The following is a 72,089-nucleotide window of genomic DNA, read 5'->3' on the forward strand; positions in this document are numbered from 1 at the left end:
CTCAAACCTTAGTTGTAGAAATATAACAGTTAATTAAGTGTAATTTATGAATGCAAAAATAAAGTTGCAATCTTATTTATTGGCAATTGTGATTAGTTAAAAATCTCATCAATGAATAAGGCATGGATCAAATTTTTCAGTGAAGAAATAAGCTCAGAAAATATATAAAACTTAAAGAATACTTTGTCGGAAGTGTTATGGAAAAGCCTAAATCCTGATAATAAGGTTAAGATTGAGAAAGTTCCTATTAAGAGATTAAGTAGGCCTGCTGTTGACTTTGTCTCACCCAGCTGTATCAATATTCCATCTGGATTGCTTAAGTGGTAAATTACAGTGCTATAGTAAAATAGCATAAAATAATAACCTTCAGTTTTCCCTGGAGTATATTGACCTTTTTCCTAGGCTTTAAGCTTCTTTGAATCTTGTTAACGTTTAATTCATACAGCAAATGAATGAAAAGGTAGAGTTTTCAATTTGTAAAACATCAGTGAGCATTGCAAAATGAGAGGGAAACATGAGTTGGTTATTTTACCTGATTTTAATAATGAACTAAGTTAATTTAAGAGCAGCAACCATGGCTTTTTCCATTTGTGAGAAAGTAAGGCAAATCTCTTGTCAATTACATTAGTCATGTCTTTTAATTCCTCGTTCATAAGTATCTGTGAACATAATCTCAAATTATTTTCTTTTCATAACAAATTCAAAAAACTAAGTATATTTGAATGCTAGCATGTTAGAAAAATATTTTAAATAATGGCAATAACAAGAACTATATAATTAACAGGTTGAATTGTGTCCACCAAAAGAGAATTGCTAGGCTTCAGAATATTTTAAGAAGACTAGACATAATAGCATGTTCCTGCTATTATGTTCATGGGGAAGAACGAAGACTGAATTTTGGGAAACAGTTTTGACTGTGATAAAAAATATTTACTTTTTAGTATTATTATCTGTCTCTCAAACATTATAAATACAGAGAATTTAAATAAATAGGTCTTTAAGAACTTGTTGTTTCTAAAACTAATTGTCCACTATGAAGTAGTATGAGCATGGCAACGGTCAGCCCCACACATGATGAAGTAGCTATGTGGTGCCCATGACCACTGGCTGCTGCTTAAGAAATGAGGGCAGGGACCAAGTATTTAATCAAGGGTTATTCTGGGCTGACTTTTTTGTGAGGTATATTATATGTACTGAATAATGAACTGCAGGAAAAAATCTGTGAAATAGAAAATGGCCTTCTTTAACAAATGATGACATTGAGAGTCTCTATGGCTCCTGTAATTTACCATAGCCTAGGAGGCAAAGTTCAAAGTTAAACCAATTTCTCTTTGTTCCACAACCATATTGTCCAAAACTTGACCTTAAATTAAAATATTGAATAATTAATTAAATTCTAAGTCGATTGCCCTAGTGTAATTACTGAGAATGATTTACAGGGCAAACTTAATTTACAGAAAGTCTACTTTGTTTCTCCTTTGTTCATTCCCATGGTTCATCCTAGTATTTAATACTGAGCTCTAAAATTGGAAAAAAATTATTCCTTATAGTAAATTTACTAGCAAAAGCAATGACACCAGTTGCAGTTTCTTCTACCTTCTACTGGTTTATAGGTGAAAGATTTTCAGAATGTGGATTAAATAAAGCTGCACTCATTTTTAGGCATTTAGTTTAACTTCTTAATAACATCATTAGAGAAGAGTCACAGACATTACAGGAGAGCAACTCATTCCTGGAGCTCAGCCCTCCCATCCTTTGAAACTGAGACAAACATTCATTGGTCCCTGCATTCAAGGCTAGTTTCTTCAGAAATTAGAAAGCGAGTGTGAATGACGCTAAGAGGGCTGGTCTCTTTTTAGGCAACCAAAGGAGATAAGCTTTGACAATATTATACATCAGAGCAACGTGTTGTCAGATTCTCAGAGTAGTGCAAAATTATCACAGTTCTACTGTACAGTTAATAACTCCATGTCCATCTAGTCTTACCATCATTCACGTCCCAAAATGCCAATCTGTATTCCCTTTGTCTAATCCAGCAAGCACCTGCAATCCTATGCTGTGCTACCCCTTTCTGATTAATCTCTGTTAGCTGTTTTTTGACTGTCCTTACTGTGCTCTCTGAAAACCCCTTATGTTCTCAACCTCTTGACTGAAAGTTCTTTTCTAAACTTGAGCATAATAGAAACTTGACTTCCTATCCACACACCCCATGACATCTCCCATGTCAGTGTTATTGTACAGTGTCCCTCTACGTAAGTGTGTTGACCCCTTAGCTCCAGTATTCTTCTCCCTTCTTTGTCCAGTGAGGATGTGGAACATTCTGTGGAACACTAGGTCAGGATTGAGAAATGTGCTTAAATATGCTAATGAGCAGCCATAGGAATCTCAGGGCTCTCTACATCTTTCATCTTTGCTTTTCTAAATAGTTCTGTAATATTCCACAGTTTGGGGGGCCAATTTCTTTTTCTGCCAGTCCAGCAAACATAAAACACAGCTATTCCATGTTTTTTTGTCATTTAAGAAATCAGTCAATGCTGGAAGGGCTGTAATTTTCTAATTCTCAAGAAAGCAACATTGATTCAACTTGGGTGAAGGTTCTCCTCTGGTCTAATCACTATGACTGTAGTGAGGAAGACTATCATTTTGCACATCTAATTGTCTGGAACTATATGAACATATAAAGAGTGAGAAGGAAATCTCCATATGGTGGAGCTGGGCCGACATCTTTATAGCATCTCAGTACTTAGAGCACAGAGTACTTATTTAGATTTTCACATGGTTTCACTATTTCTCAGGGGATAATTCTACTTTCTACTTTACTGATAAATGAAGCCTTCTCCTCTTCCACATAGAATCTATTTTCCATCTGTTGCCATGATATGGAAACAGCTCCACAACAAGCACAAAATTTGGATAGGTTGTAAATTGAGCTTATGAATTGAGCATTGTGCTGATATAAAATCTGATGAAAATTGCACTAAATTAAAGGAAATGCAGTAAAATGTCTCTAATGACTAAAAATCAAGCTACAAAATAAAATCCTAGTCTATTTAACATATTTAAATTTATTCTCTCCCTTTTCAAGGCTCAAATAGTGGCTTAAATATATGGGCTTATAATTCTTACTGTTTCCTAAATTCTACTTTGGCAGTAGAGTTCATCTCTTCTAACCTACATAGGACTCAAGCAATTCCCCTCCACCCTGCTCTGCACATCTTCAACTTTTTCTTCTACACGGGACCATCAGATTGACATAAAAATGTGTTATTTCCCCTACCTTAAAAAGCAAACAATTAAGAACAAACAAAGTCATAAATCACTTTTTAGCCCCACTTTCCACTCCAGGTACTACCCCATAGCAAAACCCTTTAAAACCGTTGTATATAACAATTATTTTCAATGTTCTCCTCCCATTATCTCTGATACCCACCATGCTACTAACAATGTTCTCAGCCAGGGTGTTAGTGCTCTCCATGCTGCTACTACTGATGCAAATTCTCAGCCCTCATCTCACTTGCCTATCAGCACCACTTGGTACAGACTATCCATTCTGATCCTTCACTTAGCTTCCTTGATGCCTCACTCTGTAGGTCTTTTTCCTAAGCCAATGATGTTCCTCCTCAGCTTCTTTTGTGGATTCTACTTCATCCTCAAAGCTCATATTGTAGTATCACTGGCTCATTCCTCAGCCCTTACCTGTATCTACAGTCACTCCTTTGGTGATTTCATCCCATGTCATGGCTTTAAATACTTTCTATATAATAACTCCCAGATTTAGGTTTCCATCCAAGATCTCTCCTACTAAATCAGATTCAGATATCCAAGATATCTGTGCAAAATCTCTACTTAAATATCTAATGGACAGCTCAACTATAATTTGTCCAAAACTAATCTTCTGAATTCTACTATGTCCAGACGAATCTGTTGCTTTTTAGGTTTCTGCCATCTCAGTTACTTCCAATTCTATTGCTGTAGAATAATAGCTTCATATATACACCTCATATGTAATATTTAGCTAAATCTTGTTTGCTCTGATTTGGGAACATTCAAATTCTGAGATTATTCACCACCTCCACTGCTTACAGCCTGATCTGACATCCTCAACATCTCTCTCTTGGATTACTGCAATTGCTTCCTAATCAATTTCCTGATTCCTCCCCTGCCTTCTACTATATATTTTTAACTGAGCAGTAAGAGGAATCATTTTAGAAACAAAATTCAGATCATGACACTTTCCTGCCCAAAACTTTCCAGTGAGTTTACAGCTCACTCAGAATAAAACCCATAGTTATTTGCTAAGTGATCTGGCACCCTGCTCCCTCGCTGACCTCATTTTCTCTTACTTTATCAGCATTTCTTATTCCTTGCTGCTGTTTTATTTCTTCCCATATCAATTTTCAAGTGATGCATTATGTATTTTTCTCTTAATTTTGATTATTTTTAGTTCTCTCTCCTCTAGTATATTAATTCCATGAGGTCATCTACTGTTGTAAATTTTCCTTTTGGCTCTATCCCTAGCACTCAGAGTACTTGGCACATAACAAGTCTAAAAGTATTTGCTATATGATTTTTAAAAAAAAAAAACATAAAATACCTCTCTCTATGAAAAGCCTGGGAATTCTGCTAGTTCCCTTCTGGGTTCCCTTTCCCTACACTTAGTCACTACCTGAAACTTTGCATAAGACTCCATTCCCCTGAAAGTAATGAGTAAGAGGAGACCATTGTCCCTTCACCTTACTATGCTATCCCTTCACTCTCTCCTTGGTTACCACCGTGGAAAATCTAGGTGAAGAGGATCTGCAGTAATTTTAGAAAGAAATTGGAGGATAAGTGAAATTAATTAATTAATTTATTAATTTGTTCAAAACTATTTATTATCTTGAAACTCCTTGTGAGTCTCAAAGGAATTGCTAATAGGCATTTAGATCCTTTACCAGGAAACAGTCACCTTTGAGATCGACATGCAATCCATCTTCTTTGCCCTCAGGTGTTCGCTCCCTCCAAAACCATTTTTATTAAGCTTCCCTTCAAATCATCACAGCTCCCCAACCAATTTATTTCTCAATGATTCCAACCCCCTACCACCACCACCTTCTGAAATTCCTTATACAAAATCCTAAAATATCTTGAAACCTGAAGTAGCATCCTCTCAAGGACTCAGTGAGCTATTTTGTAAAGTCATTGCAGTCCTAATCTTATAGTATGTGTCTTTTTATTAGAAAAGGAGGGTTGAGAGTAGCATGGAGTAGGTGAACTCTTCTTGGTTAGATTTCCTTTATGATATTTTTACTAGAGTAATTGTTAGGCAACAGATATATTCTACTGTTGCACCTATTTTTTTTTTTTTTTTTTGAAATGGAGTTTTGTTCTTGTTGCCCAGGCGGGAGTGCAATGGCACAATCTCAGCTCACTGCAAGCTCCGCCTCCTGGGTTCAAGTGATTCTCCTGCCTCAGCCTCCCTAGTAGCTGGGATTACAGGCACAAGCCACCATGCCCAGATAATTTTTTGTATTTTTAGTAAAGACAGGATTTCACCATATTAACCAGGCTGCATCAGGCGATCCACCTGCCTCCCAAATTGCTGGGATTACAGGCGCGAGCCACCATGCCCGGCCCTGTTGCACCTATTAAATTAAATATATTTACATCTTTACAAAGAGAATTTGTTTTCAGGGAGACAAAAATCTAAATTGTGAAATAATTATTTACCAATTAAAAAGTTTCTTTTTTTTCTTGAACTATCACAAAATCAGCATGCACATTTGTTGTAATGTCTATCACTATTCCAACAGGACACGTTCTTAAAGAACTTGACAAAATAATGCAAAACTATATTTGTAGGAATCATATGTAGATAAAGCTAAAATTCTTATTATGAAAAAGAAAGAATTGTTGTTACTACCTAATTACAAATGTATTTCAATAAAATAAGAATAAAAACAGTGTGGCACTAGTGTGAAAAAGAACATATGTTTTGACTCACAATTAATAGCCCAAAAAAGAAACTCTCATATATCAGACAATTTAGTGTAATCCATATGGAATTTCAAAAACATGAGAATTGTACAATAAATGGTCCTGAAATCATTAATTGCATACTAGCAAAAGATAGTTTTCAAATTCATGCATGAAACAATTTTCAGATATAAAAGAAAAGAGAAAAATTATTTTGAAAAATTATCAGAAATGTTGGCTGAAGAATCTGCTAAACATGCCACAAAACACAGGGAAAAAATCACCATTTTAAGTACAGTATCATAATGAGCAACACATTTTAGAAAACTAAGCAGTGTTGTATATGATATATACATATCTAACTAAGCAGTGTTGTATATGATATATACATATACGTTAATGGAAAATATTCATTTCTAAATATGAAGACTGATTTGTCTTTGTATATAAACAAAAAAGCCTAAGGCTAGAAAACTACTGGTAGGAATTTTACTCTCACAAGTATTTTTGCTTTATATTATTTTTCCACCAGCCCTAAGTTAAAAGGGCACAGAATGAATCTTGGCAGCTTCAAATGCTCTGTCTCATGTTCCTGAGGTGCCATCTGGCACAGGACTCGACTGCAGACAGCGCTTAATGACCATCCTGGCTGACAGCTATTACGGATGCGTCACTGCTACTGTTGCACGATCTGTGAGTAATTCTAACTAGAAGGATAACAGTCACAAATCTCAACAGAGTGTTAGGTTATTTTCCATTCCAAAAGCCTTTTAAGAATGTGATATTTAGCAAGAGTAAGCAGACTGGTTAACAAAGGTGGAACATGTCCCCATACATAATAAAATAGTCAATAAAAAGCAAAGGCACAATGCAGACAGCACAGTTTTGTTCTGAGCAGCCCTGCTGCAGGACATCTTTGTTGGAAGGTAAGAACAATTCATTTGCTCATAATCCAAATCCAGAAGCCAGCATTGCTTTGAACTTCAAACAGAATGAAGACATGTGTCATCTCAAACAAGAACATGTCTAATACATACTTCTTACACAAACTAAGACTTAAATGTGGGGAAAAAGTAGAAAAGAAACCAAAAGAAAGCTGAAATGAAAATGAGAAATGTAGAGCACCAAATGAGATGTGAGAAACAAAGAAAGTATTCTCGGTTGTTAATTTTTACTAAAATAACTACTCATGACACTACACTAACAGTTCTGGTGTGTAAGAGAACTTATTGATGGCCTATTCCACCATAAACTTAGAAATCTCATTCAAAGGAAATCATTAAAGTCTCACCACATCAAAAGGAATATTTTATGTTTTGGGGCACTTCACTTCTGCAGAAAAAAGTCTACTTTGTAGAACTTTGCCTTCAGCTAAAATATTGGCAGGTAACAAAAGGAAATAATGACCTTTAGTCCCTATTTTCTATCTATCTATTGCACTACAAAGTTACATTTAAATATTTGTGGGGAAAGCATCAAAATAATACACTGCAATTGTGTGTAAAGAACTGATTTAGTCTGCATAAAATAAATGGCATGCTTTCATATATAAATGATATGATGGATCACCATTTATTCTTTCAGAGAGAGCTTTCTATATCCCCTGCATGTGCCAGATCCTGGACCTGCTAAGATGGGGAAATGACATCCACTCTTGCCTCAAGGAACATGTTGTCAGGAGATATGTAATCTGATGTTTTCTAATAACATGAACTAGATAGATGTATTCAGTCACCAATCTTCTCTGGTCTCTACCACATTTTTACCAGTGTTGTGGCTTTGTTAGAGAGATGACTGGCAAAGCTATAACAATGGTTAAAAGATGGGATAAGGCAAGAGAAATTGAATATTCTGTGATCAATAGAAGAAATTATGTTTAGGCATATATGATATCCCTACCCTCACTTTCAACCACATTAATGTTCTGGTACTTTCTAAACAAAGGCACATGAAAAGAAGGAAAGGTCTCTTACAGATAGAGGTCTAAAGTTAGCTCATCTTGCAGGAAGCAGTAATCCAAGCCATCATGTAATTTAGAAGCAGTGTCAGATGCTAAAAATTCACATGTAGGCAACAGTCTTTGGTCACCTTGGAAAATTACTTTTATTTTCCATCTTTACTGAGGAATAATTGACAAATTAAAACGGTATATATGCAAGGTGCGCAACCTGCTGATTTCATATACACATTATGAAATGATTACCACAATGAAGCTAATTAACATATTCATCACCTCACATAGTTTACTTGTGTGTGCGTGTGTAGTGAGAATGCTCAAGATTCACTCTTAGCAAATTTCAAGTATACAATCCAACATTATTAGCTGTAGTCGTCATGCTGTACATAGATGCACAGAACGTATTCATTTTATACCTGAAATGATATGGTTTGGATCTGTGTCTCCACCCAAATGTCACGTCGAATTGTAGTCCCCAATGTTGGAATAGGACTTGGTGGGAGGTGATTGGATCATGTGGATGGTTTCTAATGGCTTAGCACCATCCCCCTAGTGCTGTTCTCATGATAGAGTTCTCAGGAGATCTGGGTGTTTAAAACTGTGTGCTACCGCCTCACCCCTTTACCCTCCTGCCATGTGAGTCTTGCCTGTTTCCCCTTCGCCTTCTGCAGTGATTAAAAGCTTCCTGATGCCTCCCCAGAAGCTGAGCAGATGCCAGCATTATGATTCCTGTACAGCGTGCAGAACAGTAAATTAATTAAAACTCTTTTCTTTATAAATTACCCAGTTTCAGGTATTTCTTTATAGCAGTGTGAGGAGGGACTAATAGATGAAAGTTTGTAACCTTTGACTCACATTTCTCCACTTTCCTTTCTCTCTTTGGCCCCTGGAAGCCACCATTCTATTCTCTGTTTCTATGATTTTGACTATTTCATATTACACACATAAGTGAGATTATACAGTAATTGTCTTTCTGTATCTGGCTTATTTCATTTAGCATAATGTCTTCCAGCTTTGCTCATGTTGTCACAAATGGCAGGATTTCTTTCTTATTTATACTTAAATAATATTTTATTATATACTACATTGTTTTTATCCATTCATCTATTTACGGACATTTTGATGAACCACTTAGGTTGTTTTGCTAGCTTAGCTATTGAAAATAAAGCTGCTATTTAAAAACATGGAGACACAAATAAATGAAAAGATATTCTATGTTAGTGTATTATAAGAATTAATACTGTTAAAATGCCCATACTGCCTAAAGCATTCTACATATTCAATGCAATCCATATCAAAATTCCATGGTATTTTTCACCAAAATAGACAAAAATTACAAAAATTTGTATGTGCTCACAAAAGGCCCCAAATAGCCAAAACAATTCTGAATAAAAAGGAAAAAGCTGGAGACATAATGCTATCTGATTTCAAATTCTATTACATACAGTATGATACTGACATAGAAGCAGACACCTAGGCCAATAAAAGAGGATAAAGAGCCTAGAAACAAGCCCACACATATATAGTCACCAAATCTTTGAAAATGGCACCAAGAATATACAATGGGAAAATAAGAATACCATTCAATGAATGGTATTAAGAAATGTAAATATCCACATGCAAAAGAATGAAATTGGATGCTTCTTTTATGCCATACACAAAAATTGACTCAAGATGAATTAAAAACCTAATCATAAGGCCTGAAACTCTAAAACTTCTAAAAGAAAACATAGAAAGAAAGCTGTTTGACGTTGTTCTTGGCAATGAATTTTGCATAAGACACCAAAAATACAGATGAGAAAAGCAAAAATAAACACAAGAGACTACAACAAACTAAAAATCTTGTGTACAAAAAAAATCAACAAAATGAAAAAGCAATTTATGGAATGTGAGAAAACATTTGCAAACCATACATCTCATAAGGCGTTAATATTCAAAATATATAAAAACTCATACAACTAAATAGCAAAAAAAAAAATTACTCAATTTTAAAAATGAGATTTGAATAGATACTGTTCCCAAAGCCATCAGAAAAATATCCAGTAGACATTTAAAAATGTGTTCAACATCACTAATCATCGGTGAATTGCAAATGAAAACCACAATGAGGTATCACCTTATACATGTTGGAATAAATATTTTAAAAAGACAAGAAACAACAAGTATTGGCAAAGGTGTAGAAAAAAGGGAATCTTTGTACACTATTGATGAGAATGTAAACTGGTGCAGTCATTATGAAAAATAGTACAGAGATTTCTCAAAATATGAAAAATAGAACTACCATATGATTCCTCAATTCTATTTCTATGTATATACCCAAAGGAAATGTCCATACTGAGCAATTATTGAATGTTAACATGGCTTACATGAAATTAGAAAGTGAGTTCGGAAGTGGAGATGCCCTTTTATCTTCAAAGGAACTCTTTCTTCCTAACCTCAAGCAATATTTTGTAAGCTCCTGGAAGACAGATATGCAACAGTCAAAACATGTCAAGAAATAATAATTACTAAATGATAAGTGTAACCTTCAGAAATAAACAAATTCTATATCTTGCAAAGTCAAACTGTGTGAGAATATTTAATATATACTAACATATACATCATTTCACATACTTACATTTTATGGTGAGATTGTTTATGTGTATATTTTTAAGCAATTTTCTAATATCCATTATTATTAAATGTACTTATCTCTACTGTGCATTTGTTTACGCTTATCTTTATATTTTCAGATTTATCTATTATTCATGTTTATATACATATATGTGTGTATGTAAATCCATGTTTAATTTTATATTTTGAATGTCAAATAAATAGTAAGAATTATCATCATTTTGTCAATGGGTATAAAATTTAGGGCTATAATATAGCCATTCCTTTTATAAAAATTTGTGCTAAAATATTATGGAAACATCTTAAACACATTATAGGTAATTTCAGTTTCTCAAATAATGTATTCTAAATGTAATATACTTTTAAATAATAGTGTCCATTGTCTGCACTCCTGTTTACTAATTCTGGTTGTTTAATTTGGGTTATAAAAATATGGAGTGTCTTTACAGAACTCTATACAACAGCCTTCTAACTCTTGAGTTTGCCATGTGTTTCTCCCATGTCAAAATTTCCTTAGAACCCCAAAGTGATATTTTTATAATACAAAACTGATTGCCATTTATGTTTAAAATAAAACAAAAATTAAAAATCTTTATATTTTGTACATTGACTAAAGTCTGCATTCCTTAATAGGATATATAAGATTCTCAGTATTCTTGTATCTTAACTCCAACACATCATTTTAAATTTTCCATTAATCTTTCAATTATGCCTCACATCCCAGCTACATTAAGTGCTTCAGTTCACCAAGTGCATTTCATTATAAGAAATATTTATTGGACATCCTTTTTTTAATAAAGCAATTTCAATAATCATTTATGCATGTTCTCTCCTTTGTTTAGAATAGTCTTTTCCACCAGTCATTGGCTGGGAACTCCCTTTTGATTTTCATTACCCAGTCCCATACTCCACTATTAGAAAAATTTTGCTCAGCTCCCTCCTCGGAAATTTCAGAACATTTCCTCCTGCTTACTTGATGATAATTGTTTATTTACATATCTATATCCTGTGGGATGAAATGAGTCTTCTCAGTTATAACTGAGTTATACGAGTTATAATTCATGGTTTTGTTATTGATTTGAGGTTGAACTGAGGGAAAAAATCAATTCTTGTATATTGAGGTTTTGGTCTTCCCTGAAAGTGGAGGAATTCATGGTATTCATCAGTTGAAGAAATAGCATGTACCTCAGGATGTACAACTAAACTAAGAAGGAAATCTCTAAGTAAACTTGGGAGAGAGAGAACTACAAACTCTCATTCTCTCGATAATCATTTTACAAATCAAAGATATCTAGCAGATTGCCCGTGCCTGAGATCTTGTGTAGTGGTTACTTCCATGCAGACAATGGACAGGAGCTGAGAAGAAAAGCAACAACGTTCCTGAAAGTAGGGCTGGAAGAGAACAAACCCTAATGGTAATTTGATTAATATGGGATTCTCAAGCTCAGAGTAAAAAATTATGTAACATTAGAAATATATACCTTTTTAAACAACTTTTTTGGGCATTAACTACATACAATAAAATATATGCCCACTTTGTCCAGGTTCAGTAGGTTCTGCCTATAATGCCACAACTTTGGGAGGCTGAGGCAAGAGGATCACTTGAGTCTAGGAGTTCAAGATCAGACTGGGCAACACAGTGAGATCCTACCTCTATAAAAAACTTTTAAAAATAGCCAAGCATGGTGGCTCACATCTATGGTCCCAGCAACTCAGGAGGATGAGGTGGGAGGATCACTTGAGCCAAAGAGGTTGAGGCCTCAGTGAGCCACGATGGTGACACTGCACTCCAGTCTGGGAGAGAGTGAGACCCTGTCTCAAACAACCAAAGAAAAAAAAAAGAATCACCCATTTTAAGTGTACAGTTTAATGATTTTAGTAACAGAGTCATACAACCATTACCAGAATCCAGTTTTAGCATTGTATCACCCTAAAAATATCTTTTCTGGCCATTTGTGGCCAATTCCTTCTCCCATCCTAAGTGCCAGGCAACCTCTGACCTGTTCTTTTTGTAGAGATTTGCCTTTTCTGGGTATTTCATATAAATGAAATTATAAAAATATGTGGTTTCCTCTTTCTGGTTTCTTTCACTTAGCATAATGTTTTTACATTCATATTGTAGCATGTATCAGAAGTTTATTCTTTTCGTCATTGCTATATAGTACTCCATTGTATGATAGATCACATTTTGTTTATACATTTAGGTGTTTGAGTTGTTTCCAGTATGGGGCTACTATAAATAATGCTATTGTGAAAATTCATGCATATGTGTCACTGTATGGAAATATTCTAATATACATTATTATGTAAAATAAGACATTATTATATACTTAAAATTATGGGTAGATTCCTAGGAGTGGAATTACTTAGAATAATAAGTAATTATTATTTTTTGTTAATTAATTGTTGTATAATAAGCTTATATTTAACTTTTATGAAACAAATAATTTTTTTTTCCAAAATAGCTGTGACTTTTTAAATTTTTAGCAGCAACACGTGAGACTTCCTGTTTCCCCATATCTTCAACAACACTATCTTATTGATTATTTCAATTTTAGTGGGTGAAGTAGAATTTTACAGGAGTATTAATTTATGTTTCCCTTATTGCTAATGTTCAGCATTTTTCATGTGCTTATTATTATTCATTCTTATGTCTTTCTTGGTGAAAATTCATAAAAATACTTTGCCCATTTTTAATTTGGGTTATCTTATTATTGAGGTACAAAGATTCTTTGTATAATATCCTGGATAAAAGCCCCTTATAAGATGCACAATTTGAAAATATTTTCTCTCACTCTGGAACTGATCTTTTCATTTTTTAATGGTACTATTGAAGTACAAATGTTTTTACATTTTATGAAGTCCAATTTATTGATTTTTTTTGTTATAGATGATGCTAAAATATATTTGCCTAATTCAAGGTCACAATAATTTTCTGCTATGGTTTCTTCTAAATATTCTACAGCTTTAGCTCCTACATTTAGACTATGACTTTTTCTGGGTTAATTTCATGTAGGACAGCATGTAAGAGGCTATATCCAGCTTTGTGCCAATGGATATCCAATTACTTCATCACCATTTGTTGAAAAACCTATCAGTGATTGAAAATGAATGCATCATAAATATAAGAATTTCTTTCAGAACACTTAATTCTTTCACTGATCTATATCAGTGGTTCTCCATTGGGAGTTGTTTTTCTCCACAAAGGATATTTCTCAATATCTGATACGGTTTGGATGTTTGTTCCCTCCAAATCTCATCTTGAAATGTGATTCCCATTGTTGGACCTGAGGCCCGGTGGGAGGTGATTGAATCATCGGAGTGGGTCTCTCGTGAATGCTTTAGCCTCATCCTCTTGATGATAAGTGAATTCTCACTCAGTTACTTCCCATGAGGTGTAGTTGTTTAATACAGTCTGGGATCTTTCTTCTCTCTCGGTCCTGCTTTTGCCATGTGATATGCTGACTCCCCTGAATGTGCCAGCATGAATGCAAGCTTCCTGAGGCCATCACTAGGAGCCAATGACATGCTGGCACTCTGCCTGTATGGCCTGCAAAGCCAGGAGACAAGCTAAACCTCTTTACTTTATAAATGACCCAGTCACTGGTATTTCTTTATAGCAACACAAAAACAGCCTACAAAAACAGTATCTGAAGATTTTTTTTTATTGTCATTACTTGGGAGTGAAGGGTAGTACCAAAGATGTTGCTAAAAATCCTGCAAAGTACCACTTCTCCAAAAAGAAGAATTCTATACCACTGAATAAATATATATATTTAATAATATGTATATTTTATTATCCAACTGTAAAATATGCATAATCTAGTGTTAGTACACACTGTGTTGATTCCCATATCTTGTAATAAGTTTTGAAACTAGGATATAATGTCTCTCAGTTTTGTTATTATTTTCAAAATTGTTTTAGTCATTCTGGGTTTTTCTCATTTGCATATAAAGTGTAGAGTCAGTTTACTTCTCAAAAAGAAAACAAAAGCCTATTGGGATTTTGATTAGTGTTGCATCAGATCATTTTCGAGAGAACTGCCATCTTAATAATATTGGATCTTTCAATCCATGAATATAGAATGTCTCTCCAGTTAATTACATTTCCATTAATTTTTCTCAGAAATGCTTTTGTCATTTTCATTAAGTTTTTCATTTATATTGCTAAATATGTTTTTATTTCATTTTTTGATTCTATAGAAAATGAAATTGTTTTCATAATCTTGTTTACAGATGTTCATTGTCACTACATAAACAGACAGTTATGTATTGCTTAACCACAGAGACATATTCTAAGAAATGTGTTTGTAGGCAATTTCATCACGGTGCAAACATCACAGAGTATACTTAAATGAATCTATATGATTTGGCCTACTTCTTACCTAGGCTATATAGTATAGTGTATTGCTCCTGGACTACAAACCTGTACAGCCTGCTATTGTGCTGAATGCTGTCAACGATTATAACACAATAGTAAGTATTTATATATCTAACCATATCTAAAAATAGAAAAGATACAGTGAAAATGCAACATAAAAAATGGTACACCTGTGTAGGCTACTTACGGTGAATGAAGCTTGAAGGACTGCAAGTTGCTCTGGGTGAGTCAGTGAGTGAGTAGTGAGTCAGTGTGAAGGCCCAGGACATTACTGCACACTGCTGTAGATTTTACAAACACTTCAACTGTCTTGTAGTAATATTTAGCTTAAAACACAAACACATTGTGCAGCTGAAAAAAATATTTTCTTTACATCTTTATTACATAAACATTTTTCTATTTTCAATGTTTTAACTCTTTAAATTTTTTTGTTAAAAATTAAGACACCAGCATATACATTAGTTTAGGCTTATACAGGGTAAAGATCATCAATATCACTGTCCCCTTGTCCCACTGGAAAGTCTTCAAGGGCAATCACACGCATGGAGCTGTCAACTCCTATAATAGCAATGCCTTCTTCAGGAATACTTCCCGAAGGACCTGCCTGAGATGGTCTTACAGTTAAGGTTTTTTTTTTAATAAGTAGATGTTCACTCTAAAATGACGATAAAAAGTATAGTAAACACTATGTGTGTTAGCCTGTTTTATGCCACTAATAAAGACATACCCAAGACTTGACAATTTACAAAAGTAAGAGATTTAATAGACTTATAGTGCCACGTGGCTGGGGAGGCCTCACAATCATGGCAAAGGAACAAGTGACGTCTTACATGGATGGCAGCAGGCAAAGAGAGAGAGGGGGCTTGTGCAGGGAAACTCCCATTACTAAAACCACCAGATCTCACGAGACTTATTCACTATCATGAGAACAGCATGGGAAAGACCCACCTGCATGATTCAGTTATCTCCCCCTGGGACCCTCCTTCCTACAATATGTGAGAATTATGAGAGCCACAAGATGAGATTCTGGTGGGGACACAGAGCCAAACCATATCACTATGTGGTAGGAAATTTCAGTTGCATTATAATTTTGTGGGACCACCATCATATATGTGATCCATCATTGACCAAAAACATCATTATGTGGTGCATGATTGTATAAATAAGTTTTATATATGAATCTTGCATTTTGAAAATTTGTTGAGCGTATTTATTAGACCCAGTAGTACTTTTTCTGTATTTCTTAGGACTATATATACATGACAACATGTTCATTGTAAATTAAGACAATTTTATTTTCTTTTCAAATTGGACATCTTTTTCTTTCAATGTCATTGCATTTTATTTTTTGTGTAAAAGCTTTATTGAAATATAATTCACATACCATCATATACATCCTACTAAAGCATACATTTCAGTGCTTTTTGGCATATTCACAGAGCTGTGCAACCATCATCACTATCAAATTCCAGAACAGTTTTGTCACCCCAAGAAGAAACCCCATGCCTATTAAGTCACTTCTCATTTTCTCTCCCCTCAGCCCCTGGAAACCACTAATCTTCTTCCTGTCTCCATTCATTTGCCTCTTCTGGTATTTCATATAAATTTAATCACATAGTATGTGACCAATTCTGTCTGGCTTCTTTCAGTTAGCAAAATATTTTCAAGGTTTTTGCATGTCATAACATATATCAGGAAACCAATGACTGAAGAACATTACATATACCTGTTTATTCATTCATCAGTTGGTGAGCATTTGAGTTACTTGTCTATTATACATAATACAGTTATGCATATTTGTGTACACATTTTTGTGTGGACATATGTTTTCCATTTTATTAGGTATTTACCCAGGAGTAGAATTGCTGCATTACACGGTAATTTGGGGTTTAAATTTTTTATGAATTGGCAAACTGTTTTAAAAGTGACTGCACCATTTTGCATTCTTACTATTAGTGTATTAGTATTTTAGTTTCTCCACATTCTTTCTGACACTTGTTACTGTCCATGTTGTTTTCATTATGGCCATCCTTGTGTATGTGAAGCGACATCTCACTGTGGTTCTGATTTGCATTTTCATAATGACTTATGACATTTAACATCTTTTAATGCCCTTATTGGTCATTTGTAGAATTTCTTTGAACACATGTCTATTTAAATCCTTTCCCCCCTTTTTTTTTGGAGGGGGGGACAGAGTCTTGCTCTGTCGCCCAGGCTAGAGTGCAGTGGTGTGATCTTGGCTTACTGCAACCTCCACCTTCCAGATTCAAGTGATTCTCCTGCCTCAGCCTCCCGAGTAGCTGGGACTACAGGCATGTGCCACCACGCCCGGATAATTTTTTTTTATTTTTAGTAGAGACGGGGTTTCACCGTGTTAGCCAGGATGATCTAGATCTCCCAACCTCCTGATCTGCCCACCTCAGCCTCCCAAAGTGCCAGGATTACAGGCGTTGAGCCACCACACCTGGCCCCCATTTTTAAAATTAGGTTATTTGTCTTTTTTATTACTGAGGCGTGTCTTAGCTTAGTCTGTCATAACAAAATGCCACAAACAAGGTGGCTTACACAACAGAAATTTATTTCTTACAGTTCTAAAGATTGAAAAGTCCAAGATCCTCGTCCTAACATGGTCAGGTTTTGGTGCAGGCTCTCTTTCTGACTTGTGAATAGCCACCTTCTTTTTGTATCCTCACCTGTTAACAGAAATAGCAAACACCCTTGTATCTCTTCTTATAAGTGATCTAATAACATCATGACATTTTCACTCTTACGGCCAAATCTAACCCTCATTAATTCTGTATAGGCCCTATCTCCAAATATATTCACATTGCATGCTAAGGCTTCAAAATATGAATTTTAGGGGGATGAAAATATTTAATTCCTAATGAGGTATGAGTTCTTAGTATATTCTGAATACAAGTCACATATCACATATATAAATTGTAAATATTTTCTCCCATTCTGCATATGGCCATATGTCCAGTGGAATTCATTAAAGCACAAAAGTTTTTAATTGTCATTAAGTGCAATTCAACTTTTTTTGTACCTTGTGCTTTTGTCATTACATCTAAGAAAATACTGCCCAATAACCTAAATTCTGGAAGATTTACTCCTATACTTTCTTCTAATAGTTTTATGTACTTTTCTTACATGTATGTGTATGATTTAAGTTAATTTTATATTATATGAGTTACTTTTTTAGTTTACTTTTATATATGATGTGAGATGTAGTACAATCTTACTTTTTTGCAGGTAGATAGCCAATTGTTACAACTCCATTTGTTGAAATGATTATTCTTTCTCATCTGATGAATCTTGACACTCTTGTCAAAAAATGATTTACCATGGAGGCAAGGTAAGGGTTGATTCATGGACTCTGAGTTCTATTCCATTGATCTATATGTATATTCCTATGCCAATAATATGTGATCTTATTATGGCTTAGTTTAGAAATCAAAAGTATAAACTCTTCAAATTTGTTCTTCTTTTTCAAGATTCTCTGATTATTCTGGATCATAGCATTTTCATATGAATTTTAATACCAGTATGTCAATTTCTGTAACAAAGTGAATTGGGATTTTGATAAGAATTGCACTGAATAGGTATATCAAGTTGATGAGTATTGCCATCTTGACGTTATTAAGTCTTCTGATGTATGAACACCAAGACGTGTTTCTATTAATTTAGAAATTCATTAATTTCTTAAAGATGTTTTGTAGTCCACAGATGAAAGTCTTGCTCTTCTTATGTTAAATTAATGACTATTTTATTTTTGATGCTACTATAAATGGAATTATATTCTTAATTTACTCTCAGATTGTTTTTTGCCAGTATATAGAAATAAAATTTATTTTTGTATATTGATACTACATCCTGTAACCTGATAAACTCATTTATTAGTTCTGATAGGTTTTTTAGTGAATTTTCAAAGATTTTATATATGCAAGACCATATCTCTATGAATGGAGACTGTTTTATTTCTTGAAATCTGGATGCTTTTTGTTGATTTGTCTGGTATAATTGTTCTAGCTAGAACCTCCAATAAAATGTTGAATATAATTGACAAGAAGAGACATCGTTGTCTTGTTTCTGATCTGAAGCAGAAAATTTTAAGTGCCTCACTATTCAGTATGGTGTTAGCTGTATGCTTTATATAAATATCTCATCAATTTAGATAATTTGCCTTCTTGGTTTATTGAGTGCTATTATGAAAAATACTGGATTTTGTCAAATGCTTTCTCCACATCACTTGAGATTATTATGTGCAGTTTCTGTGAAGCTGAAAATGTCTTAATTTCTCCTTCTTTTATGGAACATAGTTATGTAGATACATAATTCTTTTTTTACAATAGATTGGTTTTAACATTTTTAGTATGTCATTCCAATGCTTTCTGGTTTTCATAGCTTCTGATCAGAAGTTAATGTTCATCTTATTGAAGACTTTCATCCCCGATGAGTTGTTTCTCTCTTGCTGCTTTTAAGATCTTCTGTTTTTGAATTTGACAGTTTGATTATATGTTTAAATCTAGATGTGCTTAAATCCATAGTACCTGAAGTTTTGTTGTTGTTGTTGTTTTTAACTCGTAGGTTAATATTTTTCTTCCATTAGGAAGCTATTTGTCATTATTTATTCAAATATTATTTCTACATTTTTATCTTTCTTCTCTCCTTCTGAGAGTCACATGATATATGTGTTACCACAGTGATGATGTCCTTGTGGGACTCTGAGGTTCTCTATTTTTCTTCATTCATTATTATTTTCATTTCTCAGACTGGATAATTTTGATTAGCCTATACTTAAATTCATAGTTTCTTTCTCCTGCCTACTCACATATGCTTTTGCATCACTCAAGTAAAATTTTTAATTTCAATTATTTAACATTTTTACTTCAAAATTTCAATGTAGTTCTTTGTTTCAAATGATATTTACCTTTTTTATTATTGTTTATGTAATAAGATACCATTCTCATATAATCCTTTATTTATTTATTCTATTTATTTATTTAAGACAGTGTCTTGGTGTGTCACCCAGGTTGGAGTGCAGGGGTGTGATCATAGCTCACTGAAGCCTCACCTTTGCCAGGCTCATGTGATCACCACAGCCTTCCAAGTAGCTGGAACTACAGGCATATGCCACCATGCCCAGATAATTTTCATACTATTTTTGAGAGTTGGAGTTTTGCCATGATTTCCCAGGCTGGTCTCAAATACCTGGGCTCAAGTGATCCACACATCTCAGCTTCTTAAAGTGCTAGGAGTACATGTATGAGTCATTATGCCCAGCCAATCCTTTAGTTCTTTACACATGGTTTTCTTTAGTTGTTTGAACATATTTACAGTAGTTCATTTAAAGTCTTTGTCTAGTAATCTAATGTCAATACTTCCTCTGGTACAGTTCTGTTAATCTTCCCTCCCACACACTACATGGCCATACATTCTGGTTTCTTTGCATGTCTTGAAAACCTTTGAAACTGAACACTTCTGTAACTTAATCTGATAACTCAGTATTAGACCACCCAGTCAGGGGTTGCCATTGTTGCTATTTGTTGTTGCCATTTGATGTTTGTTTAACTGTTTTATTACTCTTCTGGACTAATTCTGCATAATTTGTATATTTTTAACTTTTCAAAAATTTTCAATTGTTATGTAAACACAATTATTGTACTTATTTGTGGAGTACATGTGATATTTTCATACAAGCATACAATTTGTAATGACCAAATCAGGGTAATCGGGGTATCCATCACCTCAAGTATTGATTATTTCTTTGTGTTAGAAACATTTCAATTTCATTCCTACAATTATTTTGAAATATACAACAAGTTATTGTTAACTATATATTCTGTGTGTAGCTTCTGACATCTCTGCTTGGTTTGCCTGATGGTCAAACAGAGATTTTCTCACATGCCTTAAACAAGTGAGTCTATGAATCTTTGCTAAGTAGCTCTATGCTAATGTTGAGACATACCTCCAATGCCTGTTTAGGCAATTTAAACTTTACCTTTTCCTTCACTGCCTGTTTTCATGGTTATTGTGATTGTTAAACTGTTGGTTTTTGAAGCTATCACAAAGTGTAAAAGAGAAGGTGGGAATGTGGCAAATTTTTGTCTTGTTTTTCTATTAATTATTAAAAATAGGTTATTGAAATCTATAACTATTAGAGTTAAATTCTCTATTTCTCCCTTTAATCATGTCAGTTTTTGCTTTATGTATTTAGAGTCTCTATTGTTCAGTATGTTTTTTATATATATATATATATATACACACATATATTCCCAATTAACTGACCTTTTTATCAGTTAAACATTTTTCTCTTTCTCTAGTAATAGCTTTTTCTTAATGTCTATATTTTATTATATTTGCATACACTCCCAGATCACTTATGTTTACTGTTACACAGTGTATATCTTTGTCTATCTTTTTTGATATGGTTTGAATATTTGTTTCTTCCAAATCTCATGTTGAAACGTGATTCCCAATGTTGGAGGTGGGACCAGGTGGGAGATGTTTGGATAATGGGGGTGAATTTCTCATAAATAGTTTAGCACTATCCTGTTGGTGATAACTGAATTTTCTCTCAGCTACTTGACACAAGGTCTGGCTGTTTAAAAGAGTCTGGGACCTCCCCCTTCTCCCTCTCTTGCTCCCACTATCACCATGTAATTTGGTGCTCCCCTTTTCCTTCCACCGTGGTTGTAAGCTCTCTGAGGCCTGACCAGAAGCAGATGCCAGAACCATGTTTTCTTTAAAGCCTGCAGAGCCATGAGTCAAATAAAACCTTTCTTTATAAATTACCCAGTCAGGTATTTATAGCAACACAATAATGGACTTTCACTTTCAACCAGTTTGTGTCTTTCAAACTAAAATGTATCTCTTGAATATGGTATGCACATGGATCTTATTTTGGCTTAAGTCCAGCCTCATATTCTCTGCCTTTTAATTAATTATATTCAGTGTAGTTTTTGATATAATTTGCTCTACATTTGCAAAAGTACTGTTTGTCTTCTGTATATCTCATATCTATTTGTTCCTCTTTTCCTTCTTTACTGTTGTAATTTGTATTAAATAGATATCTTCTAGTGTTCCATTTTAATTTTCTTCTGGTTTGTGTGTGTGTATGTATAGAAAACTATGTATATATACATATATATACTGATATGCATATATGATATTGACCATATCAGTATGCATATATTTATATCAAACCACATAAAAAATAAAGGTCTGTAAAGGTAATCACATAGATAAATATAAATGACTGTATGAATATATTTATATCTTTTCTTAAGTGATTTAAAATAAAATTATATGAAATGAAATTTTAAAAACTGATTTGATAAGTCTATATTATAGGTACAAAATTAGAGCAATAGAAGCTATTTTGTTTTGGATTTTTGTTGTTGCTGTTACTGTTTGTTTTGCTATCTCAGTTTCTATTTTTTAACAAAGATCCTGGACATGAGGTTTCTCAAGGCTTCTCCAAATCAAGTCAGTGCCCTGTAACATCAACATCCTTCATTTTCTTGGCCTGCCTTGTCCTGGTATAACTACTGCTCTGAAGGAAATGAGTGGTGGGTAGGAGTAGTCGTGGGCTAAATTGCAGTAGATTTAACTGTGTTTTACCTGAGATTCATTATCTTTTTAAAAATAAATGATTCTTAATTATTTGTAGACTTGTGATGAATTTCAAGACTTCTATCATGGTCATCTTTAACAATTTTGTTTAGTTTTATCTTGGTGGGAGGAAGAGGATTCACTGAGCCCAGCTCCACCAAACTAGAAGTCTTCCTCAGGAATATGTGATGGATATTAGAATAGGACATTAAATTTAGGACATTGAACTAAATATTTGTGTGTAATTCACCATGTTTATTTCTAAGTAATTCTCCATTCATATTTAGAAAGGACTTCGTAATACCTCAATTTTGTCTCAACTCTAAAGACAGACCAAGTGAGGGGCCTTTTGTACCTACTTAATTTAGAGCTGCATTCCAGAAATATTTTGTGAGGGTCTTAAGTTAGCACTAGCAGTAATAGAACTGTAAGAAACACAAGGAGAGATAAAATCTAAGAGATGGAATTGGAGTCACTGACTTGGAGCCTTTACCTACCCTGAAATTCTACTTTCCTGTTTGTTTGTTTGTTTGCTTGCTTGCTTCCTTGGTTGCCTGTTTAACTCCTTACTAATCACCACTGACTGAGAAGTTTTCTAAATTTCTAAACCACCAATTGAGAAATTTTGGCTTCATTTTCCTAGGGTGGTAGAAATTCATTGTCATTCTTACTCACTTACTGGTTTCTCTAGGTCTGTTGTATTAAATCTACTGAGGTTTAATCACTATATTGTTCTCCCCATTTTCATAGTGCCTGGCATATAGTGCCCTCTCAAGAAAAGATTGTTAAATCAATAAGTGAGTACATTAGTAATAAATCTCCAACCTGAACATGTAATATACTCTTCACTATATAAACATACTCTCAAAGGCTAATGAGGTAGGTACCAGAACAATGGTGTACCACAGAGGGCTTTTTTACGTTAATTAATTAATTCGGTTACTGGTTTGACTTTCTATGTCTCATTTCTTATTTGGTAGAGTGTAGGTTTTCTTTTTTTTTAAAGTTGATGTTAGGAAATTTTCTCTTAAGAGTGGAACTAATTTACACGACTTTGGAAATACTATTGTCAAACTTTTATGAGGAGTTAAAATGTTCTACATGAAGGAAACTTAGAGTGGCTGTTTGACTGTTTAGAAGTTCTTCCCTGATCTTATATTTTTGTCTGAATATTTGAGATTGCCGAAGTAATGCTATTTTTTAGTGAGATTTGATGAAGCATTCGTGGTTAAAGGTAAATATGTAATATATGCTTCATTCAGGAAGTTCTGAATTGTTAAAAAGGTCAAATATTAGTAGTGATGGAGTCATCTGTTGTTTCTTCATTCCTCCTGCACAATTTCATTAGTAGATAAGGCTATTTTGTGCTCTTGATATAGTAAAATTACTCACTCTTTCCAAATGCCAGAGATAGGGATTTAAAAATAATTAACATGAAAAACTGAAAATAATGAATCTTTGCTTTGTTTCAACTACAAAGACAATCATTTAATAGTTTATATAAAGATTTCTTTACTTCTTGTATGGTCGATGCCTGTACATATCAGAATGTTGGCTCACCAGATAGGCGAGGTTTGCTGAATTTATATGTCATTGCTTATCCATCTGAAATACAAGCCACCATATGTCAGTTTACTTATTGAAGCTGGAAAAGAATCCATTATAGAAAATAATTTTAGAGCATTACTTGAGTAGTATGTGTCTCTCCTCAATACAATTTTTATACTTACACAATTTCATTTTTTTTTTTATGTTGCTTTTGGTCATTTAAAATGCTGATGACATTTTAGCTGATTCAATGTGGTAGAAACCCCATTGCTACCATCTGACATATTTCAGTTTGTGACATAAAATCTGGACATTAAAATCTTTTCTGGTGCTACCTCAAAGGCCCAGATTCTTTCACTTACATACACTTAAGAAGGTCCTATAGCACTATGGACACTCTATGTTAAATCCTGCTTTCCCTTTATGTACAGTTCATTTTATTTTCTTGCAGCAAAGTCTCACTGGAATGGTTTCACCCAGTTATATTCCAGAAATGAACATAAACTGCTATTCCACCTGTTTGTGCCTCTCCAATGTGGAGAGGGTCATTTGAATTTGGGATGACTTATTTTGCCAGGTTCAATTAAGTGTCAGCATATTGGAGAAAGAGCCCAAATAGATTTAGGCGACCAGCTTCTTACTGCATCATTCAAGTACAGAAAATAGTCAACACTATCAATGTCAGGGGAGGGATACACATTTCTGCTTTTATTTTTAGTGTCTTTGCTACTGAAATGTCTAGGGTTAAGGCTGCACATTTCACACAATGGCTCATTTTCACACCTTCAGCAAACAGAAAAGCATATCTGAAATAATGTAGTCAGTCTAGGATAATTTCTTGGTGAGAATCCCTTGTCTTTGCCCCAGTCATCTGTTTTCACACAAAAATTGAAGTTTCATCATTTCATAATACTAGAATCAATAAATGTTAACAGACTTTGACTTGTTCTGGTAACACAGCAGCTGACGGATGCTTTTCTGAAGACAATAAAAAGTATTTACTTAAACAGGTGATGATATATATGGCATTTCTTAAACTTGTGCTTCTCTAGAACAGTGTTTCTGAAGCACATCGGTTTGCAGATGTTTATTGTGGCCCTTGAGAGATTGATAATAAATGTTTTAATAGATCACTCTCATTTCAAGTTCTGTAGATCTAACAACAGACCCTTATTCTTCCTTCCTTCATCTCTTTTTTGTAGTTATTTATTTTTCTTGCCCCAGAAAAATAAATAAATCTAGTTTTTGTCTTACTAGAAGTATCACACCAATGTGACAATAATTTTGTTAATTATTTATAAACATATACCAAAATAGGTCTTTGTAGCCATTGTCAAAATGTTCTATCCTAATGGGAATATAAGAGAGATAAAAATCTATAAAATCCATGCCCAATAATGTCATGCCCTGATGAAAATATGTTCAGAATAGTAAAATAATGGCAATGTGCTTTCTGGAATTGAATTTGTCTTTAATGATGTAGGATACAGGGATCCTTGGTTGTCTAATTTGTAATGCTAAGCCATGAGCGATGTTGACATTAAAATTCAAAATAGCTCTGTTATCAATGACAACTTATAGCAGCATCACTGATACGGATATTTAGCTGATTATTAAAACATTTATTTTGCCAGAGGGTAGGATTTTCATTCCTAATGTTTGATTTTAGTAATAGCAGTAATCTTACAGTTCTCCCTTTGGGGATACTAAAATTCTTCCAAGTGAAAGAGAATCAATCATAGATTTCACATAAACTGGGAACATTTTAACCACTGTGGAGAGAAGCACTACTTGACACTGAAATTTCTCATCTCTGCACTCTACTTCAGCTGACTTGTGTGTGTTTGTTTCGTTTTTACTTTTTTACTCATGTTAATGTTAGTAAACATTATGGTTATTTTCTTGTTTTAGGGGCAGCTCTTATCCTAGCATCCTAGCCAGTAGGGAATTTACTCTCTGAATGCTAAAGAAAAGAATGATGAACTATGCCCACATCCATTTCCTTTAAAGTGAAATTACTATCTTTACATTGCAGAAGGGGTTATAAACAAATTAATCGCTTGCTGCAATTGTCAAAATATCAAAACACACACAGTCTCATAATAATGCATGTACTAGCTTTGTTAACTGACTCTTACAGAGGATAGAGCATTCATCCATTCATTCACACACTCATCTCTTCAACATTCATTATACATTTATAGTGCATGCAAATGATTATTTTGGGCACTTAACTGAGTTGAATAATAATCTTCTAATAAATGAGGCTTCCACTTTTTGGTTCATGTCAAGAGGCCATATGTAGATAAATATCCTATATATATCATGTATAGATGAATACACTTTTTCTTTAACCAAATAATACATATTCTATGGAACAATATTATAAATAAGTAGTCTCTCACAAACAGACTATAAAATTCTTCCAGATCTAATTCCATAATAAGCAACAGTGGTATGCAAATTAATGTGTAGAATACAGATGTCCAATTTAAATTAGATAAAAATTACAGTTTGAATGGGGGTGTCTGTGCTATGGCTAAAAATAAGAGGTAGAAGAAAGCTGTCATGCTTAAGAACATGGTACTGAACTTCTACCTGGGATGAAACTAAGGTCTCTATTTATTGGCTGTGACCTTGGAAATGACAATACTTCTGGGCCTCCATTTATTAATATGTATAATGAAGATTATTAAAATAACTAACTCCCTAGGTTTGTGTAAAATTTCGAGGAGATCATGCACATAAATCCCTTAGTATCTTGCCTGGACTAGAGAGTAAACCCTCAGTAAATATTAGCTATTGTTGTTATTACAGGTTCACACGTGAAAATTTATTGGTTTGGAACCCTCAAAACTGTTTTTTAGTTTAATTAATTATTAATACACAAACATGCAATTGTGTCATATTAAAAGAATCAGAAAACATAACAATCATGGAAGCAGTGCCAAATAGATATGTGTCACCAAATGGCAAGCAGCCAGTTAAATTAGACCTAAAATTTTTTTTAATGACATGATGTTGTAGTTTTTGATTTCAACATAAGTAACTAACAATGCGGATTTATTTCTTTGCTTTCCATGTATGATAATTATATCTCCATTATAAAATATTCTACATAGAATGGTTAAAGATAAGTTATTCCAGGAGATATTCTATCTTGAAATGGCATTTTAATTAAATTTATTTAGACTTATTAGGAGTTATTACAGCATGTAGGCTACATGAAAAACTGTGATTGAAAAGTAGGAGGTGAGAATGTGTTTCCAACAATTGGAAGATGAACTATACCAATGAAATTATATAGATTCTTTAAGGTTCAATTCAAATATTATCTTCATCCTGATATTTTCTCTATCTTTTTAAGTTCTCTTAAGAATTTTCTATTCCTTCATCTCCACTATCTTAACATATTGTACATTCTCACTTCTGCGCTTTTTCAATACGTATAGCTTTTAATTATATATCTCTCTTCCTGGCCTCAAGAGCAGACATCAGTCAAGTCTTATGGGATTGCAGCTCCAGTTATTGATTATTTGTATGTATTTAAATGTGTGGTTTGTATTTTTTATTTTTATTTTATTTTTTATTGATACATAATAGCTATGTACATTGGCTACATGTGATATTTTGATATATGCATACAATGTATAATGATCAAATTGGGGTAATTGGGATCTACATCACCTCAAACATTTATCATTTCTTCTTCTATTATTTCAAGGCTACAGTAAGCAAAACAGCATGGTACTGGTACAAAAACAGACACACAGAACAAGAGAACGGAATAGAGAACCCAGAAATCAGGCCACACATCTACAATGATTTGATCCTTAACAAAGTCAACAAAAATAAGCAATGGAGGAATGAGTCTTGAGTCTCTATTAATTAAACGACTTTGAGATAACTGGCTGTCTATATGCAGAAGAATTAAACTGGATCCCTACCAATCACCATAAACAAAAATTAACACAAGACGGGTTAAAGTCTTAAATGTAAGACCTAAAACTATAAAAATCCTTGAAGAGAACCTACTAAATATCCTTCTAGATGCTGACTGGCTTTGGAAAGGAATTTATGACTAAGTCCTCAAAAGTAATTGCAACAAAAACAAAAATTAACAAGGGGATCCAATGAAACTAAAGAGCTTCTGTACAGCAAAAGAAACTATCAACAGAGTAAACATCATCCTACAGAATGGAAGAAAATATTTCCAAACCGTGCATTCGACAAAGCCATAATATCCACAATCTCCAATGGGCTTAAACAATTCAACAAGAAAAGAACAACCCCGTTAAAAAGTGGACAAAGGACATGAACAGAGATTTCTCAAAAGACAGACAAGCGACCAACAAATGTAAAAAGCTATGAATTTTGAATACAGTGTAGAATTATTAAGTTAAGCTAATTAACATACCCATCCATCAAATATTTAACACTTTTGTGATGAGAACATTAGAAACATACTTTGTGATATTGAAATGTAGGGTATTAAGTTATTAGCTATATTCAGCATGCTGTATAATTTATCTCCAAAAAAATTATACTTGTTTCTCCTGAGACTTTGTAGCCTTTGACTATGATGGATATTTTTGCATTGAAGATATGATGAGAAATTGATATGCACTAGTATTACTAGAATGATGATAAAATTCAGCTTAATTTCTTCTTTATTAAAAATATAATGTGAAGTCTTAAGAGACTTTAAAGTTTCAAATCCAAAAAAGTATTCTGATATATTAAGAAATCTTGTAAGCTGGGCTACTTACCATATTCATGGGGTTTATTTATACAGTATTATAACAGGAAGCTAAATGGTTGTAAATGTGCTATATGAATGTCTGTTCAGATGTGGTTATTCCTATGACAGATAAATATGCTTTTGCTACTTGATAGGGCAATGGTAAAAGTATAATAAATATGCACATTGAGATTTCCAAAGTTATATTTTTCTCCACAGCAGATTTAGTAGGAAGGCAAATAAAGTTTTATCCGTGCTTTGTGGAATGTTAAAATTGATGCAGAGTGCCTGCTCTTACTGCTAGTATAAGCCAGAGACTTAGTCATACACCAAGCCATTGGTAGTTCTCAAACTTGCCTGCCATTAGCTGGAATACTTCAATAAAAGTAAATGTGAAACATATGAATGTCCCTGTCTCATCCCCAGAGATTATGACTTACTTGATTTGGGGTGGAGAAATATTATTTCATTGGTCTATGGGGGTAGGGAGTGGAGCTCAGTTTTGAAATTTTTAAAAATTCCCAAAGAGATGTTAACGTGCAAAACAGTTTAGGAACTTCTGCATTAATCAGTTATTATTGTTTTAAAATGTTTGCCCTCATCTTCAGCAAGAACAATTTCCCAGTCATTAGTAAAACTGCTAATTCTGTAATGAAACAAAACTAACTCTCCATTCCTATCTGTAAATAGAATTACCAAGCCAATTCCAGAAAGCTTTACAGTAAGGTTAATGTTGTTTAAATGTGCTAAATTAAAGATTCCTTAATGGGAACTTTATATTTGTGATCATATAAACATTGATTCAGTATTATGTCCAATTGAAAAAATTTAGCAAATTTTGTAGAAAATGAAATCTTATCCAAATTCTGTAGAACTATTTATTTTTGATCTGGCTATCTAATAATGGAAAACTATATACAACAGTATCTTAAGAAAGACAATCTTTAATTACATACCTATTTCATTTATTTATTCAGTCATTTACACATTCATTTATTCATGTATTAGTTTGTTTTTTATTGTAGAATTATTTTCCTTTTAATTTTTTTCTTTTTCATTCTTATGGGCACATAGTGGGTGTATATAATTATAGGGAACATAAAATATTTTATATAGACATACAATGTGTAATAATCACCCGAGGGTAGCAGGGGACACTTCACCTCAAGCAGTCATGATCCTTTTGTGTTACAAATATTCTAATTGTACTCCCTGAGTAATTCTAAAATGTAACAAAATTATTGTTGTAATCACCCTGTTATGCTATCAAATAGTAAATCTTATTCATTATATATAACTGTATTTCTGTACCCATTAACCATTCCTATTGCCCCCACCTCACTACTCTTCCCAGCCTCTTGTAATCACCATTCTACTCTCTGTCTCCGTGAGTCTCCATGAGGTCAATTGTTTAACTTTTAGCTCTCACAGATGAGTGAAAACATGCAAAGTTTGTCTTTCTGTGCCTGGCTTATTTCACTTAACACAATCTCCTCCACTTATATTCATATTGTTGCATATGACAGAGTCTCACTCAATCTTCTTTGTTGCTGAAAAGTATAACCATTGTGTATAGGTACCACATGTTTTCCTTTTCTTTTATATTTTTCTTTTTTTTTTTTTTTTTTTTTTTTGAGCTAGAGTCTCACTCTGTCACCGAGGCTGGAGCAGGCTGGAGTGCAGTGGCACAATTTCAACTCAATGCTAACTATGCCTCTGGGTTCAAAAGATTCTCCTGCCTCAGCCTCCCAAGTAGCTGGGATTACAGGTGAGCAGCACCATACCTGGCTAATTTTTGTAATTTTAGTAGAGACAGGGTTTCACCATGTTGGCCAGGCCGGTCTTGAACTCCTGTCCTCAAAGGATCCACCCAAGTTGGCCTCCCAAAGTGCTGGGATTACAGGCATGAGCCACTACCCCAGCCCACATATTCTTTATTCATTTTTTTGCTGAAGGACACTTAGGTTGCCCTCAAATCTTGGCTATTGTGAACAGTGGTCTAGTAAATATGAGAGGGCAGATATTTCTTCAATATTATGTTTTTCTTTCTTTTGGGTATATACCTAGCAGTAGAATTGTCAGATCATGTGGTAGTTATAGTTTTCATTTTTTTAGGAATCTCTGTATGTTTCTCTAATTTACGTTCCCAACAACAGAGCAGAAGGATTCCCTTTCCTCCACATCCTTGTCAGTATTCATTATTGTTTTTCTTTTGGATAAAAGCTATGTTAATTGGGGTGAGATGATATCTCATTATAGCTTTGATTTGCATTTCTCTGATGATCTGTGATGTAGAGCACCTTTTCATATTCCTGTTTGCCATTTGTGTGTCTTCTTTTGAGAAACGTCTATTCAGATCTTTTGCCTGATTTTTAATTGCATTATTCAATTTATTTCCTATAGAGTTGATGAGCTCCTTATTAATTCCTTGTCAGATGGGTAGTTTGCAAATATTTTCCACCATTCTGTGAGTTGGCTCTTCACTTGGTAGATTGTTTCCTTTGCTGTGTAGAAGTTTTTAGCTTGATGTGATCTCATTCGTTCATTTTTGCTTTGGTTGCCTCTGCTTTTGGGATACTGCCCAAGAAATCTTTACCCAGACCAATGTACTGGAAGGTTTCCCCTACGTGTTCTCTTAGGAGGTTCATATTTTCATGTCTTAGCTATGAGTCTTTAATCCATTTTGATTTGATTTTTGAATATGGTGAGAGACATGGATTTAGTTTCATTCTTCTGCAGATGGATATTCAGTTTTCCCCGCACCATTAATTGAGAGATTGTCTTTTCTCCAATGTATGTTCTTGGCACCTTTGTCAAAAATGATTTCACTGTAGATGTGTGGATTTACTTCTGGGTTTTCTATTCTGTTAAACTGCTCTATGTGTCTGTTTTTATACTGGTATTATGTTGTTTTGGTTATTATAACTGTAGTATAATTTGAAGTCAGGTAATGTGATCCCTCTTGTTTTGTTATTTTTGCTCAGGAAGGCTTTGGCCCTTCAGGGTCTTTTGTGGTTCCACATAAATTTTAGGATTGTTATTTCTATTTTTGTGAAGAACATCATCAGTATTTTGATAGGAACTGCATTGATCTATAGATTGCTTTGGGTCCTATGGACACTTCAATATTCATTCTTACAATCTATGAACAAGAAATATCTTTTTATTAGTTTTTCTTTATTTATTTTCTTGCATCAATGTGTTACAGTTTTCATTGTAGAGATCTTTCACTTATTTAATTATGTTTATTCCCAGGTATTTTATTTTACTCATAGCTATTGTAAATGGGATTACTTTCTTGGTGTCTTTTCTAGATTGTTTGCTGTTGGCACATAGAAATGCTACTAACTTTTGAATGTTGATTTTGTATCCTGCAATTGTATTCAACTTGTTTATCAGTTCTAATAGTTTTCTTGGTTGAGTCTTTAGATTTTTCATCTATAACATTATACCATCTGGAAATAAGGATAATATGACTTCTTCCTTTATAATCTGAATGCATTTTATTTCTTTCTCTTGTTTAATTGCTTTAGTTAGAACTTCCAGTACTATGTTGAATAAAAGTGGTAAAAGTGGGCATCCTTGTCTTTTTCCAGATCTTAGAGTTTTTTCCCATTCAGTGTCATACTGGCTATGGGTCTGTCACATATGGCTTTTAACTGTGTTGATTTATGTTCCTTTTATACCCAAATTTTTGAGGGTTTTCATCATGAAGGAATGTTGAATCTTATCAAATGCTTTTTCAGTATCAGTTGAAATGATCACATCGTTTTTATCGTTTATTCTGTTGATGTGATGTTTCACGTTGATTGATTTGCAAACGCTGAACCATCTTTGCATCCCTGAGATGAATCCCTCTTGGTCATGATGAACAATGTTTATAATGTATTACTGAATTCAGTTTGTTATTATTTTGTTGAGAATTTTTGGATCAATGTTCATCAGAGATACAGGCCTGTAGTTTTCCTTTTTCTGTTGTGTGTTTATCTGGTTTTGGCATCAGGGCAATACTAGCTTTGTATGATGATTTTGGAAGAATTCTCTCCTTTTTCTTTGGAACATTTTGGATAGGATTGGTTTTAGCTCTCTTTAAATGTGTGTCAGAATTCATCAGTGAAACCGTCAAGTCCTGGGCTTTTCTTCGCTGGCAGACTTTTTATTATGGTTTCATCTTGTTACTTGTTATTGTTATTATTTCTTCATGATTCAATATTGGTAGGTTGCAGGTGTCTAGGAATTTATCCATTTCTTCTAGGTTTTCCAGTTTATTGGCATAGAGTTGCTCACAGTAGTCTCTAATGATCCTTTGAGTTTCTGTAGTGCCAGTTATAATGTCTACTTTTTCATCTCTGCTTTTATTTATTTGAATCTACTTCCTTTTTTCTTAGTTTTGCTAAAGGTTTGTTGACTTTGTTTATCTTTTCAAAACACTATCATTTGACTTTCTGTATTTTTAGTAGTTTATTTACTTCTGCTATGATCCTTATTATTTTTTCTTCTACTAATTTGGATTTGGTTTGCTCTTGCTTTTCTAGTTCCTTAAGATACATTGTTAGGTCGTTAATTTGAAGTTTTCTACTTTTTGGATGTAGTCACTTATTGCGATAAACTCTCCTCTTACCTGTTTTTGTTGTACCTTATAGGTTTTGGGACCTTTTATTTCCGTTTTCACTTGTTTCAATAAAGTTTTAAAACTTCCTTCTTAATTTCTTCATTGACCCACTGGTCATTCAGTAGCAAATTCTTTAATTTCCACGTGTTTGTATAGTTTCCAAAATTCTTTTTATTACTGATTTCTAGTTTTATTCCATTGTTATCTGACAAGGTACTTGAAAAAAAATTTTCATTTTTTTAAAATTTTTTACAACTTGTTTTGTAATCTAACATATGGTCTATCTCTAAGAGTGATCCATGTGCTGAGAGGCATATGTTAGTTTATTATATTCTTAAATCTTTGATCAGTAGCTAATGTGGGGCAGGCCCTATATAAAGTTCTATGTGGGAATAAAGGATAAAAACACTATTTGAAAAAAAAAACTATAGAATTCTTATTATCCTTTGACATAGTTACAGTATATAATCCAAGAGAAGTAACAAGAGATGAGCAGAAAATGTATATATACTGTTAAGAAGCACACAAATTACAGTAGAATTTTTATAAAAAGAAAATTTCTAATTTATACTAAATCTATAATTGAGGATGTAGTGGAGTGATTAGCACATTTGTTAATATTCCATATTCAACTATGTGGAATAGTTTATATTCAGGTATTCAAGTATGTGGAAAAATTCTTGCAATCTGGGAATAACAACAACTTTCAGTTCAGACTAAATATTATATATCAGGCTCTGTGGCAAATTATTCACATATAATTTCATACTGATAGTCACAGCAACCTTATTATGTAGGTTGTACTAGCTTCCTTTTATATGTTAGAAAATTGAGGAAAAGAGAAAATCAGTACGTTACTCAATGTCATACACCTATTAAAACAGCTGAGTTCAGTTTGGAAGGCCCTAAGTATATACTTGTAACTATTATTCCGTATTTTTAATAAAGAATAGGATAATATATAATTGTAGGGATAGTGGAATCAACATTTAATGTTAAAGAATAAATAGTTTATTATGAGGATACACAGTGATTTCTATTGTTATTTTTTCCTCTCTCTTTTAATATTTTATATAATGAATATGGGTTAAATTTATAATAAGAAAATCAAAATAAAAATAAATGTGTAGAGTACCTGTGCTAGCAGGAGTTTCCCATCAATATGAGGAGCAATGTCTACCCCCATCTTTTTGGGTCTTGCTCAGCCTGGGGTCTGCCATCAGGAAGGGCATGTTCTCTACTCTCTTCCTTAGGCCTCTTCTCCATTGATCAGCAGTTGATGTGTTCCTAGCCATGTTCAACACCTCAAGAGAAAGGAAAAATAAGAGGATAAGTCAGGTCCTATGCAGCTGCCTGGTTTCACACTCTTGGTCCTTGAATATATCTAAAGTAGCTTTCCTGGATGGCCATACTAGATGGGACAAGTTAACTTTCTCTATCAGTAAAATGTTCCTGTGGGCCTTCTCTGAAAAACTTTCTTCAGGTGGGCAGAAAGCACCTCTGATTTGGGCGCCTCTCAGAGCTCCTTCTGTAGCCATTGGGCATCAAGATGCTTTCAAGCCTTTCTTCTGAGGTCTTCCCTCATCCTCTCCAACAGGACCCTATAGGATAGAACATACCCCACGTGGATTTCTCTCTCTCAGTCACATCTGGTCAACAGGAAATATTCACCCATTCCTTGTCCTGACAGACAAGGATAAAGGCAAGCAGGATAATTTGAATGGTAAGGAGAAGATGTAACTAAGAAGAAAAAAATAATAACTCTCCCTCATGTAGGGAGACATGCCCTTCCACTTTTTTTTTTTCCAGAACACTGTCTTTCAAAAATATGTACTTGCATATTCATTCCGTGTGGCTTTGAGATATATATAAATCTTTTTAAAAGTAAACCTAATTCCAGCTTTATAACCCAGGAATATCACTCTTTAGGACCTGTGAGGCACCCGTTTAAAATGGAATCAAGGAAGCTAGAGCCCTATCTCCCAGTGGCGGGACAGGAGCCTACTACAACTTGGTGCACCACCTAGCATAACATTGCAAAACTGTCTTCTGTCACACATATGAGAATTTTTTTTTTTTAAAGCCTATTAGCTACCACAGCTGGTCAGCCTAATTACCAAGTGAGTTTGCTATGCTGTCAAGTCCTCTTACTTGAAGACGTGTTATTGCTTTTCTTTCAAACGCATATGTAATGAATCCTTTCTGCTTGTCTATGTAAAAAGGTAAGATTTCTTTCTGTCTCTGCAACCTCCTTTGAGATTTACTGGATTTACTGTTTTCAGTGGATTGCCTATGATATGCTTTGTATTCTGGTTTAATGTATATTTTACAACAAAACTATTTTATTTGTCTCCTATCATTTTAGAGAAGTTTTCTGGGTTGGGATTTTTATTATTTATTTATTTATTGAGATGAAGTCTTGCTCCGTCACCCAGGCTGGAATGCAGTGGTGAGATCTCGGCTCATTGTAACCTCCAACTCCTGGGTTTCAGCATTTCTCCTGCCTCAACCTCCCGAGTAGCTGGGATTACAGGTGCCTGGCACCATTCCCAGCTAATTTTTGTGTTTTTAGTAGAGACAAGGTTTCACCATGTTGGCCAGGCTGGTCTTGAACTTCTGACCTCTAATGATTCTCCTGCCTCAGCCTCCCAAGGTGCTGGGATTAGAGGTGTGAGCCACCACGCCTGGCTGAGATTTTGTTTTTAATCACACTTCCTCAACACAGTGCAGCAGCCCTCACTCTCTGGCTCCGCCACCAAAACAACTCACTTTTCCTTTGCCTCTAGGAGTATTCTGTCTATTGACCTTAATTATGAGTTAGGCACCTAAAGAGAATTTTCCATAGACTACCACCTCCTTGCCTTTCCTCAAAGAAGGACTGAGAACTGTGTTTAGGGTAACAACTTTCTCTAAAGAAATTTACTCATCAGTCCCTTCATTTTACTGTCTTTGACCTCTTTTTACAACTGTCATCTGACTTATGGATCTACCAAGAAATAGGAATAAATTTCTTGGAAGCTTTCTAATTCTGCACACGGAAGTGAGAAGTTCATAGACATTTTGATGTTCTTAAATTTATATTGTGGAAAACATTTTCAGAAGTGGAGAAAGAAGCATTCTGTTTAAACATTCTGCCCCAATTACAATAAGTGGAACAGTAAAATATACATTATTCTTTGGAAATTAAGGATAAACTATTTTTTTGTTTATGAATTTTAAGCCATGTTCTTTTCACTCGTAACCATATTCTCATTAAACGATTTCCCCCTGAATATACAAAACTGTTGGATTGTGGATTTTTTATACTCATCATTACCTGTGTATCTGTGAGGTAAATTCATTGTAAAAACATACTAAATTTGACTTCCAATAACCAAGATGTGTTAATTACAATTTTTAGTGTAACAACGTGTGTGATTTATTTCAAAATATGTCAGCTATTGACAGTGTGATATCAGATAAAAATTGTTTAAATTACCATTTAAGGAATTGTCCTAATCCAGAATTCATAGTCCAGGGTAGGCAGCTACATTTTCATCTGAAATACAAGCCTCAGGTATCCTTAACGTGATTAACAATAGAGGTTTTGCTATTTAGCATGACTCTAACTGGTTTTCATTTGTACAATAATGGCTTATTAGTGAATGATTTTTGGAAAGGGGTGTTCACTAGTGAAATTAATAATACTGGAAATATATTGTCTGGAAAAAAAGATCTTTAGAGACACCATTCTGACATGCATTAATAGACATAAGACTCTAGCCAGTCTTGTACATATTCTATACACTGAAGCATTGCTCTCCAGGCTTGATTCCAAGCAAACCAGTTCAGAGGAGTCCTGGTGCCCCGTATACACAACATGAATAATGCAACATTTGTCTTAGGTAACTTTCTATCAGAGTACCCCCCAAAAAAACAGAAAGCGAGGGTTTTTGGAGAGATTGTTTGTAGTCTAGTTTCAGGTTATTAAAAAATATGCATCTATTTGCCTATCTCATGCTGTTAGAGATCAAACGAAAAGAACCTAATAGTTTTGCATCACCAAACTCTTAATATTTTAGACCAGTTCAAAACAACCAGCTGAAGATGGGGCACTAGGGACCACGAGGAGGAGGGTTCCTGAAAGGTTCACAAAGGAGATGATATTTGAGTTGCATACCGTAAACTGAGTAGGCATTTCCCAAGTTGACAGGAAAGTAAAAGGGGAAACATTTCAGCAAGGGACAATTATATAGGTTGTCCCAAGATGTGAAAGAGTGTGGATTATTTATTCAACTAAAGTATGGCTGAAACTTTGAGGTGTTAGGCTGTAGATACAGGAAAAGTAAGATTCTGTAGATCCATATGATCTACAGAAGTGTCCTTGAAGCTTTTTCTTAAACATAAGTGATAGTAAAATATTTTATATTTACTCAAATATAAACACGTAAAAATTAAAATCTCACAAAAATATTACATCTTACTGGGTAACGGGTACCCGGGTCTTTTATATTCTATTGCTTTTGGTCTATTCCATTTTCTTTCATTTCATAAAAATGTTGTTTTTGAGTAAGTAAATTGAGTTTTTGACACATCATTCAGTCACTCCTACAGTATAAAAAGTTTTCTCTGGAGACAACCCTGTAGAAAGTTGAGAGCTACTGAAAGGTTTTAAGCAAGTGTTTGTGATGTTTGCAAAGAACATTGTTCTGGTAATACAGAAAATGGATTAGACACATAGAATTTAGGTGGAGGAAAAAGGTAGGGAATAATTACACTAGTCCAGACAAGAAATTATGAGTGCATGATCTAGACATTAGCTGTGTGGATTGGGACAGGAAAAATCTGAGAGATAAATGGGTAAAATTAGGAGAACTTTCTCACTGAATCTAGGTTATTGTTTGGTGGTAAGGGTGGAGGTGGGATTACATGAGAGGTTTGAGACTACATTATGGACTAATGAATTAAATAACAAGTGTGTGTGTGTGATTAGGGAGTAGTCCATAAAATACAGAGTAAAATGCAAAATATAGAGGAGCATTTCAATTCAGTTTTCTTTATTTTCTATTAAGAGAAGTTTACCTTATTCTGTTGTTCTCAATTCAGTTTGGGATTTTCCATGACTCTCTAATTTTCTTATAGAGCATATTTTAAGAAGTATGCTGGCTATTTGTACCTTAGCAGTTGTTTGGTTTAATGGATGCCAAACCTAACATTGCCTAAGACAGAATCCCTTTGGGAGAAGAATTCAAAGACATGCTTCAGAAACTCCCCAAAGGGTCATTATAGCAATCCTGTGACTGGAACTTTGTTATCACTACTCTTTTTTACATGTATAAAAACTGAGTGCTTGGGATTTAGTGATTTCTGAAATTCACTGTATTTGGAGGCTTAGCTGGAATTAAAATCTGTTGTTTATCACTTTCCCCCATTAAAGTGTTTTTCTTAAAACCCACATGCATTATTATTCACTAAGGACCTTGACTTATACTTTTAAGATGATCTTTCTATTTCATCTTAACATTTTCCTGTACCTTCACATTTTCAGTCTTCCTTCAAGTCTGTCAGTTAGGTGTGCTCTTCTTTATTGCTAAGACTTTTCTACAGCTGTTTTCATGGTTCTCACCACCATTTTTTTCTTCCAAGATCAATGTGCTCTTTCATTTGCTTTCTAGGATCAATATTTTTCAGATGCTCCACAGGCTCTTTAAGGATACTTTCTTTGGATTGTTATATTACCCCCATTTCTTTGTTGTTTAGAAACCACTTTTCTACTTTTAGTTGGCAAGGGTGGAAAACAAAATGATCTTTAGCTCTGGATAAAATACGTATAAAACGAATCTGACCAGCTTAATTTATATATTTTAAAAGCTCATTCTTCCCAGCAAATTAAACAGCAGTAAAGATACAATTAACAACAATAAAAAATACTAAGGGACAATACTAAAATACTAATACTAAATACTTAAACAGCAGTAAAGATACAATTAACAACAATCTAAAATACTAAGTGCAATCTAAACACTAATACTGGCTCTGTCTGTCATGTACTACCAAATTTATTTACTGAAGCTTATGTTTGCTAGAATTCCAGGTTGTGTGTGTGAGAGGGAGAGGCAGAAAAGGAGACAAGAGTTATTTCACTCTATTTGCAATTTCTACTTATTGAAGTGGTAGATTAAATAAATATTAAATAGAATAAGGGTAGAAGTTGTGAATATTTTTGTGATGTCAATGTAATTCACTGTGGTGTCTAGTGAATTTAATTTATGAACAAATATCAATAAAACTTTCTGTCCTGTCTATCTTAATTTGGAATATTTAGACGGTGGTGATGATCTGGAAGATAATAGTAAAGTATGAGAATTGAAAAGAAAAAGCTGGGAGCAGTGGCTCATGCCTGTAATCCAAGAACTTTGGGAGGCCCAGGCAGGAGGATCACTTGAGGTCTGAAGTTGGAGACCAGCCTGGCCAACACGGTGAAACCCCGTCTCTATTAAAAATACAAATTAGCCAGGCCTGGTGGCAAGTGCCTATAATCCCAGCTACCACAGAGGCTGAGGCAAGAGAATCTTTTGAACCCCGGAGGCAGAGGTTGCAGTCAGTGAGATCATGCCACGCCACTCCAGCCTGGATGACACAGCAAGACTCTGTCTCAATAAGAAAAAAAAAAAAAAAAAAAAAAAAAGGCACAGAGAGAGAGAATTGAAAAAATTAAAAAGTAGAACCTATTCAGTTTTGACATCTTAGTTTGGGGAAATTAACTGTGCTGAAGGCCATTTATAAAACTACTTGAACTTCTCATTCAAACATTTCTGTCATTATTTTTTTTACCTATAGGGATAACCTCATAACCTCAGAAGACAGGTTCTTTCCTAAGTAAAATTAAAATTTATTAGATAGAGTGGAAGTAATCTACTTTAATTCTATCCCCTGTTAGTATAGTATATTTGTTAGATTATAAGTTATATTCTATAACCCTACATCCTGATATGTTGGAAAATTTCAAATTTCTTCATAGGTATGCATTGATAAGAACAACATTCTGAAAGAAACACATATTGGTTGAATCCTGGCTCTGTTATATACTGCCAAATTTATTTTAAAATTAATTAAAATGTACATGGTTATTCTTTGATTTATGGGTTATTCACGCAAAATAATTAGAATGGCGCTAGTCACACATTAATGAGGATGGTACTAGTCACACATTAGATGCCAAATAAATAGTGGTATTTCTAAGTGACTATTTTCCCAAACTTGTAGTACATTCCTTTAAGTGTCAAAATGTTAACAATTTAAAAATATTTTATAGAGAATATATCTACAAAGACCTCATGTTTCACTACCATATTTAACTGTGTAACAGAATGGAAATGTTATTTTTAAGTAGTTTCCAAAGATGCAGCATTTCTTAGAGCTGTCTTAGAGAGACTGTGAGTTAAGAAACAGATGAGCGTTTGCATGAGGAGACATGCTTCAACCCAGAAAAGTTATTACGACTGTTTATATATATCAGAGTTCTTTCTAAAATTTTCTTAGAATATTGGCTTCTATGGCTTTAAAATGTACAAAGCCAAGTGTAGTGGTGCATGCCTGTAGTCCCAGCTTATTCAGGATGCTGAGGCAGGAGAATCACTTGAGCACACGAGTTTGAGACCAGCCCACACAACATTTCAAAGAGAAATGCACAAAAATTCAAATAAATATTAATATATCAATTTCCCAAGACTCTTTTTGGAAATGTAACACATACAGAAAAAACTGAAAGAATAATATAATTAATACCCATATATCTTCACCTAGGTCAATCAATGATTGATAAAGAAAGAGAGATACTTTTTCTTTTTCTGGATCATTATGACAACTTATTCCTAAATATTTCAGTATATACACCTTATTTAATGATAACTTTATACTGTTTTCATAGAATTTACTTAAAAGTTTTTCTTCATTTTCTGTGATTTAGAATGTAACTGGATCTACTTAATCTTTGAAGCTTTGGCAGCATTTTCCTGTGAAACTATTTCGGTATGCTGAGGTTTTTTGTTATTGTTGGTATTTCTTGTTTTCTCATTTTTTGTAAGATAATTATTTGATAGCTTTTCTGTTTTCCTGATTTATATTTTCTATGTTTCTCTAAGAAACTGATGGAAGCTTTAATCAAATATGATCAATCAAAAGGTCTTTATTCTAACACCACTTGGATTCAGATTTGCTGATCTCTTTTGGGAGGTCCCAAGTGACTCATTCACCATCTCTGATTACCATGGACTGTGGCCTTTATTTTCAGTCTTTTATTATTTACTCTTTATTCTTTATGTAGATGTTTGTTTTCACCAATTTAAAGTTCTCCTTAATTTAAGTACTCATCATTGCTATTACCAGGGAGAGCAGCTTCTTCCCATAAGTGATAAAAATGTTTATTAGAGTAATGTCTGTGCAATCCCACAATTCTTTGACTCTCTAAAATAATGAGTGTTCTTTTCCTGGCTGTGCTATCTGTGATTGCAGTCTCTGCTGGATGCCATAAATCAAGGACTGCTTTCAATTCTTGTTGATGGAAAACTTACTTTTGGGTCAGTGTCTCAGCTGAAAATTGTTTATATCCATTTCATGGCAGCATGACAATCCCTCTCTCCTTTTATAGCTATTAAAACTCAAGACAAAACAAAACAAAAACTTATTGTTCAACTCTACTAAGCCTATTTTAAAGTATTTGACTAATTTATTAAAAACCATTACCATTTTTTTCTTTCAGAGGCTTCCCCATATTCGCTTCAATTAAATCTTGTTACTGTTGTGTCTATATTGTTACATTCTCTGAAATGTTCAACCCAATTCACAGTTCGCATTTGTGTGGCCAAGGCTTCCACTCAATTTTCACAACTATCCTATATATAGAAAACTGAAGAGTGAACTTCAGAATATAACATACAAGATTGGCTAATGGCCAGATTCATCATTTTGAGAAATAATTTATGTTTATCAACAATTAATTCCATCAATTACATAATTGTGTGATTTCAAACGTTTTTAGTTATTTACATAAGCTAAAGTCTTGGTACTAGAAGAAAATGTCAGAGAAGTGTTTAGAAATGGTTTTATACTTAGGCAATTACAGAATTTCCCCTAAAGGTAGTGCTAGTTCGCTCACTTCTTCCATGTTATGTATTTTGCTCAAAGCATCTAAGACCAATTTGTTATGACAGTACTATCATCTTCAACATATTACAGGATGAAGAAAGACTTTAGGGCCAATTTTATCCTTACTATATAATAGTTTCTCCTCCTCCATCCCAAATCCCAAATCCCGTACACAAATTAGAGTGCTCTAGTGCACTCTACCACTTACTATAGTTACCATCTCAATAGTGAATAGTGGTGACAGACAAAAAGCTACTTCCAGACTGTTGTTTCTTCTTTCTTCTCTCTCTCTGTCTCTCTTTACTGCTCAATAGAGAATTTCATGGTGATGCTCTGTTTGCTGGACGTGTTAAGGAGCAATGTGCAAACAATGTATATAAGAGAAAATGTTCTCTCTTTGGTCCTTTCTTCCTGGTCAAGTGCTAGATAACAAACATAAATAGTGAAAAAATACACACAAATTTTAGTCATTTTATATTCTCATTGACAAATGGACAACATGAAGTCATTCCTTGAAAGAGTAAGATCGTTACCTATGAATTAGGTGGATTTTTTTGGTGCCTTCCTTATCTTATTTAATGATCAACTTTATATTGTTTTCATAGAATTTACTTAAAAGTTTTTTTCATTTTCTGTGATTTAGAATGTATCATTGGATCTACTTAATCTTTGAAGCATTGGTAGCATTTTCCTGTGAAATTATTTTGGTGTGCTGAGGTTTTTTTGTTATTGTTGGTATTTCTTGTTTTCTCTTTTTTTTTTTGTAAGATAATTATTTGATAGCTTTTAAGATCCCTCAGTGTCACTTAAATTATTGCTGGAAGTCTGTGGCTTAGTAATAACCAGTTTGTTTTTATTTCTATGAGAAAGTATGGCAAATAGTGAATTAAGAGACAGAGCACTTGGACTTTAAGTGCTTCTGGCATCCAGGCTGTTGTCCTGAAATTATTGTGCACTTTGGAAATGATTTCTTCTTGTACATAATCTGTTCTTTCTAAATTAAGAGTCAGAAAACTACCAACCTTGGGCCAAATCTAGCCTTCTGCCTGTTGTTATAAATAAAGTTTTATTTGAACACAGTAATGCCCATCTGTTTAGGTACTTCTGGCTGCTTTCCTGCTACAATGGCAAGGCTGAAAAATTGTAACAGATAACACACATAACCTGCAAAGCCGAAAATATTTACTTTCTATGCTTCTATAGGAAAAGTTTGCCAACCCTTGCACTAAATGGTTGTACTTTGTTTCACTTGTAAAGCAGCTTCTCTTGCTCTGTTTCTATTCTCTGTTCTTTAATGATTTAAATACTGCTTGTAGAAAAACCATTACCAAATGAGGGATAGAATAAGAAAGGCTTTCTACACTGCTACTCACTGTTACATATGAAAATGAATAACAGATTCAATTATCTTCCTCTATGTCCTCAACTTCAAGAGGGCATTAGTAATAGATTCGTGATAGATGGATACATTATCGATACAGATATGAGCTATATATGTAGATGACTTATCCATATGGATTCCCAATGTGATTTATAATTTTTTTCAATCAACTTTACAAACAAAATCTCATTTCCTAGATCCTGTCAGATTCTTGTTTCTTTAGTAACTCACTCAAATGTAACAAGTTAGCTCTTAGCCCATTTTTATCTGTTTTATCACCAAACCAACGTCATATTTATTCTGTAATATCCTACATAATTGGGCTATTAACTGTCCATGGTAGATTGATCACATGTGGCAATTTTGTCCTCCACCAAGGAACCCAAATTATATATTTTACGGAAATACAATTGTCTAAATCAGGAAAGAAACACAGAACAGGAAAAGATTAACAGTGAAGGGGAAATATGAAGCATATTGGAAAGATTGAGTGCTAGTTTAAGTGTGACGTAGCAGACAGAAAAAGCTACAATCTGCTAAGTAAATAGGAGGCTAATTTGCCATTAAAAGATCCAACGTGGAAAGCCATTAGGGAAACAACTGCAGAAATCTTAATAAAATCTTTAGTTTATTTGTTTTGATAAATATATTATGTTATGAGACAGGTTAGCATGAAGAGAAGAAATTGGGTGAACTGTTTTTGTAATTTTTGTATAAGCCTAAAATTATTTCAAGATAAGTTGTTTTAAAAAGACACTTTAATCTCATTAAACAGTTCGGCACCTAGTAGGGAAACACATGGATAGAAATGCAAAGAAAAAAACATCAATAGTAATGAATATCATGCCACAAAACTCTGATAATGGTTTCCCCAAGGTACCATGGAAACCCAAGGTAATTATTGATAACCCAAACCATACCAAGTGGGAAATGGAAGCAGCTAGATATCAGGCACGCCTTCTTGGAAAAGGTGTTTCCACACTTTGTTGTAAAAAATGAGTCAGATATACCAAGGGTCTACAGTCTGAATTTGTTCCCTAAAAATCCCATTGCACCAGCATTGGGAGATGGGGCCTTTGAGGAAGTGTTTATGTCATCAGTGATTTGACCTCATGAATGCTACAGGGCATTAGAAATGTGATTAAGAGTGGAAGGTTTTAAATATTATTAACTGAGTAAAACTCAGGATAATTTAGTACCATTGGGATTTCGGGCTGTTGAAATAGGAAAATCTAGAATGAACCTGGGTGATTGCTTAGAAAACTAGTTGCCAAAAAGTACCAGACACCAAGATTTAGGAAAAAAGGGATAAGCAGGTTTGCTTGCAGGGAATGACTGCAGAGAATCATTTCCATTTTTACCTGTTATTTTCAACTGAACACAAAATTATTTTAAGAGGCTGTTAAAACTCAGCAGAGTCACCCTACATTAGCTATAAATTTAGAAATCATTTTCCACTTGAAAATATGGAAATAAATATATTTACATAGGGAATATTTAAAGTAAAGAGAACAAACAAAAATGAAACTCTGGGCAAACTGACATTTGAGTAAAGTGAAGGAAGATAACCCTGAAAAGGAAATTAAAAGAAATCTAACACAAAAATAGGAGGAGAAACAAAGCAAAAGTTAGTAGTTTCCCAGGAGGTAAAAGAAAAAGGTTTCAAGAAAAAAAGAGAGCCCAAAACTCACAGATATTTTGGGTATCAAATGATAAAACGATTAAAAATATTTGGGGTTTGTAACTAGCAACTCATTGATAAACTTAAGAAAGCTATTTTAGAAGTCAGAATGAGGTATATTGAATTGGATAAAGAAATACGGAAGAGTTGACCCTATTAACTTTTATATGCAAATGACAAAAATACCATTAAAGGGTTTTTTATGATTGTATAAATTGTAAGCACATGTATGTAATGAATACAAAGTGCAAGTCGAGAGGCTGGAGAAAGGAGAAAAAGAGAGAATTCATGGTAGAAAAGTTCCCTGAGGATCTTAAATGAAAATGAGTCCTCGCCCCAAGTGCAAGTTTTATTGTTGATCAGGAGACAAGGTTTCTTTAATATATAAAGAACAATAGAGAAGAGATAATCAAATTATAGTAGAACACTTCCCTGAGTCAAATAAATACTTCAGACTAAAATGACTTAGCTTGTTGGGCACCTTTAATATGAGAGATAAATATCTATTCGAAACAACTTCAGAAATGTGTTTCAATTGAAAAATAAATACAATTTTAGGCCCTGAAAAAGATAAAAGGGTATAATATTTGCTTCTACTGTATCTGCAATACAGGAAACAAGAAAGGCTAAAAAACATGTACAGTTTGTGAGATAAAAATAACTGTGATCTCATTCATGATTTGGCTCTCTGCTTGTCTATCGTTGGTGTATAGGAATGCTTGTGATTTTTTGTATATTGATCTTGTATCCTGAAACTTTGCTGAAGTTGCTTATCAGCCTCAGCAGATTTTGGGCTCAGATGATGGGGTTTTCTAGATATACAATCAGTCATCTTTAAAGAGAGACAATTTGACTTCCTCTCTTCCTATTTGAAGGCCCTTTATTTCCTTCTCTTGCCTGATTGCCCTGGCCAGAACTTCCAATACTATGTTGAACAGGAGTGGGAAGTACTTTGTCCTGTGCTGGTTTTCAAAGGGAATGCTTCTAGCTTTTGCCCATTCAGTATGATATTGGCTGTGGATTTATCATAAATGGCTTTTATTGTTTTGATATATGTTCCATCAATACCTGGTTTCCCAAGAGTTTTTAACATGAAGGGATGTTGAATTTTATCAAAGGCCTTCTCTGTGTCTATTGAGATAATCATGTGGTTTGTCATTAGTACAGGTAATGTGATGAATTACATTTATTGATTTGCATATGTTGAACCAGCCTTGTATCCCAGGGGTGAAGCTAACTTGATTGTGGTGGATACGCTTTTTGATGTGCTGCTGGATTTGGTTTGCCAGTATTTTATTCAGGATTTTCACACTGATGTTCATCAGGGATATTGGCATGAAGTATTCTTTTCTTTTCTTTATTTCTTCTTAATTAAAAAAAAGAGGATATATGTGCACAATGTACAAATTTGTAACATAGGTATATGTGTGCCATGGTGGTTTGCTGCACCTATTGACCCATAAGTTTTCTTTTTTTGTTGTATCTCTGCCAGGTTTTAGTATCAGGATAATGTTGATCTCATAAAATGAGGTAGGGAAAAGTCCCTCCTTTTCAATTGTCTGGAATCGTTTCAGAAGAAATGGTACCAGCTCCTCTTTGTATCTCTGGTAGAATTCAGCTGTAGATTCATCTGGTCCTGGGCTTTTTTTGGTTGGTAGGCTATTTATTACTGCCTCAATTATAGAACTTGATATTGGTCTATTCAGGGATTCAACTTCTTCCTGGTTCAGTCTTGGGAGGGTGTATGTGTCCAGGAATTTATCCATTTCTTCTAGGTTTTCTAGATTATTTGCATAGAGATATTTATAGTATTTTCTGATTGTTGTTTGTATTTCTGCAGTGTCTGTGGTGATATCCCCTTCATCATTTTTATTGTGCCTACTTGATTCTTTTCTCTTTTCTTCTATATTAGTCTAGATAGCAGTCTATCTATTTTATTAATTTTTTGAAAAAAAAAAAAAAAGGTCCTGGGTTCATTGATTTTTTGAGGGTTTTTTTGTGTCTCTATCTCCTTCAGTTCCACTCTGATCTTGGTTATTTCTGTCTTCTGCTAGCTCTGGATTTGTTGGTTCTTGCTTCTCTAGCTCTTTTAGTTGTGATGTTAGGGTGTCAATTTGAGCTCTTTCTAGCTTTTGTATGTGGGCATTTAGTGCTATAAATTTCCCTCTTAGCACTGTTTTAACTTTGTTCCAGAGATTCTGGTACATTGTCTCTTGGTTCTTATTGGTTTCAAATAACTTCTTGATTTCTGCCTTAATTCCATTATTTACCAAGGAGTCAGTCAGGTGCAGGTTTTTCAATTTCCATGTACTTGTGTGGTTTTGAGTGAATTTCTTAATCTTGAGTTCTAATTTGATTGCTTGCAGTCTGAGAGACTGTTAGTTATCATTTCAGTTCTTTTGCATTTTCTGAGGAGTGTTTTACTTCCAATTGTGTAATCAATTTTAGAGTAAGTATCATGTGGCACTGTAAAGACTGTATATTTTGTTGTTTGGGAGTGGAGAATTCTGTAGATATCTATCAGTTCCAACTGATCTAGAGCTGAGTTCAAGTCCTGAATAACCTTATTAATTTTCTTTCTTAATGATCTAATAATTGACAATGGGGTGTTAAATTCTCTCACTATTAGTGTGTGGGGAACTAAGCCACTTTGTAGGTTTCTAATAACTCCCATTCACAATTGCTACAAAAAAATAAAATATCTAGGAATACAGCTAACAAGGAATGTGAAAAACCTCTTCAAGGGGAACTACAAACTGCTGCTCACAGTAATAAGAGAGGACACAAATGGAAAAACATTCCATGCTCATGGATATGAAGAATCAATATTGTGAAAATGGCCATTCTACCCAAAGTAATTTATAGATTCAATGCGATTCCCATCAAGCTACCAGTGACTTTTTTGCAGAATTAGAAGAAAACTACTTTAAATTTTTTATGGAACCAAAAAAGAGCCCGCATTGCCAAGACAGTCCTAATCAAAAATAACAAAGCTTGAAGCATCATGCTACCCAACTTCAAACTATACTACAAGGCTACAGTAACCAAAACAGCATGGTAGTGGTACCAAAACAGACACATAGACCAAAGAAACAGAAAAGAGACCTCAGAAATAACACCACACATCTACAACCATCTGATCTTTGACAAACCTGACAAAAACAAGTAATGGGAAATGGATTCTCTACTCAGTAAATGGCGCTGGGAAAACTGGTTAGCTATATGCAGAAAATTGAAACTGGACCACTTCCTTACACCTTATATAAAAATTAATGCGAGATGGAGTTAATTTTTTACATTTTTAAATGTAAAAACTTACAGCTAAAAATTACATTTGAGGCATCAAATGTAGATGCCTTAAATGTAAAGACTTAAATGTAAAGCCTCAAAATATAAAAACTCTAGAAGAAAACCTAGGCAATACCATTCAGAAGATAGGCACAGGAAAAGATTTCATGACCAAAACATCAAAAGCAATTGCAACAAAAGCAAAAGTTAACAAATGGAACCTAATTAAATGAAAGAGCTTCTGCACAGCAAAGGAAACTATCATCAGAGTGAACAGGCAACCAATGGAATGGGAGAAAACAGTTGCAATCTAACCATCTGACAAAGATCTAACATCCAGAATCCACAAGAAACGTAAACACATTTACATGAAAGAAAAAAAAAAAACCTATAAAAGGTGGGCAAAGGACACGAACAGACACTTCTAAAAAGAAGACATTTGTGAGACCAACTAATATGAAAAAAGCTCAACATCACTGATCATTAGAGAAATGCAAATTAAAACCACAAGGAGATACCATCTCATGCCAGTCAGAATGGCAATTATTAAAAAGTCAAGAAACAACAGATACTGCTGAGACTGTGGAGAAATAGGAACACTTTTACACCGTTGGGGGGAACGCAAATTAGTTCAACCATTGTGGAAGACAGTGTGTTGATTCCTCAAGGTCCTAGAACAAGAAATACCATTTGACCCAGAAATCCCATTATTGGGTATATACCCAAAGGAATATAAATCATCCTATTATAAAGATACATGCATGTGTTTTTATTTTATTGCAGCACTATTCACAATAGCAATGACATGGAATCAACCTAAATGCCCATCAATGATAAAATAGATAAAGAAAATGTGGTACATATAAACCACGGAATAATATGCAGTTATAGAAAGGAAAGAGATCGTGTCCTTTGCAGGGACATGGATGAAGCTGGAAGTCATTATCCCCAGCAAAGTAACACAGGAACAGAAAATCAAACACCACATGTTCTCACTTATAAGCGTGAGCTGAACAATGAGAACACATGGACACAGGGAGCGTAACAACACTCACTGGGGGCTGTTGCGGGAGGGCAAGGTGGTGAGAGCATTAGGGAAAATACCTAATGCATGCTGGGTTTAATAACTAGGTGACAGTTTGATAGGTGCAGCAAACAAGGTGGGGAGAGAATTAAGGAAAAGAGCTAATGCATTCTGGGCTTAATACATAGGTGATGAGTTGACAGGTGCAGCAAACCATCCCATGGCACATGTTTACATATGTAATAAACCTGCATGTCCTGCACATATATACCAGATCTTAAAATAAAATAAAATAAAAAATTTTTAAAAGCCCTGAGATCTAATAACCCTATCCTTCCACAGACATATGAAGACTGAAATGGACTTCCATGCTTTTCAGAAGAAATTACTTAATGTCCCAGAAAAATGGCATGCCCTCTGTCATTTCATTCAAGATTGTTCAAATGTCACCCTTTAAAGAATGTTTTTTAAACACCTGTCATAAGGTTTCATTACGTCTTATCTCTTAAGCCTGTCTGATTTTCTTGATGTCACTTTCATCACCAAATAATACACTGTATAGTTGTTTGTCTACATTCCTCACTGCAGTTTCTACACTGCCTAAAACAGCATCTGGAATCTGAGTGCTTAGTAAAATATATACACCAATGGCAGAAAATAAACTTTATGGTCTTTACTGTCTTTTACAAGTAGAAGGGGATATTCTCTGCTTAAAAAAAGAGAGAGAGAGAGAGAACATAAGGAACTTATAAACATAAGGAAAGTGATCCAAGTTTTTAATTGTTTTGGAGAGTTGAAAAGGTAATTAAATATAAGAAGCCAAAGGGATGCTGAAGGTCATTTATTGGTTCATTTACTCATTCGTTCAGCTACATTTGCTGAGTTCTTACTATATTAACATCATCTCTTCCCTCTTGCCCTCTCAAGGACTTTGCTCTTTGGGTTCTTTAAGATTTGCATCATTTTTTCTCTCTTCTCAGTCATTACTGTCTTCCTTTTTATTGAGTATTTCCATAGTCATGTAAACATGCACTAGGAAATAGTATTCTATAAAGTGTTTTTCCTCTAACTCCACATCCCGCCTCAATCTCTACTTATTTTTTTCTGCTGCCCATCACAACCAAATATCTCCAGATTATTACATCAACAACTATTTTTTAAATGTGGTAGAAGTTTTAAACTTTCAAGAATATAGTAACTCATGTACTATGAACATGTGCAATGCCAAAACTATAATTAACAAATATTAATATTTTGTCATATTGCTTGTGATTTTTGCCCATCAGTGGATGAATGCATAAAGAAAACATGGTACATATACACAAAAGGATACTACTGAGCCTCAAGAAAGAAGAAAATCCTGTCATTTGTGACAACATGGATTAACGTAGAGGATATTATGTTAAGTAAAATAAGACAGTCATACAAAAGTAGATACATAGACCAAAGTAACAAAATAGAGACCCCTGAAGTAAAACCACACATCTGCCACCAACAGATTTTCAACGAAGTTGACAGAAAAAAACAATGGGAAAAGAATATCCTATTTAATAAGTGGTACTGGGGAAACTGGCTAGCCATATGCAAAAGAATGAAACTGAGTCCTTACCTCTCACCATATATAAAAATTAACTCAAGATGGATTAAAGACTTTTAAATGTAAGATGTCAAACTATAAAAATCCTGGAGGAAAACCTAAAACCTAGGAAATACTGTTTAATACATCAACCTTGGCAAACAATTTTTAAGTCCTTAAAAGCTAATGGAACAAAACCAAAAATTGACAACTGGGACCTAATTAAACTAAAGAGCTTCTGCACAGTGAAAGAAACTATCAACAGAGTAAACAGAGAACCTACAGAATGGGAGAAAACATATGCAAACTATGCATCTGACAAAGGACTAATATCCAGAATCTATGAGGAACTTAAACAAATCAAATAAAGAAAAACAAAGAAGTTAAAAGTAGGCAAAGAACATGAACAGACACTACTCTAAAGAAAACATACAACCCAGCCATAAACATATATGAAAAAAATACTCAGAATCACCAGTCATCAGAGAAATGTAAATCGGAACTATAATGAGATATCATCTCATACCAGTCAAAACTGCTATTATTAGTAGTAGTAGTAGTATTTTTTGAGACGGAGTCTCGCTCTGTCTCCCAGGCTGGAGTGCAGTGGCCGGATCTCAGCTCACTGCAAGCTCCGCCTCCCGGGTTTACGCCATTCTCCTGCCTCAGCCTCCGGAGTAGCTGGGACTACAGGCGCCCGCCACCTCGCCCGGCTAGTTTTTTGTATTTTTTTAGTAGAGACGGGGTTTCACCGTGTTAGCCAGGATGGTCTCGATCTCTTGACCTCGTGATCCGCCCGTCTCGGCCTCCTAAAGTGCTGGGATTACAAGCTTGAGCCACTGCGCCCGGCTCAAAACTGCTATTATTAATAAGTTTAGAAAATAACAGATATTGGTGAGGTTGCAGAGAAAAGGGAATGCTTTTCTGTGGGAAATACTTTGGAGATTTCTCAAATAACTAAAAATAGAATTACAATTTGACCCAGCAATTCCATTACTGGCTATATACCCAAAAGAAAATAATTTGTTCTACCAAAAAGACACCTGCACTCAAATGTTCATTGCAGCACTATTCACAGTGGCAAACACATGGAATCAACTTAGGTGCCCATCAACAGTGGATTTGGATTTTAAAAAAAAGTTACATTTACACCATGGAATACCTTGCAACCATAAAAAAGAATGAAATCATGTCCTTTACAGCAACAAGGATTCAGCTGGAGGACATTATCCTAAGCAAACTAGCACAGAAACAGAAAACTAAACACCATGTGTTCTCACTTATAAGTGGGAGCTAAATGTTGGGTACACATGAACACAAAGATGGAAACAGTAAACATTGGAGATTCTGAAGAGGGAGAAGAAAGGAGAGATCAAGGGTTGAAAAACTACCAATAGCATTCTATGTTCACTACTTGATTGATGGGATTAGAGAAGCCAAAACCTCGTATCACTCAATATGCCCATGTAACAAACCTGCATGTGTACCTCCTGAATCTAAAAGATAAATAATAAGGAAAAATAAATAATAAATAAATAAATAAAACAAGCCAGTCACAGAAAGACAAATACTGCATGATCTGACTTACATGTGGAATCTAAAAAAGTGAACTTCATAGAAGCAGAGAGTTAAAATAGTAACTATACCAGAGGTTCGAGTGGTGGGGTAGAGGAGTAGGATTAGAAAAGTTTGGGCAAAGGACACAAAATTTCAGGAATAAGTTCAAGAGATCTATTGTACAATACTGTGACTATGGCTAATAACGATATATTCTTGAAAATTCATAAGAGAATAGATATTGTTATTACCAAAAAAATGATAACTACATGAAGTAATGCATACATTAATTAGCTGAATTTAGCCATTCCACAATGTGCGCATATATATATATACGTATTTCTTATTTTTCAAAATATCACATTGTACATAAGTATATAAAATTTGATTTGCCAATTTAAAAAAATAAAACAAAGTTGTTAATAAAGCATTTCTCAGTGAATAAATTTGTGGATGACAAATCCATGCTGGCCTGCATTAAATTTAAATTTAGAACTGAAGATAAATAAAAGTAAATGCTAATAAATAATTAAAAATTACTACATACTATAAATTTCTGAAATTAACAGAAGGAGAAATGTGAAATTAAAGTCTGGAATGTATATAAATTACAAAAAAGAAAACACAAATGTTAAAAACAAAAACCATTCTATATAGAAAGATAATTTTATGAGCAAATATGTATTTAAATGAATAAATGTAAACAGATTAAGCTTCATTTGTATATGCTATAATATTAGTTAATAATCAAACTTATTTCTGAAATAACACTTAATACGAAGGGAAATAAAAATGGAAACAATATAGAAAACAATGAACCATAAACACAGGAGTGTAGATATCTCTTTAATATACTACATTTCTTGCTTACATATTCACCCAGAAGTGGGATTCCTGGATCATATGGTAGTTCTATTTTTAGTTTTTTGAGAAATCTCCTAACTGTTTTCCATGGTGGCTGTACTAATTACATCCCTACCAACATTGTACCAGGATTTTATTTTCTCCACACTCTGCCCAGCATTTGCTATTGCCTATCTTTAGGATAAAAGCAGTTTTTAACCAGGGTGGGATAATATCTCACGATAATTTTGATTTGCATTTCACTTATGATTAATGATGTTGAGTGTTTTTTCATATGCCAATTACCCATGTCTATGTATTCTTTTGAGAAATTACTATTCAGTTTATTTTGTTCATTTAAAAATCAGGTTATTTATTTTTCCACTATTCAGTTTTTTGAGTTCTTTAAGTATTCTGGTTATTAATCCCTTGCCAGACATTTTGCAGATATTTTCTTCCATGCTGTACACTGCCTCTTCACTTTGATTGCTTTCTTTGCTGTGCAAAAGCTTTTTTAGCTTGGTGTGATACCAATTGTCCATTTTTAATTCAGGTGCTTGTGCTTTTGAGGTCTTAGTCAAGAAATCTTTACCCAGAACAACGTCCTGAAGCATTTCCCAATGTTTTCTTCCAGTAGTTTTATTGTTTCAGTCTTATATTTAAGTCTTTAATCCATTTTATTTTATATTCATATATGGTTAAATATAGGGGTATAGTTTCATTCCTTTGTATACGGATATCCAGTTTTTCCAGAACAATTTGTTGAAGACTACCTTTTCCCGAGTGTATGTTCTTGGCCTCTTTGTTGAAAATGTGTTGACTATAAATGTGTAGATTTATTTCTGGGTTCTATATTCTATTTCATTTGTCTACATGTCTGTTTTTATTCCAGAATCATGCTATTTTGGACTTGTAGTATAATTTGAAGTCAGGTAATGTTATGCTTCCAATGATATACTTTTTGCTCTGTGTTACTTTGGCTATTTTGAGTCTTCTGTGATTCCATATAAATTTTACGATTTTTTTCCTATTTCTGTGAGGAATTTTGTTGGTATTTTAATAGGAATTGTATTGAATCCATAAATCAATTTGGGTGGTATGGACATTTTAACAATATTGCCTCTTCTGTTTATGAACATGGGATTTATTTCCATATTTTTCATGTCTTCTCCAATTTCTTTCATCAATTTTTTTACAGTTTTCATTGAAGAGATCTATCACTTCTTTGGTTATATTTATTCCTTGGTATTTTGTCTTATTTTTTGTAAGTGCATTGCTTTCTTGATTTCGTTTTCAGATTGTTCGCTGTTTGCATATAGAAATGCTTCCAAGTTTGTGTGTTGATTTTGTATCCTGTAGCTTTACTTAATTCATTTATTAGTTCAAATTTTCTGAGTTGGAAAGAGATTTTGCTTTTAATTGTATTTCCCTTACACCAGTGGAAGATCCAATGCTTAAGTACTGACATTACAGAAACTCAAAAGAAAAAAGACTAATAATTAAAGCTATTTGTCAATGTTTTTTTACCATGTTAATAAATCAGAAGACATAATTATGCAATTAGCTCCCTTATTATTTTTAATAAGATTTGTTAACATTCATTTGGAATTAATTTATTTTATGTTCATTAATCTTTAGGTTTTTCTAAAAATAAGATCATATTGTCTGAAAACAAGGACATTTTGACTTCTTTCTTTCTTATTTAGATGTCTTTTATTTCTTTCTCATATCTAATTGCTCTGGATAATATTTCCGGTACTACATTGAATAAAAATGGTAGAAGTGAGCATCCTTGTCTTGTTCCAGATTTTAGAGGAAAGACTCAGATTTTCTCCATTCAGTATGATGCTAGCTGTGGGAAATGCCCATCAAGGGATGCATAGATAAAGAAAATGTGGCATAGATACATGACGGAATATTATTCTACCATAAGAATAAAATCCTGTCATTTGTAATAACACAGAGTGAACCAGAGGACATTAGGTTAAGTGAAATAAGCCAGGCACAGAAAGAAAAATGTCACATGTTCTCACTTATAAGTGGGAGCTACAAAAATTAATCTCATGAAGGTAGTAAATAAAATCATGGTTACTAGAGTGTGGGAAGGGAAGTGGGGAGAAAGAGATTAAGAGATGTTGATTAATGGTCACAAAAATACAGTCAGATAGAAGAAATAAGAGGTAGTGTTTGGTAGCACAGTAGGATGACTATAGTTAACAATAATTCATTGTATTTCAAAATTGCTTGATAAGTAGATTTGGAATGTTTACAAATAAAAAATAAATATTTGAGATAATAGATATCCCAATTATTCAGTCTTGATTATTACACATTGCATGCTTTTCTCAAAATACCACATGCACCCTGTGAATATGTATAAGTATTATGTATCCATAAACATTAAAATAAGAAAGTGATGATACTAAAACAAATGTGTATTAGAACCTATGAAGTCTAGCTAAAATATGCCCTATAAGGGCAAATACAAATTAGAAATAAGAGTCTTAATTTTCCCTATTGAAAATAAGAGAAGAGACTTCCTCCTTCCCCCTTTCCTTGTCTTAGAGCATTCACTTTTAAAAACGTGTCAGTTCTTTCTTTGCCCCCTTGAAATGATGTAAATATTTTAAACTGCTAAATAAATAATTGGACAAAGAAAAATTACCAACTTTACAACCCATGCATGGATTTATCAAAAGCCAGAGAGCCATCTCTTTTACATGTAATCATCAACAAGGGCACTATTCCATTTTGTGGGGAGAACGACAGCCAAATTTTGTGCAGACACCCTGGTGCATAACCACTTTTAGTCATAAAGATACGAGCTTTTTATTTTTCTTTTGGATAAAGCCAATTAACACAGACTGCCACCCAAATTACCAGGTGAAAACTGGATAAACTGGGCATGGCCAATAGTGCTGTCCAGTCCTCGTACTTCAAACCTAGTTGTTTTCTTGAGAATATGTCTGTTATTGCTTCTCTCTGCTTATTTATATAAAAGGGTGAGATTTTATTATATCTGCAATCCTCTTATATTACCTGTGCTACACCTCACATTCTAATTCAATGCTAATTCAATAATAAAATTATTTTATTTCTCTTATACCTTTGTGGAAAGCTTTTCTGAGTTGGGAAGAGATTTTTGCTTTTAATTGTATTTCCCCTACATCAGTGGAAAATCCAATGCTTAAGTACTGACATTACAGGAACTCAAAAGAAAAAAGACTAATAATTAAAGCTACTTGTCAATGTTTTTTACCATGTTAATAAATCAGAAGACATAATTATACAATTAGCTCCCTAATTATTTTTAATAAGAATTATTAACATTCATTTGGAATTAATTTATTTTATGTGGTCCTTTCTTTGCTCTGCTCTCTTGATTCTCAATCTTTATTTTTCTTTAATTCATTTTTTTATTTCATTTAAAGCATCTCCTAAGTTATTCTTAGGAGAATATCGGATGGTAATAACCTTTCTGATTCTATGCACATCTGAAAATAGTTTTATTTTTTATCACACTGAGTGGCTCTGAATAGGATTTACAAACCCAAAACAAAATTCTAAGCCTCCCAACCAACTGAACTGGCCACCTCCTTGGCCAAGGGGATTCCAAAGAAATCTGAAAAACTAGTTTAGGTGATGATGGGAAGGGAGGTTGGACAGGCCCTTAATACCCCTCCCTTCGGAGTTTAGGAACAACTGACCAGCAATAACATTAAAACAGAGTTCATAAGATGGACAAAACAGATTCTTTGTAGCAATAAGATAACAAATTCCAACCTGACTCTGGTATAGCCCCACAAGACAGACAGTGGGTCCTGAGAAAAATCAAAGTATGTTACTCCAAAATATATTCATTTGACATATTTTTATATGACTTTGCAAGGTTGTCTTGTGGGGGGGAACTTTGCATTCTATAGAGAATCTCCTTCCCTTTGTAGGTCTTTTCTGGATCTTTTCAAGGTCGGAAGAGAGAGATTTACCAAATACTCTCTCTGCAGCCTGCTACTTGGAGGCTTCACCCTCTTAAAAAGAACCTTGGCTTCTACAACTCTCCTCATCTTAACTCAAATGTTTCTTCTTGTTTTTTCAACTTTTAGTTTAGAATCAGGGTTTACATGCGAAGGATTGTTACAGAGGTACATTGCATGGTGCTGAGGTTTTGGATATGACGGAATCTGTTTCCGTGCTATTGAGCATAGTACCCAATAGGTAGTTCTTCAGCCCTTGGCCCTATCCCTCTCTCTCTGCTGCAGTACTCCCCATGCCTATTGTCTCATCTTTATGTCCACGTGTACTGCATGTTAGATCTAACCTATAAGTGACACGAAAAGTATCTGGGTTTTCTGTGTCTGCATTAATTCAATTAGCGTTATGGCCTCCAGCTGTATCTTTGTTGCTGCAAAAGATATGATTTTGTGTATATGTATCACATGTTCTTTATCCAATCCACTGAGGATGGGCACTTAGGTTGTTTCCATGTTTTGGCTATTGTGAATAGCACTGTGATGAACAGACAGGTGCATGTGTCCTTTAAAGAAATCACAAATAACAAAAATAAATAGAAAAACATTCCATGCTCATGGACTGGAAGAATCAGTATCATTAAAATGGCCACACTGCCCAAAGCAACATGCAGATTCAATACTATTCCTTCCTCAAGCATTTCTTTCTGCTGACTTCAATTCTAGGCAAAGCTCAACTTTTTTTAACCAAGTTGCCAATCAGAAAATCTTTGGATCCACCTATGATCTGTAACTCACTCCCACCTCCAGCTTCCCGGTATCTCACCTTTCTGGGTCATCTCTACTTTACACGTATTGATTTATGTCTTTCCCTATAACTTCTTCCTCTCTAAGATACGTAAAACTACGCCGTACCCCAACCATCTCAGGCGCATGTTCTCAGAACTTCTTGAGACTATACCCCAGGTCATGATTACTCATATGTGGCTCAAAATAAGCCTCTTTAAATATTTTACAGAGTTTGCATTTTTCATCAACAGATTCTAAATTCAAATTGTTTTTTTTCCTTAAAACCTTTCTCAACATTGTTCTATTGTGTAGAAGCATTGGATCTTACAAATAAAAAAAGGTAGGAGCATTTCTGATTTTGGTTTGTAGGTCTCTTTGGAATTTGTTTTCATCTTTAATAATTTTCATTTCATTATTGGTGTCGAAAATTCACTAAAATCCAGCTAGATATAAACAGTTGTTCATTCTTCCTGTTATTTAGTGAGCATTTTCATCTGAAAGTTTATATTTCTTCAAAATTAGCAATTCTTTTTCTATTTGCTTTTCTTCCCCTTTACGCATGCTTATTTTCCCTTCTGTTATTCAGTCAAATAAATATTGGAATTTTAGGGTAAATACTCAATTTTTAAACTATTCTCTATTGTATTTGCTAGTCTTATAATTTTGCAGTAATTTCAGGGAGAATCCTCTGGTCCAATTTTCCAAGTCACTGAAGATTGTGCAATCAAGTTATACAGTTATTTTGTTGCAATATTTTCCATGATCATAAAACTGTTACTTTAAAAAATCTTTAGGTATTTATTTTCATAGACGCCATATTTTCTTCAATTTTTCATAGTGTTCAGCTTAACTTTTTGTTGTTTACATGTTAGTTTTCTTAGTTGAATCAGTTGCTTCTCTTCATGCTGCTTGTCTTTCTCAAAAGTTTTGTGAGTCTTGATTATCTGTGTATCATTAGGATTTAAAATATCTTGTTTCCCAGACTGGGCACTTTAGGCTACCCTGGTCATGTTAAGGGGTCATACAAGAGATTCCTGGGGTCCATTTTGTCTTCTGTTTATAGAGGCTTTCCATTACTTGTGAATATATGTTTCTACACTAGACATTGCCTGCCTTTAAGCCCCAGTTCCCACACTCAATGATTTGGTTTGGTAAAAATATTACTGTCCACAGCTCAAGAAGAAGTTAGGTGGGAGAAGCCATGGCAGCAGAGGGACTCCCATATCCATGCTACCATCTATTTGTGATTCTAAGCATTTCCTGCTTCATTTATTTGCTGCTTCAATGTTTAGGAAGTTCTGGAATGGTCCTAATATTCCAGTAGTCTCTTACTGTAAATGTCTTGCACTGTGATTTTTCTAGCTTTATTTCTTTTCCACTTATAACTGATGTTTTTTGAATTTTTTTTCAGGAATGTGTCAGTATTTGTGGTCCATTTATAACATTCTAGTTTTACATGACTACTATAGTGTGAAGAGTTTTGTAGCATCTATGCCATTTTAGATTACACTAGACAAATAAATTTTTTTTTTAATTTTGCCAATTTCTTCTTTACCTCTTGATATTTCCTATGATCAGCAGATTTTAATTTATATAAGTTATCTTATACCCTTCTAATAACATTATATAATATATGATGAATTTCTGTATTTCATACATTCTTCAAAGTGAAAGCACTTATTTGGAAATTATTAAATATATTGTCTTAAAATACATGTACTTCAGAAATTAACATACTCTAAAACTTTATTATATACAGGCAGTAGGATAACCTGAATGTGTTTATATTAAAATGCAGAATTTCATTTAAAAAAAAGGAATGGAGGGAGGATGCAGAACAGAAAACAGCATGATGGCACTTGTCTCAGATGCATCCTGTCTTCTCTGAGCCTTACGGTGAGAGTGAGCTGCTGGCTAAGCTAAATGGGACGCTTCTACTTGAAACTCTGTGAGACAAGAGGATACAAGGAGTACTACAGTTTTTTTCCAGGTATCAAAGTGCTAACTCAAGTGAGGAAAAGAAATATTTTGTATACCTCTTGACAAACCAAAAATGGCTTCAAGGCTTCAGCACATTGAGGAACAAGAGACTAGAATGGCAAATTATTACCTTGTAAGTCTGCAAGCTTGGAAGCGTCTACAGCAGCCTTAGCAGAGGCATTGTTGGGCCCAGTGGATAGTAGCAGTAGTGACAGAACAGCAACTCCAACCTCAATTGCCTGCTCAGGTTAGAGAATATCTAACATTTAACATTGAGCCTATGTGAGACATTCCCAGAAATTGAAATTTTGCGGATAATGTCTTATAGCAATTCATTGTGTCCAGAGGCAACAAAATACCAATTATAAAATAAAATTATTACATGGTTAGAATGTATAACTACTAGCAAGATACATGAGGTTCTTTAAGTTGTTTTGCTGCAGAAATTACCATCTTATAAATGTTTGCAGTGTTATTCTATCATCATGATTACATAAAAATGCAATTTATAAGGCTTTTTCCATGGACCTAAATCCTGTCATAAATTTGCAATCAATATTGTACTTAATAGCAACCAGGATGGAAATTATACATACACATACATAAACCCACACATGTACACACACACACACACACACACACACACACACAGATTTATTTTAGGAAATGGGATCATGCAATTATGGGGACTGGCAAGTTTGAAATATATAGGGCAGGTTGACAATTCAGGTAAAAAGTTGATGTTGTAGTCCTGAGTCATAAACCTATAGGGCTGGTGAGCAGACTGGAAATGTGGGCAGTATTTCTACATTGCAGTTTTGCAGCAGCATTCTGTCTCTCTGGGAAATCTCACTCTTTGCTTTGAAACTCTTCAAATAATTGGAGGAGGCCTACTCCCATTACGGAGGTAATCTTTTCAACTTAAAGTCAACTGATTGACTGATTGTAAATGTTAGCCATATCTACAAAATACCGTTACAAAAAAATCTAGCCTAGTGTTTGACCAAACAACTGGGCACCATAACCTAGTCAAATTGACACATAACCATCACACATATCTAAAATCTAAATCTGACTCAAAATTGATTGCAACTTATATTTAAGTTGGCCTAGTGGCAATCTTGAATGAGTTGTCATTGCTTGTGCATATACATATAATAAAAGCTTTACTATCATTTTTTTTTAGAATAAATATCCATGCACTGGAGGAAATTCTGGGGAAGAAAAACTTTCAGGAACTAAATTTTTATCAATATTGATAGGGAGATGGAATCGTCAGACGATTTAACATTCCCGAAGCAACAGTACAAAGTAGAATAATTCCACTAACTTGCAAAGCCAGTTTAAAAACCAGCAACAATGGTTTTGTCATTTTTTTATACATTACTTTAGAAATTTTATATTAAAAACTAACCCACATAATGGCATGAAAAGTATTTTGGGGGAAAAACAGACATTAACAGTTCAAAATTTAAACAGGATTCAAAGGATAACCAATTGCTATTATCTTCCTTTGTATGTACTTACAATAATAATATATATTAAAATTATGCATAGTCTAAAAGTTATCTTTCAAAATTGATAAAGTAAAAATTGTAAAAATAAAAGAAAGCATTGCTGTACTTTAATTCCTAGCATTTTAAAAATATGATACAGTATACAAAATACTGTTGCATCTTACAGTATTAAATAAACATATCATGGTAAATACAAGGACACACTTAAAATATGATGACATTTTGTACACAGAAATCAAAAACTGTGTCTACTTTATATAGATAGTATCTTCTCTTTTTAAATGTCATGCTAATGTTAAGAAGTCTGATCCATATGGCCTGTTACAACAGTGTATCATGCTAAGCAAACAACCAAGTTATTTCCAGTACATTTAAAGAATTAATTTGTGTTCTGAATAATTTGGTTACTTTAAGTTACTTGAACTACTAAGAAGTCTCTGTCAATAATTCTCAGGCTTAACTAGGTGAAATAGAAAAGAAAGAATTTGGGAGTAATAAGATGGTATGAATTGGTTAGTAGAGTAGAATTTAGAATTTCCTTCCTTTGTTTCTAAAAATTTTTAAAGAAAACTTTTCTAACCTTACGTATTTTAAAACTTAGAAAAATATAAGCTTCTATTACAGTTTAGGAGGATGCAATGGATCCATACAAACTGGCAAAAAAAAATTAGTCAAGGAAGGTTACAGTGCCATACAAAATCATAATTTTTAAGGAAATCGATATTGCTGTTTTGTCTTTGCATATTCCTGTTAATTTTTATTGTTTTATTTCATTTTATATTTTAAATTTTATTGTAGTAAAAATACTGATCTACCCTCTTAACAAATTTTTAAGTACACATTACATTATTGTTAACTACAAATACCATGTTGTACTGCAGATATCTAGAGCTTATTTATCTTGCTTGACTGAAACTTTATGCCCATTGATTAGTAATTTCCTGCTTGTTGTTTGTATTGTTTACTTTTTGTATGTAACTAGTCATTACCTTGGTCCAAAATGGTAATGTGTGAGTTTCCCCATATATTATTTTCATTCAAGGAGCCAGAGGGTATTTAATCTTTACGTCCTACTAGATGAAAATATTTGTGTACATGCTACATTTCAGTGAAAAATGAGACCAGACATTAAAGACAGAAGAAAGGACACTTCATAGAAATATATGATGAGTTATTAGTTTGAAATGTGGATAATTACAACTAAAATTTGAGTAAGAGTAATAGTTATAAGTTTATCAGAAGAACCATACTATAATGGAAAATTCCGTAATAACCCAGAACAAAACATATTTTTAGAAAGACAAATTTATCATTTCAATTTAACACATCATGTGAGAAAAAAATACAATGAGAGTAATGTTAAAAATATATTATTTATCTTAATAAACTTGAATGCTTTGAATTTCTAAACCAAAAGATGAAATATTCCAAATGAAAAAATAAAGACAATCCATGTATTTGCTATTTACAAGAACAAAGTATTAAATATTTAAAAATATGCCAGGATAAATGCAATAAAAACAAAGTTAAAATAATTACATTAATACCTGGCACTAAACATTCAAAGTTAAAACAGGTTCTTTCTATATAGAGACATATGATACAGAGGAAACAAGGATAAAGATGGATGCATAGTAGATACTAAATTAAAATCACTAAAAGGCTGGGCACTGTGGCTCAGGCCTGTAATCCCAGCACTTTGGGCTGCTGAGGCGGGTGGATAACTTAAGGCCAGGAGTTTGAGACCAGCCTAGCCAACATGGTGAAACCCTGTCTCTACTAAAAATACAAAAATCATCAGGGCATGGTGGCATGCACCTGTAGTCCCAGCTACACAGGAGGCTGAAGCAGGAGAATCGCTTGAACCCGGGAGGTACAGTTGCAGTGAGCTGAGATTGCACCACTGCACTCTAGCCTGGACGACAGAGCAAGACTTGCCCGAGTGACACAGTGAGACTCAAAAAAAAAAAAAAGAAAGAAAAGAAAAATTACTAAAAAGTTTAGTGTCTTTTTAGTTTAAAATCTATGCTTAAATCCAAAATCCTACCATACATAATCAATACCCAATTGCAAAAAAAAAAAAGAAAGAAAAAAAGACAGATTCTACTCATAATAGCTCCCTAAGTTATCTATTTTGTGGAATAAATATAACAAAATATTTGAAAGATGTTTAGTAAACTAAAAACTATGAAACTCAACTAAAGAATACAAGAGAAAAGTAAATAGAGAGATGTAGAAGATCCACACAGGGGAATAATTTATATATTATAAAAATTTCAATTCTTCTCACGTCATTCTAAGTAAATTCAATCAAAACCCCAAAAAGAACTTGCCTAGCAAACTTGTTTTAAGGTTAAAACAGTATAATGAATATTGTTTAGTATGTGAGGCAATTTTGTAAAAGAAAAACAAAGAGCCAAATAAATCAGTAATTAATATTAATATGATGGTTCATCAATTTGGAAAAAAATTAAGTTAGATACCATTCTCACACCTTGTCTTAGGCTGACATAAAAAATACCATAGAGTAGGTGTTTGGTTTGGTTCTGTTTTTGAGACAGAGTTTCGCTCTGTCACCCAGGCTGGAGTACTGTGGCATGATCTTGGCTCACTGCAGCTGCAGCCTCCCGGGCTCAAGTGATTCTCCAGCTTCAGCCCCCTGAGTAGCTAGGACTACAGGTATGCATCTCCACACTCAGCTAATTTTTGTGTTTTCAGTAGAGATGGGATTTCGCCTGTTAACCAGGCTGGTCTCTCGAACTCCTGTCCTCAAGTGGTCTGCCTGCCTCATCCTCCCAAAGTGCTGGGATTACAAGTGTGAGTCACTGCTCCCAGCCGAGTAGGTGGTTTAAACAACAGAAATTTATTTTCTCACGGTTCCAATGGCTGGAAGTTAAAGATCATGGTTCCAGGATGCCTGGATTCTGGTGAGGGCTCACTTTCCGGTTTGCAGAGTGCCATTCTCCTCACTGTGTGCTCATATGGCCCTCCTCAGTTAATGCACATGGAGAGAGAAATATTACTCTTTCTCTTCTTTTCATAAGGCTACCAAGTCTATTGAACCAGGATCCTACCTTTATGACCTTAATTACCTCCAAAAAGTCCTATATCCAAATATAGTCATCTTGGGGGTGGGGCTTCAGCACACCTATATGAAAACAGGTGTTACATGAATTCAAAGGTACACATATATAAAGAAAGAAAAACTATTAATATATAGATGATAATATAACATAACAGTAATTGTATAACCTACTATTTCTCTATTTGTTCCTCCATTTATAAGGAAATATCAAAATGTTAGCGTTTAAACAACGTGTTAGTAATAGAGGAATTTACATTTTTTCCCAATGGACTAGAAAAGTCTTAGAGAGAGACTGATGTATGCAAGGGATTGATTTTATTTCCAATCAATATACAAGGAGAGACTAGTCAACGAACAATCTTTGAACAATGGACTATTCATATGATGATTACTCAAAAATTTGTATCTCTAGTGAAGATTTCTATCCTGATTTTTTCCAATAGAATTTGAGCTCCTTGAACATTAATATTATTATTTTTTTGAGACGGAGTCTTGCTCTGTTGCCCAGGCTGGAGTGCAGTGGTGTGATCAATATTTCTTAATTATAAGTTATTCCCATGTTTCAGAGCCCATGGTTCACTCATTATGATAATCGTAACAGTTGTGGACTATAAGCAGTTTATCTGTAACACTTAAAAATAATAGTTTAGGCATCCTTTATATAGTATAAATTCTTCTAATTTTACCTAATGTCTATAATGATGGGAAACAATTAATGGGGAGGGAAAAGTTCATGTGATCTTCCACCATTTTATTGACAAGATTACATTAACTTGCTAGCAAATTCACTACAGATAAAAGCATCAATCAAGATGACCAGAATGAAGAATCTTAGGGAGGAAGTAAATCTCTATATGCACTATTTAAAGGACTGTCAATATTGCTACAGTGTCACTTCAGCACGACTCATGATTACATCCAAGGGCTGTTTCGGGGAAAAAGGGAAAAGAAGACAACGGAAACAAAGAGGTCTTTCAAAGAAGTTTCCCATAAAGGAGCACATAGAAATAGGATCGTAGCTGAAGGATGATATGGGGTAAAAATACTTTTTTAAATATGAGAGATAGGGCCGGCCATGGTGGCTCACGCCTGTAATCCCAGCACGTTGGGAGACCGAGGCCTAGTGGATCACTAGGTCAGGAGATCAAGACCATCCTGGCCAACATGGTGAGACCCAGCCTACTAAAAATACAAAAATTAGCCGTGCAGGATGGTGCGCATCTCTAATCCCAGCTACTAGGGAGGCTGAGGCAGGGTAATCACTTGAACCCAGGAGGCGGAGGCTGCAGTGGGCCGAGATTGTGCCAGTGCACTCCAGCCTGGGAGACAGAGTGAGACTCCATCTCAAAAAAATAAAATAAAAAATATATATACACACACACACACACATACACACACGTATATATGTATATATACACACACACACATACACACACATATGTACATATATACACATGTTTGTATGAGAGATAGTACATGTATGTTGTATGCTGATACGTATGTCGTATGCTGATATGTATGCCGATAAGGATGATCAAAATAAAAAGGGGATGATGGTGGTGCTATAAAGAGAGATTGGCCAATAGATTATATTTGAGCAGGTGGTTATCTATATGCTGATTACTCATTGGCAATAGCTTGTATAACACTCATTGGCAATAAGTTGTATAACGCTCTTCATTTGGCCAGCTTTATTTACTTCCTCTTAATGTTACTGGCGCATGACTTAGTAAGAGAGCTAATAATACAAAAGAAAGCTGTGTGCTTGTACCTTATTTTTTAAATTGTTTTAAATAATTTGTTATGATGAATGTTTGAATTGCTTCATCGAAGATCATTAGCACTGTCACTCGAGTATTGCATATTTTTTAAGAAATACCACTTTCTAGAACCACCAGTGTAAGTGAATGCTACAATCGTGGTATTATTATGTTATCTACCTTGAGATCTGTGTACATAGAATCTCTAAGGTGTTTGAACCACACGTCCCTAACTTGCCCCCCTATTCAGTTTTACAACAGTATACTCAGTATCTTCATTCAAAAGTCTAATAAACACTTTCAGAATTAAGTTTGTCTAGACTACATTCCCTTTACCACACTCTATCCTTCTCACACCTGGTTCCTCTGACAATTTTCCTTTTCTGAAACTGACTTTCAGGCTTATAGGAAAAGTAAACATAAAAAAATAAGCTTTTGGGTTATATTCTTAACACTTAATCTTTCTCCCACAGTTCACATTAAATCTATCAGCAAATATTTTCATATCTGCTTTTAAAATATTTCAAAGACTAGATCATTGTCAGTGTTTATACTATCAACAGCTTATTAAAACCATCATCATCCCTCATTTGCACATTTAAGCATCCTCTAAATTTATCTTACAGATCTTCACTTATCCACCAGATATGTGTTCCTGAAAGTGTTAGTAATGGTCTTTTACAACACACTAGATTGTGTAAGGATTCTGCAACAACCCCTTATTACCTTTAAAAATTATTTGCAATCCATGAGATAAAGAGGGACTTTTCATTAAAAAAAAATTACACCATCAGAGTAGTGGAGGTTTTCTTAAACAAGATTTAAAAAACAAAGTCAAGAATGATTTTTGTACATTTGAATACATCCATAGTCAACACTTCTATAAAATAACCCAAATTTAAGACAGCCAGCAAAATCAGAGAATACATTTGTATAATAAAACAAATATCAAACTACCCAATAATTCATATATATTAATAAAAAAGATAAAACGGTCCAATAGAAAATATAGCAAAGACCAACAAATTCACAAAATATTAAACATAAATGTCTAACAAACAAAAAGAAGCTGAAGATAACTACTTTGGTGGAATAAAATCAGTGCATCAGGTATCATTTTTGTATAGATTGAAAAAAACTCTTGAAGTTCGATAATACTAAAGATCAGTGAAGGTATTGAGAAACAGCTGATAGAGCTTTAAATTTAGAACAAGGATTCAGGGTAATCTGGAATATATTTTTAAATGTATATGCTCATATAATTCATCATTTTCATTTCAAAGGAAACAGCACAAAATGCAATGTAGGAAAATGGAACAGTGAGAAATTTGCAAGTACCTCATGTTTTTGATAAGGGAAAGGCTAACCAAACATATATTCATACAATTAAATATTATGTGGCAATTAAAAATATGAGAAAATCAACATGAACTAATGTGTCTATACTGCCAAGGAATATTATTGAAAGGGAAAGCAGTCAGAGAGAAAAACATAGGGTGTAATAAGCTTCCATACACCTATGTGTTTGTGTGTGTACATACACATATTTGGATATGTGCATATATATGTTGTGAGTATATATTCACAACACAATAATACATATATTTTCTATGACCATACATATGGACAGTACTATACTTAAGCACAATTCTTGGAAAAATCCCAAATTAACATGTTTTTAATGAGATTAATACAAAATCATCTGTATTATCCAAATAATTGCAATGCCATTATAAAGACACATATTAACTGTTTCTGAAATATTGCACTAAAAGACTTCAAAGTTTCTTTTTTTCTTAAAACAAATAGAAAGAAGAGTGGCAAAATATTCAGTAAAATAGTCAAGTGTTGTTAGATAAAATTTTTCTGTTAATCTGTGATGTCTTGTCTTTTGATAAATTATCTCAGGAAATATATTCATGAAAAAGGGCATATATTTCATATTCCACTGATAGAATTTACCGAGTTAGATGATAAAAATGTGAAAGGGCATAAAGTTCATTGTCTAAGAGTATCAGTAACAGCTGGTAATTATCTCTAAATGCACCTTGTAGAACTATCTTGAGATAGTCGGCCAGATATTTCTATATTAAGTACTCTGAAATAAAGTTAATAATGCAAGAGGCATCTCCATCCCTCCCTACACAAAAACTGAAAATTTCATATTACTGGAGGTTATAACTATTTCTGCCATTTCACCTTTTTACAAATAATTGAGAGACCAAACACTCTAACCACAAATTTGACTTGGCCCAAGTTATACAAACCTTAAATTTCAAATTTGGGCTGTATCTGTGTGTGAATAAAGGTTGCCACTAGTAGTCAATGGTACTATAATTTGGCATATCTTTGCAATAAATTTATCTGGAAACATCTCTAAAAAATAACCTAAAATAAAATGTTGGGGGGAGCGTATTTGCATGTAGTAAAAAACACTTTGCCTCTTCAATATGAATTTAGACAGTATTGCCTCTAAGAAATTTGTATATCTCCTTGAGTCCTTTGTGTTCTGTAGGTGTGTGTATGTTCCAAAAATAACTCACCAAAGTAGATAGTATTACAGAAGCAATGAAGAGGTCATCTTTTTATTTCCAATGGGAGAAATCATTAAGGATAACAGACTTGAGATGTCAGATTACAACTTGGCCTGTTCTGCTGGATATGACTAGTAAAATCCCAACTTGGACATTGTCATGATGTTAATTTCTAGTTGGAAAGGTCAAATATAGGAAGTTGTCTGCGAGGGCCTCTCATATCTCATGGATTTCCCTGATGGAAGACCTAAATGGTCACCCAAGTAGAGTTGGATGAAAACAGGCAGGCCAACTTGGAAAAAGAGAAGCAAGACAAGACTAGAAACTGGGTTATACCCACAGGAATCTGTGCAAAATGATAACCACATTGGGGGATAGATGGATAACTTCTCTCTCTCTCCTCTATTTTTCTTCTCCCAATTTCTCCTTTTTAAAAAAAAAATTCCTTTAAGTTCTGGGATACATGTGCAGAATGTACAGGTCTGTTACATAGGTATACATGTACCATGGTGGTTTACTGCACCTATCAACCCAACATCTAGGTTTTAAGCCCCACATGCATTAGGTATTTGTCCTAATGCTCTCCCTCCCCTCCCTGTGAGCTCTTAACATTCAGTTTTAAGTTTTATCTCCTATATTTTTAGCCATCCATTTAATCTCAGCTCTTCAGTTAAAAACTACTGTGCATATATATCTTCCTGTTCACAATGCATAGGGGAATTAAAACATGAATTTAAGAAAAGGCAATTAATTCTGATGTTGAGTTCTGAGTAGTTTCAGCAACATCGTAATAGGAAAACATTGGAGGTAATAGCAGTGATTTGAAAGATGGCTCAAGAAAAATGTAATAACAGAAGATAAGGCCAGAGGATGCAGCTACCAAGTAGGTAATTCAGGAAGGGACAGGAGGCATTCCATTTTCTCCAAATATGCTGGAAAAGTAATAGGGGTAGATGTATGTTTTATGAAACATTATAATCTATTATAAAACCAGAAACAGCCCACTTGTCTTAAACCATCAAATTGGCAAAAAACACTGTATAATGCCTACAACTAGTTTTAATTGTCATTAGACAATTCTCTAAAACAAAATATTAATTGATTCTGAATTAATAGGTAAAAATATACTTTGTGGTAGGAAAGAGACAGAGATTCTTGACGTTCTTATTTCCACCTGGTAAAAGCCAGAAGGCTTGCATAATGTAGAAATACAGGGAAAAATTATAAAAGAAACATAAAATAGAAATATTTGTGTATTTCATATTATATAATGATGTGAAAAATTAGTATTTCTTGAAATGCAATACTTTTTTTTTAGTGGAAACAGCTAAGAATTTTTAGCCATGCCTACAGGTCCTGGAAGATTTTTAACAGTTCAGAATCTAAATGGTTTAAAATTTTTCTTAGAATTGTAAAGTTTGACAAAACTCACTGTGGAATGTTTCAGGTTCAGCTGTACTATTTCTGGTATATTTCTACCTCATCAAACCAATCTTCAAAACTATTTTGGATTGGCACCCATGGCCCATGAATCTGGCATAATTCTTCCTGATGGCAGTCATACTACCCTGACAGATGGGTCTGACTGCAGCCATGTTAGTGGGCAAGAATGTCCATCAATTTTAATTAAAGTTTGCAGGTTTTCTGAAATGGTAGTCATGCTGAAGTTTTTCCTACCTAATTTTAGTCTTCTATATAGCAAAATTTGCCCTAGTTTTTGCCTCTCAGTTCTCCTTTTTCACAACTTATCTATGCGCAAGCATTGAGTTTTCATGCCGACTTCTGGGTTTATATTCCTTATGTTACTTTGTTCTTATTCCTCCCCTTCAAATCCTTCCACATCATGTTCTTATTCTGTATTGACAACTCCAAAACATTTTAGTTCTCTATCCATTCTTCCTAGTTTTGTCTCAGTGGTTGGTTATTCTTGGCCTTTCCAGTCAAGTCTCCACCATTTCTTATGTGGATTACTAGGTAATAATCTTAGTAACAGCCTCCTATGCCCCTGCTCTCTCTTCTCAACATGGCAGATGGTGAGGTTCATTTAAAAGAAATAACTCACATCATGTCACCCATCTGTTGAAATACCTCCAATGTATTTGAGTGTCTCTCACAGTAAAAGCCAAATTACTTTTAAAAGCTATTAGGACATAAATGATCTGATCTGAGCTTTCTCCTTTATAACTCTCAATATTTATCTCCTATCACTCTTCCTGTTTATTTATTTTTTAACGGAACTCCATGTACCTCAATCTCCTTGCTGATCCTTGAAAACGTGAAACAGGCTGTCATCTGAGAGCAGAGGACCTGTTCTTCCATTACCTGAAATGCTCTTCCCCAAATATCCATGTGATGTATTTCCTCTACATATATATCCTTCTGTATATATAGACAAAAATATATACAGATAAATACAATTTGTTATAGTGTATACATAGGTCAGTATACATATGTATATTTCCTAGTTTTGTCTGCTGAAAAGTTCTAAATGCAGTAACACCCAGGTAGCAATGAGCACAACTAGGATTATGATCATACTTACTAAGTATCGTTCTCTAA

General features: G+C 33.9%; 1 long non-coding RNA gene across 1 annotated transcript; it reads right to left on the minus strand.

Moving 5' to 3' along the window:
* Nucleotides 1–10,324: 10,324 nt before the first annotated feature.
* Nucleotides 10,325–35,142, minus strand: LOC105475446 (uncharacterized). The gene is made up of 4 exons (XR_011621633.1): nt 34,557–35,142; nt 17,494–17,599; nt 15,094–15,232; nt 10,325–10,370 (listed from the first exon to the last, which is right to left on the minus strand). It is a non-coding gene; the product is annotated as an uncharacterized lncRNA (long non-coding RNA).
* Nucleotides 35,143–72,089: the final 36,947 nt, after the last annotated feature.

The sequence above is a fragment of the Macaca nemestrina genome, chromosome 4, assembly GCF_043159975.1.
Source record: "Macaca nemestrina isolate mMacNem1 chromosome 4, mMacNem.hap1, whole genome shotgun sequence".
In the NCBI taxonomy this organism is placed as follows: Eukaryota; Metazoa; Chordata; class Mammalia; order Primates; family Cercopithecidae; genus Macaca; species Macaca nemestrina.